The sequence below is a fragment of the Vombatus ursinus genome, unplaced genomic scaffold, assembly GCF_900497805.2.
Source record: "Vombatus ursinus unplaced genomic scaffold, bare-nosed wombat genome assembly UNPS02014798.1, whole genome shotgun sequence".
NCBI lineage: Eukaryota > Metazoa > Chordata > Mammalia > Diprotodontia > Vombatidae > Vombatus > Vombatus ursinus.
Window position 1 is genome coordinate 39,784,178 of NW_020954576.1, and position 72,089 is coordinate 39,856,266.

At 38.6% G+C, this 72,089-nt stretch overlaps 3 protein-coding genes across 3 annotated transcripts in view; 1 reads left to right on the forward strand and 2 right to left on the reverse strand.

Annotated features, from left to right (window-relative positions):
- Nucleotides 1-3,525: 3,525 nt before the first annotated feature.
- Nucleotides 3,526-24,658, reverse strand: FLVCR1 (feline leukemia virus subgroup C cellular receptor 1). The gene is made up of 10 exons (XM_027871881.1): nucleotides 23,913-24,658; nucleotides 18,584-18,728; nucleotides 12,389-12,526; nucleotides 10,701-10,768; nucleotides 9,946-10,049; nucleotides 7,996-8,106; nucleotides 6,859-6,964; nucleotides 6,401-6,512; nucleotides 3,981-4,048; nucleotides 3,526-3,816 (listed from the first exon to the last, which is right to left on the reverse strand). The coding sequence occupies exons 1-10, from the start codon at nucleotides 24,654-24,656 to the stop codon at nucleotides 3,790-3,792; spliced, it is 1,623 nt and encodes a 540-aa protein (XP_027727682.1). The 5' UTR covers nucleotides 24,657-24,658; the 3' UTR covers nucleotides 3,526-3,789.
- Nucleotides 24,659-52,197: 27,539 nt separating this feature from the next.
- On the forward strand, nucleotides 52,198-55,801 carry SPATA45 (spermatogenesis associated 45). Its single transcript, XM_027870682.1, has 2 exons — nucleotides 52,198-52,441; nucleotides 55,782-55,801. The coding sequence occupies exons 1-2, from the start codon at nucleotides 52,198-52,200 to the stop codon at nucleotides 55,799-55,801; spliced, it is 264 nt and encodes an 87-aa protein (XP_027726483.1).
- Nucleotides 55,802-58,091: 2,290 nt separating this feature from the next.
- Nucleotides 58,092-72,089, reverse strand: part of TATDN3 (TatD DNase domain containing 3) — a 46,220-nt gene continuing 32,222 nt past the window's right edge. The window contains exons 10-11 of the mRNA XM_027871174.1: nucleotides 60,045-60,076; nucleotides 58,092-58,130 (exon numbers count right to left, since the gene is read on the reverse strand). Coding sequence (XP_027726975.1) covers nucleotides 60,053-60,076 — 24 coding nt within the window. The 3' untranslated portion in view covers nucleotides 58,092-58,130; nucleotides 60,045-60,052. The remainder of the gene's footprint in view (nucleotides 58,131-60,044; nucleotides 60,077-72,089) is intronic.

Consider the following 72,089-nt stretch of genomic DNA (forward strand, 5'->3'; position numbering starts at 1 on the left):
ATTACATAAATGCTAAATTATTATCATTGCAAAGCTTTTGAAAAAATACTTCATACTGTTATCTAGTTTAAACAATAATACATATAAGTGGCTTCAGAGCTGGCTGGATGGCTGAGTTCAGTGAACAGAAAGTTAATGGCTCAATGTCAATGTGGTAGGAGGTCTCCAGTGGAGACCCCGAGGGGGTTGCGCTCAGGCCTTAGTGGTTTAAAATGTCTTACCAATGACTGAAATAAAGCTATAAGTGGTTTGGAATCAAATTGGCAATTAATACAAAGCTGGAAGGACAGCTAACCCAATATGTGACAGAACCCAAAAGGATCTTGACAGGTGAGACCACTAGACTGTGGCCAGCATGGCCTGAGCCGTGTTCATGTAACTGGGGAATATTTAACGAAATAAATAAAAACACAACAAAACGCAGATAACATTAAATTTCGAAACAGAGTCCATACGAAACTGCAGAGATCCTTATGTACAGCTTAGTGACCCCTGTTTCTCCTTCGGTTTGACCTCAATGGTGTAGTGGACAGAGATCTGGCCTCACAGGTTCAGTCTCCCTTTTTAATATTTGGATGGCGTTCCACAGCTTATGCAGTTCTCCTTTATGTTTTATCCCTCACCCCACTTCCCAACCCCCACCAATGAAAGTAGCAAATAACAAGTCACGGATTTTTAAAAAATAAATTCATTTCAACTTAGAAATACTAGAGGACAAACATAGCTTAGATTCAGACAAACAAAGGAATATGCAACATGTCAGTGATATTTCACACTCCAAGAAAACAAGAATGAAAAACATTTTTTCTGCAGTTACTCTGAGTTTAAACAAATATATCTTATATGAGATTTCTCCAACATACTGAAGAAACAAGTTATCTTTGCTACATTTAGAAAGGCATCTTTATGGAAGCTGGCAACACGCTCTCTTTGTGCAGAACCAGGGACATTCACTTAGGCTTGTGCAGGCAGAACCTGTAATGCCAAGAAGCTTCGCACTGGCATCCTTTCCCAGGAAAGATGGTGGAGGGTGACCTAGTGAGCATGCCAGGGGGTCCAGGGAGAAGGCACAATCTTCTCTATAATGGCATAAAGGATTACTCTTGTTGATAAGTAATCCAAATGACCTGTTTCAAACAAAAGCAAATACCAAGAGTGGTGATGGATGATTCGAGCCCAAGAGAATCAATTTTGGTATTTGGTGAAATAGAGCTCTCATCACTTCAAACAATAATGTATCCAAATGAAATGAAGTACTTATGGGGAAAAAAAACCTAATCATCTTTATGCCACTTGATAAATACACCGTTAAAATAATTTAATGAAGATTTTCCCCAAATGAAGGCAATCCAATCCAAGATACAAGAGATAGTATCACACAGCCCCTCTCCATCTAGTTTCAAACTGCAGCTTTAGTTCCCATATGGGAAATCCTTTTTTTTTTATTTTTTGGTCAACTCAGGTAAAAAAACAGCTAGTTTCCTAATCACCTAGGGGAAAACATACACAGGTAACACATAATTTTCAAAAGACAATAATTCCAGTTTTAATTGTAACTTGTACAAAAATCTCAGGGGCCTTAAAAGCAAGTGCCTATTATTAGTCTTAAGAATCTGAAAAATAAAACGCTTTTAATAATTACATTGAGATTTGTTTTAAATATATTCCTATGAATACATATTATGCTCTGAATGTCAATGGAGGTTTCATTGAGCACATCATAACTGAGCTATCATCATCCAAACAGGACATTAAGAAGGATGCAAGGATCATTTGTATCCATGATGTCGATGAACCACAGTCTGATCCAATTGCACAGGTTGAGGCATGCATTGGGTACCGATTATCTGATTCCACCCAACTCAACCTGGGGTAAAGTACTTAGCATAGTAAAATATTTTAGAAATGGAAGGGAGCTTACAGATCATTGAGTCCAATTCTATTTTAACAGGTGAGTAAACAGACCTTAGGAGGTTAAATAACTTGCTAACAGTTATTTAGTCATGTGGTAGCTCTAGTGAGAACCTGATTTTTAATCTAATAGTCTTTCTATGGTCATGCTACTGCCTATATTTGATAACATGTATTATGTCTTGACTGTACAGAATTGATTATAATTTAAATATTAATCTGTCCACGGATCCTGCCCAAATCAGGATAATTATTCCAACTACAAAAGGGGAACTTTTCATGGGTTTTCATGTTTAAGCAATTTATGTGTGAACATGATGCAAATAACACAATTATTCAAGACTCTAGATATCACTATGACCTTTCCTTAAAAGATTTCATGTGGAATCCAAAACTTGGAAGAAAGTTAGGGCTTATGGCCTTTTAGTACAGTTGTACTGTACTGTACAGTATAGTTTTTCAGTCAGCAACATTTACATGCCCAGGGCATCCAGAACACTATAGTAGGCAATGTGGAAAAATACTTGGCCAGTTTTTCCTTGTACACATCAAGGAGCAGACTGTCCTAAGAACATGTAATATTATTGTGTATGCTTTTTTTATGGGGGAAAGAGAACATTGCCCTTCTCTGACACATCCAAGCAGTACTACTTGGCATCAGCACTATACTCTATGCCACCTGAGAACATAATGTCTAAAGGGTACATGGTAGATGGTGAAAAAAGAGCCCGAAGAGCTGCAACCATAGAGTTGTGAAGATTGTGCCAAGAAATAGCTACACTTACAGGAGGCTTCATCTATGACTCTATAAAGTAAATGTGGGTTACCCTATCTTAGCAGCTTCCAAGGCAAAAAAGTGATCATACTGCAACCAGACAGAAGTGATTTAGTGCTGTCATATTCCTCTCATAATAAAACATGGGATGGAACTTTAACAGAATTTGCTTTACACTAAATATGAAATACAGGACTCCTACTGGGCATGAGGGAACTCCAGGCACGTTTCCTTTATTGGATCAGTGGCTTCATGTCTGTATACTATAAGCAAACATTAAAGACTGACAGATACCATGAATAAACAGTTAAAGAAGCACACATTCAGTTTGCGGATTTTTAGAGTCTGGCATGTTTATCTATTTGGGGGAGGAGGGTCTGGATCCACGATTTCATTAATATAGAGAATTTCTGGTGAGGAAACTTCCTTTACCAATTCAATTCAGCAAATGTTTTGTAACTTATAGTCTTAGAGAGTTGACTGAGCCCTTGAAATCACACAGCTCAGATGTATCGGAAGCATGACTTGAGCCTAGGTCTTCCTAAGTCCAAGATTAAGTCTTTCTTCACCAACACCAGACTGCCTGATTTTCATCTACACACATAATACAATGCTAAGAGCATTTTGTCTTTCCTTTGTTAAAGGAGAATTTAACACCGTTATTCTACTGATGTCTTAGAAAAGAAGTTCAAAGGTATCCTAAATATATTAAATGAGAATATGCCCTCTATTGCTACTCTCATAGTTTAAAAAAATAGAAAAATATTCCATTTTCAAAAAGTAAATGCAGAAATGCCCATATTTTCAGAGATGTGTTGTTATAAAAAAATGTAAAACCATTTGATAAATAACAAATAGTGTTAAAATGTTGTAACATCTTTTAGGCAAAGTAATTGTGCATTTATAATTCACATAATTATTTTCAAGTAAAGTTCCATCTCCCATAACTTGCAGACCAATTAACTGCTCTTACACAGATCTGATTATTACAATTCATCTTACTTAGTATTACACGAAATTTGCACATTATTTTCTACTGAACTTTTCCATTTATCTCAAATTTTTGATTTTGATTGTTTGACCAACATAAAATTTTTTGATTTTCACTCTTCAGGACTGTTGACAGGCACCTGTACAAAGAATCAGAAGACAAAATACTTATTATTGTAATGCCTAAAATGTGAAAATATTCCTAATTTCTAACAGGCTGAAAAGTCATCAAATTAGAAAGAATGATTTTGCATTTAATGTACATTTTCTTAGTATTAAATAAAATAATGAAAATATCACCTACAGCTTTAATATCCATGTTCCGAGATCCTAAATTTACACTGTGTCTTTTCAGATCAGATTCGATTAGTGCTGAAACAGAAAAAAATACATGTTACTATAATATTTTGTAAATGAACAATCATATATATGAAGTATACTTTTCTAAAATCAGTTGAGAATACTTTAGCTATAATCCATTATCAGAAAACAGTGTCTCCTTATTACCCTATTACTGATGCTGTTTTGGTAATCCAGATCATCAGAATAGGTAATTGGCTACATGCAAATAAACTTTAAGTAAGTCATTTTAAAATCACTTAAATTTGTAAATTTAAGGTAACCTTTTACAATAATATTTTTCATATCATTTAAGTAAGGTAGCACATTTTAAAATTCAGATAAGGACTACCATTGTTCACTTTCAGTTTTTAATTTCCCTTGTGATTATTTCCTTAAAAAATCAACATTAGAGGATGCTTTATATGCTATGAGACAGTTAAAAAAACTGATAGCCTGGAACATTCCCATAAACCTTTCAGAAAGCCAAAGTAATCTTCTTCTAACAGATCAAATAATAGGCTGGTGTTCCCAAATAGTTAATGTACATCTAGGTTATCACATTTTAAACTGATAATATAATCATATTCTGCATTTTTATCATTATGATTTTTTTTAAAGAATAAAAAAAGCTGGGCATTCTACAAACACAAAACTAAATGTGCTTGGTTGTGATTCATGCCCTCTTGGTATGGAAGAAAGAAATTCTTCTTTTCTTATCCCAGATTCTGTCTGAATCATTTTTATACTCAAGATCAAGAAAATACTTACTCTCTGGAGCCAATAGTCTCTATACCTTGTCAATTATATAATATCCTTCTGTGGCTTTAGGAGAGGTAGAAAGATGATAAAGTAGGACTATACAGAAGTCAAAGTATGACTGAAATTACTGCCTACAAACTGGGGCAAAACAAGAGAATCTGCTCCATTCATGGAGAAATTGTTTCTGTAGGAAGGGGGCATAATTCTCCTTCTTGGACATTCCATAAAAACTATATCCAGGGGCAGCTAGGTGGCACCGTGGATAGAGCACCAGTCCTGGAGTCAGGACGACCTGAGTTTAAATGCGACCTCAGACACATGATACTCACTAGCTGTGTGACCCTGCGCAAGTCACTTAACCCCGATTGCCTTGCAAAAACAAACAAAAACAAAAAACCCCAAAAAACTATATCCAAAAAGGAGGGTGAAACTGTCCACAATTTAAGCTTTGCTATTTAGCTTACTATATTCTCATTTTCTATGTAAAAATTTCAAATTAGAAAAGCCTGCACAATGAAAAATACTTATCCCTTTTAAAGGATTCCTATTTCTAATTTCTATTTTTTTCTGTTCTACTAACTCATTTGAGAAATACTATAGAACATATGTCAATATTAATAAGATAAATGATAAATCATAAGTACAGGTCTGGTAGCTGAGGGCCAGCCTAGCTAAGGTTAGCATACATAGATGGCTGACCACCAGGGGATTGAATTTACTTTGTTTTTGGCCACAGTAACTCACAAGCACCGTATAATAAAATGTAGAGAGGTTGAGGTGTGTAAGTGGAGAGAAATACTCACACCAGTGAAATCACAGATCTTTTGAAGCAAAGAAGGTTTTTATATACTATTTCTCTCTCCCTCCAATTTGGAGCAAGAGAGAACATGCACTGATTGGACTGTGAATGCTGGAAAGAAGGAAGCAGAAAAACCAAGAGACAGAAAAGAGAAAAGCATTCTCATTTTTCCTAGTTATGTCACTAGTTTGGGAATGAACAAGTCTCAGTAAGTGTAGAATCATGGAACTTTAGAACCGTAGGCTGCAACAACTCAACGGTGGAGAAGGCTGGCAGGGACGCAGAACCAATACTTGACCCCAGGACCAATGATCAGAGTACACGTAGGCTCCTGGGATATCTTTTTTTTTTTTTTTTGTGAGGCAGTCAGGGTTAAGAGACTTGCCCAGAGTCACACAGCTAGTAAGTATTATATGTCTGAGTCCAGATTTGAACTCAGGTCCTCCTGGCTCCAGGGCCAGTGCTCTGATATCTTTTTAAATATTGTTTGTTCCTTTCTACAACACTTGACTTTGGAGTTCCATTTATGTCTGTTTTTATTTTGTAGTTAATATGCTTATGATCAAAATGCTTATTGGTTCCCAGCAAGTGAGCTGATTCAAATACTCTAGAATTAACCTAAATTTAGATCTTACAAGGAAGAGAGAAAAAGAGAGACTCTTTGGTTAGGGAGGACAGTCTTGTACCATATGAGCTCTCTCCTTGAGAATTCTCCAAGACTGAACCTGCTCTGTCTACCAAGAGTAGAGCACTTGACATTCAGGTTACATGAAGAATTAAATACAACTACTTTCATGGAACAAACTTTACCTATTAAAACTTACCTGTTAAAATGATGCCTAAGAATATCCACGCACAAAGGAAAAGATTTCCAACAAGAGGGCCATGTTTTGAAATAAGTTTTCCTTGAGCCAATGTAAAAAAAATTCCAAATAACTGAAATAAGACATGATAAGATAAGGAATTTTTATGGGAATGCAAAGAAATATGCACTTTCATATTTGTATCTCAAGAACCTAGCACTTTGTATTTAAAGATACATGATAAAGGCTTGTTGATTGGATATGTTAAACTTGATCTTAGAGAGGACTTTTCCTAACAATTTTTATTTTTCTAATTTGTGCTCTGGAAATCTACTATTAGAAGGGACAACTCTGGACACAAAGCACTGTCTATTAGGGAAAAAATATCAGTGGACATTCCTATTATGCAATCTCTTAAATTTCTAGCAAAGAATCTCTGGCCAGAAAATGCTCAAATTCAAGAATAATCAGAAACTTACCTGTGCAGAAGCATTCAGAAGACCTGATGAAGTGCCTTCAGATTCTGGGTATGTGATTTCAACAGCAAATTCAAAACCCAAGGGGAGATAACCAGTCATGAAGAAGCTAGAAAAACACATGCACGTTATGTAAACATTCATCACAAAGATTCTATCTTTGTTGTTCTGCTCCATCTAGACACCTTTTTCCCCTCTACTAACATGCTGGATACAAAGCTGACCGAGATAGAGAATCTCCTGCTGCAGGTCCTTTGACTGTAGTAAAACCCTTCCATGCCCAAGTTCATTTTTGTTCTGGGTATTCTAAACCACAGCGCTGCTTTCCCCTCTCTAGCTCGCTATTATGCCTCCTGCAGAAGGCCACTGGCTTGATTCTCTTTTCTCTACACAAATATACTTCGTGAGGAAAACTAAACCATTCTGGCAGACATACATATATCTTTTTCACAAGAAAAGGAATTGTAGTGTTTATGATATGAATTTAATCCCCCCCCCCCCCCAATATCGGCAATATGAAATGTACTGGGAGCAACGTCTTTGGAGAATACGGTAAGTATTCTTACTTATACATAATAAGGTGTATAATTTGTAAAAATGGTGAATAGTGGCAACAGTTTGAAATGCTTAATCTGCTACTGCACGAGTGCTAAAGAAACGCTGCTGACTGATCAGTTCACCTTGAATTCATTTGAGTTTAGTCAAGTTTATTCCTATATTATGAATTACTGGTCCTGTATCGTAAATAAGGAAACTTTGAGATTAACTAGTCAGCCCAAGGTTAACTTTGCTCTAAGTTTTTTACATTTAATTTCTTAGACCATACTATCTTTAATCAAATTTGTCTTTACACTTAAGTAAAACTGAATTGATTAAGCAGTTAAGTCTTTTCTACTCTCTACCTATGTAATATGTGCTTAGCAAAAAAAAAAAAACAAAACCAAAACCCAACCCCACCCCCCCCATTTTCCCATTCAGATACCAGGAGATATTGCAAAGTTTAAATAAAGTACTGTTTGATGAAATGGAAAGTCTTCTTTTAAGTTACTACAATAAATCTCTCAATACTGAGAAGTATTTTACCTTTTTCCCTTTCCTTTCTAATTCCAAAAGTCTATGACTCTAACCCAAGATTCTTACCCAAGTGCTCCTCCAGTAATAAACACAATGATAAGATGTCCAAGGTTCAAGGTAAAAGTAAATATAACCATTCCAATAAAAGACAATATGTAAACTATTAGAGTGGTCTGTCTAAAAAAAAACAAACAAAACACAATTATTATTATTATTATTACTATCATTGTTGTCGTTGTTGTTGCTGTTAGAGCCTGAACATCTTGATCACAAAATAAACGATGGCTGCCTATTGCCATGCCTGTGCAGTAACAATACTTTCTAGTGGCTAAGATTCAAAACTATTATATTGTCAACAGGGAGGAGGTCAGACTTAGTCACAAAAAACGGTTTTAGTCCCTCACAAAGCCAGAGTTCATACCTGCGTAGGGCAGGGACCCTTGGAATGAAGAAAAACATGGCTGTTCCTACTTTTGAATGAGACTGCATCTTTCCTCATCCTTCAAGGATTGGCTCAAATCCCACCTTCTTTTCAAAACTTTCTCTGACTACTTTTGTCCACAATATTTTCTCCCTCTCCCGAATTCCCACAACACCCCACTATTGGTGACAATGATACTTAATCATTTATTTCCTGTAACAATACTTGTTTTGTTATTACTTGTCATCTACATTTATCTTATCTCCCACACTAGATTGTAAGGCCTACATTATATTTGTATTATCTACAATATCTAAGATAGCATTATGCATACACTAGGTGTTCAATAAGTGTTTAAGGAATGAATGAGTGAATGACATCAAGAGTAGGAAGAGATCCAGGAGCTCAAACAATCTTAGAACTGAAAGGGACCTTAAAGGCCAATACATCCAAACAATTATCCAACGTATAAATAAGCTCCAATAATTATTTCTGAAATAAAAATGTATTTTCCCATGGAATTCTGAAGGTTTTTCATGTCCATAAATATATGAGGTTTTAGAAATTTACTCTGAACCTTAGAGAAAATTCCCTTGATATTCAAAAGTTATCAAATTATCTCTTCTGTGGTCTTTGAGAGATTACGACTGTTGTTATTCTACAGTTTCAGAAGATAAAATTTGAAATCCATATCTATTTCATCATTTTGAGCTTATCTCCTCTCCCTCCCCCCAATTAAATTCTTTGTTTTTGGTCTAGTTGAATCCTAGTGGGGATAATGTACATCGGAATATCAACAACAGAAACACTCAGTACTGGAAGAGAAAAAAACCTTTTAGGGGGGAAAAAGATTATCCACTATTTATGACTCTTCAGTCAGATCTCACTGAATTTTTTGAAGCTCTCTTGTGAACGGGATAAGAGTACCACTTGTAGTCAGAACTTTAAATTCAACAAACATTTACTGAGCCCCTTTTATGAGGCTAGTACTGAGATTAGACTTAATCACTTCCTGAATGGGGTTTGGGGGGGCGGTGCGTGTTAAAAATGACTAGGAAGCTCCTAAGTCAAAGAAAAGGAAGAAGGGATGAATCAATTCCTTGGATTTAGGAATCTACTGATACTCTGATCAGGGATATCAGTTGTAAAAGGTCAGAAGATGATCAAAAGTAAAGAGGCCAAAAGTTCAAAAGTAAAATTGGCAGTCAAATACAGAGAGTCAGCAGACATTGCTACTACAAGGATACCACAGTACAATTAATTTCTGGGGAACAAGGAAGTTTTGAAGAGTAGGTGCTTCCATTGTGCAACAACATCCCCTGTGTGAGAAGACAAGTTTAAAAAGCAATATATTTAAATAACGGATTGGAGCACATAGTCAATATGGAGCCAGGGAGCTCTCATTACTATGCTAAAAACCATATTTAGAAGCCTACAACTTTCATTTAACACAACCCAGGAGGAAAAAAAAATCCTGTTGGTCTTATGTCATATTCCTCCTAGGATCAAAACTCCCTTTCTAATAAAGTCAGTCTGGTTGGCACATTTACTACTACAGAGAGCCAAGTTACAGCACATTTACTATTTTTACTTACTTGTACGTTTTGGTGTAATCCAGCCACAAGCCACAAAAAATGGAGCCCACCATTCCTGCTACAACTAGAGTAAGCCCAATCAGTCCAGCACTGACTTCTTCTCCCTTAAAAGTTTTCATATAGCATTAATTAGATATTCCCTTCAACACAAATTAGTTCCTTACATTCCTGGACTTTCTTAGAAATTTCAAGTAATCAAATAAAACTAAAATGTAAAATAAGAAGGTGTAATCTCTGTAACAGGTATAAGTCTAGGTAGAATGAAGGAGATAAGAGAACTCTATTCAACAAAAAACCCCTTTAAATCTATGAAAATAATCCAAAAAGATGCAAAGAAAAAGTTTATTTAATTCTCTGTAGCCATAAGTGCAGCAATTTTCAAGGGATTTACAATTGCCTAAAAATTATTTTATTCTACTGGAAGCAAAGATATGCTGGACCAAAGTTAGAGATATTTGCTTATTTTATCATTTTTTCCTCCTAATATTCTAATGTTTTCTTTTTCTCTATCTCCATCAGCACTAATCAAAATCTGTATAAATATTAGTTGATTAAATTCTGTCAATGACAACTATTAAAAATGCTTTACATGTTTAGATATTTAAGAATTAGTCTCAATCTCTTCTTTCAATACAAATATAGAAAAAATTTAATTATGCAAAAATTAATGAATTAAGGAGAGAATACTTAATCCTAAGATATTCCTTACAGGGTCTCACTATACTGCTAAATAAAAATCCTAGGCAAAATCTCACCTCATAATATGTCAAGATCATTTGGTTTAATAGTGTTGAGACCGAATAAAATGACCCAGTCATAATACCTATAACAACAGAAAACATTAAATGCATTAGTCCATAAAATACAGTAGTAGCAAAAATTTTTTAAACACAAACTGAAAATTCATTTTAGAGGTCTAATAAAGGGAAGAGTTGTTTCCAACTCCTTTAAGAATTTGAGCTATGGAAATCGTGAGGATACCCATCAATTGGGGAACGACTGAACAAGTTGTAGTGTATGATTGTAATAGAATATCATTATGCTACAAGAAATGACAAGTAGGATGATTTCAGAAAAACCTGGAAACATTTACATGAACTGATACAAAGTAAAGGGAGCAGAACCAGGAGAATACTGTATATAATAACAGCAATATTGTACAATGAACTGTGAATGACTTAACTATTTTCAGCAATGCAATGATTCAAGACAATCCCAAAGGACTCATGATGAAAAATCTATCTGCCTCCAGAGAAAGAACTGATATTGTCTGATTACAGACTTGAAGCATGCTCTTTTTCTTTCTTCCTTTCTTTTTTGAGTTTTCTTATACAAAATGACTAATAAGGAAATGTTTTACATGACTGCACATGTATAACCTATATCAGATTGCTTACCATCTCAGGAAGGGGGGAATAGAGGGAGGAATAGAATTTGGAACTCAAAACTTTTTAAAAAAATTGTTAAAAATTGTTTTAACATGTAAATGGGGGGAGGAAATAAAATATTTTTTAAAAAAAGAATTTGAGTTAATAAAATCTACCCACCTTAATTTACTAGATGTAACTAAGGTAGAATTCTGTCAAAACACAACTCATTATTATTCTGGTTCAGTATATCATATTCAAATTAAGTCCTTGAAACACAATAAACCATATCTCTCAAATAAAAATCCAACTATTGAGTATCTACCATATAGCTCCAACAATATGAGCAACATAGAAGTCCTTGTTGGTGAGACATGAATAATACACATGAAACAATTACCATAAAAGTCTGAATGTAATTAAATCCTGAGTGATGAATGCTGCTCAAGGAAACAGATCAAGTGGTTAGTTTGCCAATCAAAAAAATCCTTGGAAGATATCATAAAAATAATCAAGTTCTAAGGGTTTAGAAATGCAGAAGATGCTGAAACCTGAGGAAAACAGGAATGAGGAGAGAAGGAAAGGCTAGAAAAAATGGCAAAAAAAGGGGGGGGCTCTAGTCTTAATGAAAGAAATGAAGAGATTTAAAATAATGAGACTAGAAAAAAGTATGTTAATTATGATTGGCTTTAGTTGTGTAGTCAAAATAGAAGTCAGACTGCCAAGGGTCAAAAGGAGTTGATTATTAAGAAAAGGAGAACTAGAGATGTAGCCTTTGTGCTCAAGTACTACTGTAATAAAAAAAAAAAAGTCTAAGCAGAAGCTACATTGCGGGGGAAGGGCCACAAAAGGTGGGGGAGCCTCTCTGCTAGAGGCCTATTTTGCCCTAATTTAACAAACTGCAGTGAGGGACTTCCTTACATTTATGCATAGAAGTTCAGAATCCTCATGTCAGTTCTATGGCATTAATAAAGTTGGCTCATTAATCACAGTTTAATTCAACTAAATAAAGATAACCATACTGTTGCATACTCTATAAACATATTACAACAAAGAAAATAAAATACTTTACTTACCATAACTAATTAGCAAAAGCACGAAGGGCATATTTTTAAATAAATTCATTATTGATTGTTTATAGGAATACTCTGAGACATTGTGTTGGATAACTGCTTGAGATTCACTTGGTGGAAATGGAGGCTTTTCTTTGAATGCTAGAAAAAGAAAAAAGTCAACAGTTATTATATTAATGAGTATGACTAAAGGTCTCTGATTCATTTCTGACTTAAAGATCTAAAGAAACCCTTTTAATAAAGCTTCTCATTTTTACCTAATTATTTATGAGAGAGAATAATTTTCACTCTTTTGCTTGAGTTTATGCATATTTGTTCCTCCGGGGATAGAGAACTGAACATTTTGACCAAGTGGGTTGAGAAAACACCAAAGTCATGCCATGGTTCTGCTGAATAGCTATGTTATTCAGTATACATTAAATTAAGAACATTTCATTTTTTCTAGAAATTCTATTTCTAGCCTAATTTTATTTTGTTAGACTCAAGCTTCAGATTTAAACAAGCCTATACACCCACACTTTTGTTAAATGTAGTGAGCTAGTAAACTTGTAAAAAAAACTTGATATTCAAATTCATCTGATATAATTCTGCCCCTGCAACTCAAAAGTCTTGTTCTAAGTCATGCCTAAGGGAAGCACTGGATCTTGCTAACCTTCCCAACCCCAATATAGACAATGAAAGGTATGAACATTATTAGACTTCCCACCCAACTTTCTGTAAAAGGACAAGATTTCTTTAGTTAAGAAAGAGAATATATTTTAGGAGACAAGATGAGCAGGTAAAATTTGAGTGGGTAAAATTCAATATTGATAGAATAAAATAAATTCAATACTGTGAAAAAGGGAAAAGAAAAGGGAAAAAATTGCCACCAGATTTTTTTTTGAGGGGGGATTGTTAAGAAATAATAATTCTCTTTCCAAAATGGTTTATGTACATAGCTGCTTGAGAGGCAGGAAAATGGGCTAGATAACATTTCAAAAGTTTTTTCTAACCCTAGAATTCTTCAAAATTTCTGTTCAAAAATAAAGGATTATAATTATTAAGGCCCTTTGTTGTTCAAAAGATTGGTTCTCTAAAACCAAAGTTGTCTAATTAACCTAGATGTCTATCCCTGTCAAGTCTTATATAAAATTATGTAGTAAACAACTTAAAGATATTTAATCTTCATTGTCCTTACATTAGAGAAGACAAAATGTTTAAACTGTTACTGTCCTTCTTTTTCCTTTCACTCTATCTGGTTCTTTCAGTGATGAAGAAGTCTGTTGTCATTCTTTGCAAGTCTCTCATTAGATGGGAAATGTCCCATCTTGTTGTCACTGGTAATACATAATTCACAACTATACACTAGGCTTTTAGAATTTGAAAACTGTACACTTATGAAGCAATAATGAAACTTTGATATTAAGCTTTTTCAGTTAATTATAGCAAAATGAAGGTCTGGATGGTCCTTCTCTATCTTCTATCTCAAAAAGAACTTTTTATTCCAAATGTTAATCTCACCCAATTTATTGACTAGAGCACATGGATGCTAACCCATAACCACTAGTAGCTGACTGCCCTCTTGGCCAAAGAAGGGAACTAACTCCCCTGGCCTATATTGCCCATATTCTTTACTTTACCTAAGTACAAAACCAGAGAGAGAAAAGAAACTCTGGGCAATGGCATCCAGCTCTATTACTAGGGGGAACAGAAAACATAGCTTAGACTGTAGCTTTGTAAAGTCCACTGGGCTGAAATAGGGATAGTTCTACTACTGACTACAATCTTCAACTTTTCTCTTTTCCTTCCTCAACCAACACCAGCTCCAGCTAAGGTGTGCTACCTAGGACTAAGGTGTAAAGGACAACAATTCTCCCATCTCTTGCATCATCAGTACATGTAAGGAAACCAAAAACTCCTAATGCACTGCTAGCCCCTTTCCTCTCAAGCTTCAACAGACCCAAGTTCTGCTTCCTTGGGCAAGGTTTGAGATATGTTATTGTTTTACTTATTTGCCTGTGTGTGACTAAAACAACTATTAAATACTGTTTTCAAGATAAATATTACTTAGTACTTATAGAATTATTTTTCAAAAGAACAGGACTTCTGCCTTACTCTGAATACCTGAACTACCTTTGAACCCAATAAAATTTTATAGTTGCTATTAAAAGTTTATGATCATTTTGCATGTATACCTTAACAAGGCTTAGAAGCGGAAAGCACATATCAATGAGGAACATGTAAACTCCTTGAGGGCAGGAACTATTTCACTGTTGTATCTCTGCCATATGATACAATGGAAAAAAGCACTAGAATGAGAGTTGAAGGACCTTGGTTCACACATCCCATTTGTGTTGTTTGTTTACACATAAGACTTTGGGCAAGTCCTTCAATTTCTCTTGGCCTCAGTTTCCTCATCTGCAAAATGAAGAGGTTGGTTCTACTAGGTTGAAATAGGGATAGTTCTACTACGGACTACAATCTCCTCCTTTTTTGTTTTCCTCCCTCAACCTACACCAGCTCCAGCTAAGGTGTGCTACCTATGACTAAGGAGTAAATGACAAGGTAAAAATAAAGATCTCAGAGGATAACTCTATGACCTATGCAGTAGCTCCACTACAAAACAGTGCCTGGAACACAGTAGGCATGTAAAAAAGTTTGTGGATTCTTTGAATATTAATGTGCTTAGATGCATTATTGTTTCTGATTAGGCATGACTGCTTATATCTTTTGACTATTTCAAATATTAATATGTAATACTTAAAGAGATTTGTACACTATAGACCTGTAATTGCCATGATCAAGGCTGGTAAATGCAGCTTACTTTTTACTGTGCAGAATCAGCCCTAAGTATATTTGTATCATCACTTATAAAACATGTTATCGATAGATTTTAAATTAGAAGAAGAAGGTGGCACAGATTAAATTAATAATATGCTGACACTTCACAATACCACCACCTGTTTTACAGTAGAATGAGTTCAAACAACTACCCTAAGTCCCTCAAGGTCCAGTCATGAAATCTCTCTTCTTTTCTTATCTCCCCTTCTAGCCCGCAAGCTCCATGAGGGTAAGGGTCATGTGCTACTTTATCTGCCTCACTGCCTGGTACACAGTGCTTTGAACATTGCCGATGCTCAAGAAACTTGTTAAATTTTTTTTACTGGTCAAAAGTAGATTGGTTCTGCATCTTTTCTAAAGGAATTTATTTGCTGGAAATGCCAGACAAATCTTATCCCAATATTATTTCACTTACTTAAATAGAAACAGAGGCCACTAAACCACATATAAGGCACAGTGACTTACAAAACCACATATTAATATTACCTATGTTTTATTGTATTTTTATTTCTTTTGTCAAATATTTCCCAATTACGTTTTAATCTGATTCAGCCTGTACTTGGGAGTGTTGGAGGCTGGAGGCTGCATGTTTGATACCTCTGCTCTAAACTATTAAGTCAACTACAATTAGGTATTATTTTGCCTCATCTCTCCCTGTACTTACTCCTTCAATTTCTTATTCTCTTCTCATTGCGGAACTAGCAGTTCTAGAACTATATCAAATAATAACGGTGACAACAGAAATCCTTTCTTTACTCCCAATCTTACTAGAAAGGCTTCTAGCACTTCTCCATTAGAAATGATAGCTTTTGGTATCTACTGTTTATCAAAGTTGTTTTTATTCCTATAATTTTCAAAGTGGTTTTTTTAAAGGATAAATTAGTATTATATCTTACCAAATGTCTTTTTTTGTATTTCTATAACCATGCAATTTTTATTGTTTTATTATTATTATTGTTTCTTACGTTTATGTAGCTTTCCTAATGATGAACCATCTCTATGTTCCTATTCCCCTTCCTATGGCCCAACTTGGCCACAGTGAATACTCTCTTGAATATACTGCTGTAGGGCTTTCTTTTTCTTCCCTCTCCACCTCATCCCCCTTTTAGATTTCAGGACCATATTTGTCTTATCGATGGAGTTTGGTAAGGTACCTTCTTTCTCTCTTTTAGCAAATTTATGTAATACAGGAATTAATCATCATTTGAATATCTGATAGAATTCACTTGTAAATCCATCTAGGCAAATGAATTTTTTATTTCCTCTTCCGGATATGTTTTTCTAACCACTATTCTACTGTAACTCTTAATGTCTCACATGCCATGAGAAGCCTATTCTTTTCATAGGGTCCAATGGAATACATAGCCCATTGGGGCAGCAGGTATTTTCTATGATTAGAGTGTTCTGTCAACTCTTTTTTCCACTCTTATTACAAAAATGAATCTTATACCTCAACAAAATTTTATAAACAGTAACACTAAAATTACAAATTATGTAAACATATACACTTTTACTTTCTCACATTATTCACAGAAAACAAGCATTTGGAAGTAGGAAGGCCAAAAGATAAGTTTTCATATTAACAAGAAATAAAAAGTACAAAATAATCATATTTTTTAAAGGCACAGAAAAATATCCTGCTCTAATTGGAAGGCCATATATAAGTAAGCAAGTTTAAAAATGGCTACCACAAAAGCAGATTTCTAAATTATATCTTTTCCAAATAAAAATACAACTTTTTTTTTTTTTTTTTAGTGAGGCAGTCGGGGTTAAGTGACTTGCCCAAGGTCACACAGCTAGTAAGTGTCAAGTGTTTGGTCTGATGCCGGATTTGAACTCATTTTCTCCTGACTTCAGGGCCGGTGCTCTATCTGCTGCATCACCTAGCTGCCCCAAAAATACAACTTTCTAAGGCAGCAAGAATAGGTCATAGATAATTATATATTCTATTTAATTCCTTTTTAATATACTCACATGCCAGAAAGTTGCAATCTCAAATTAATATAATAATTCAGTACATAAAGTGTTGGGAAACCCAAAGTAAATTGATGATTCTGCATACTTAACATAACCACCATGACTATCTACAATTTTTAATTAGTCTTATGGGAAATTAAGGATGTGGATTGTACCTCTTGGACCCTCAATTTTCATTTACGGAGACAGTCTATGATGAAGCATTCTGTACAATCTTCAGCCAAATATGTTTGTGAGTATTTTCCATAAAAGTAGTCTTTCATTAGTGTTACATTCACAGTAAAAAAAAAAAATTAGAACATGGACATATAAAAATCAAATTCACATTAAAATGACAGGTATTTTACAATACAAAACCATTTTTATTGATACTTCTTTCTTCAATTAGCAAATATTTATTAAGTTCCTCAGAATGGTATAGTAAGAAAAGTGCTGGATTCGGGGTCAAAACACCTGGGTTCAAATATGGCCCTGCCACTTACTACCTGTGTGACCATGAGAAAGTCACTTAACTTTGTTTTCTCATCAGTAAAATGAGGAGATTGGATTACACAGCATTGAAGGTCTCTTTCGATACTATTATGCTTCTGAGTTACTACAGGCTCAGTGCTGTGATTTTCTCTTTGAATTTAATTGCCGGAAGTTAATATCAATTTAACAAGTTTCACCAGTTCTTCCCCCTGAAGCCACAAGAATTGTTTCCCCTTAAAAAAAACAAAAACTTTAAAAGCCAACCTTCCCAGAGCTTCTTCCCAACTGACGGTGGCAGTGTGCAGCTGAGTTTGACTGACTGCTTCAGGGCAGGACCAGACGATATGGTGAACACTCAGTGATGAATGTCTGCAGCAGCCCGAGTGGCCTAACAAGTAGATATTTGCCACAGTTGGAAACTGACCAACAGTCTGCTGCTGCTCAACATCTGCCCAACATTTTCAGACTCAGTTAATGTAAAGGGAGGAATGGGAGGGGAGGGCAGGTAGAGACAAGAAGTTCCCTGGAAAGGATTACAATTAAAGGATGGGAAAAGTCCATATGTATAACTTCAAAAAAAAAAAAAGCACAAGTCTGACCCTGAGCAGGTTAGTATAAGATGAAAATATTAGAGGAAAGAAGAAATGGCCAAAGGGCAATAATCTTTAAAAGCAGCGGTTAGCAGGATGAACTGAAAAATTAGTAGAGATACGCAAGACTAACTAGACTTACAATTCAGTGCATTATTAAAAAGATTGAACTGATTTGCTGGGGTTACTCTCATGGCATTCCAAAAATAAGGCATGAACCAAAAGCAAGCAAGTGACATCTGAGATATTATGAATAAGCAACTTCAACAGGTGATCATTTTTTTACGTTCTTCTACTATATGCACTCTACTTAAATTTTAGGAAAAACAAGTTTGCTTACCAATTACGGTTAGTATGAATAAAAATGTGGCAACTGACGCTGTTCCATAGAACATGATGCTGATATTGTGTGCCATGAGAGTAGTGTCGTTCTTTGTATTGGGCACCAAAACTGGCGGTAACAAAAAGCCAACTGCAACACCAAGCTACAAAATAAATACCAAAATAAACAATTGTAAAAACTGTTCATCAGGTTTTCCCAATCCTGCAAATGTACTGAAATTTAACAGAATATCAGTGTTAAGAAGAGTTACGGACAACTCACATCTGCTTTCTTTATATGTTTTCCTTAATAAAAGATAATTATCCTAAAACCGACTTAAAACAGGAAAAGATTCCTTTTTTTAAAATGTACTTTAGCCAATTCCATGGAACAAATTCAGTAACTTTTACTTCAATTACTTGATTTTAGATACCCAAAAGCCAGTTTTATTTTCTACTTGAAAGTTCTGTCAGTTTGAATCCTCAGTTTTTCACTGAATCTCAGAATTTTAGAGTTGAAAAGTATCCAGTCTAATCTATACATGAAAAATAATTCCCTCTAGTACACAATACCCTCCAAAAGCAGTCCTCCATACTCTGACTGCAGACCTCCAAAGAAGAGGAACCCGTTACTTCAGCCTGTTCCACTTTTCTGCTAGCTCTCTTAAGGAATTTCTCCCCGTATTGAGCCAACATTTGCTTCCTCCACCCCCACCCCAAATTCTGTCTTCTGCTCCAAAGTCAACCCTCTGGACTTAAGCAAAACAAATTTAATGCCTCTTCTGCGTGACGGCCCTGCAAATATTTGAAGACAATGATCATAGTCTCCATTTCCCTCCAAGTATTCTTTCCTCCAGTAACTTCAACCAATCCTCTTGTGGAGTAACTTAAGGTCCTTCAGTATCCTAGATGTCCTTGGCAAGACACTCTCCAGCTTATCCATGTTCTTCCTAAACTGTGAAGGCCAGAATTGAACACAATATTATAGTTATGGTCTCACCAGGGCAGAGTACATCAAGATGACTGCATCCACATTCCTGGATGTGTGGCAGTAGAAAGGTTGTCCTTGGATAGATAATTAAGCAAATAAAAATCAAATACAATGGTTTAATTTAGGAGGTAGGTGAATTCTTAGTGTAAGATTAATAGGCATTTTTAAATAGTTTTGAATTTTAGAGCTGGAAGAAATTTCATCAATCATTTTAAAGAATCATTATGGTGCAGTGAATGCTGGTCTTGGAATCAAGAAGGCCCTGAGTTCAAACCCCACTTTCACTAGTTATATAACTGTGGGCAAGGTACTTCTATGCTGCTCAGGTTAGTCATGTGTCAAATAGGGGTAATAGTTGTAATACATCCCCTCATTGGGTTATCGTATAAAGTAATCTTAATCTATTATATATCTACTATGTGCCAGGCAGTGTGCTAAATGCTAGGGAAACAAAGAGGCAAGACAATCCATGCCCTTAAGGAGCTTACGGTCTAATAGGGGAGATAACATGAAATAAAGCAAGCTATGTACAGGATAAATAGGAAATAATTATCAGAAGGAAGGCACTAGAATTAAGAGGGGCTGAGAAAGGCTTTCTGTAGAACCTTAGGTGTATTTTAGTTGGGTAATCTATGTAAATTGATTTTCAGTAGCATAAATATCAGGTCCCCTAATTTTATGGATGAGAAAACTTCAGCTCAAAAAGGTTAGTGGCATGCCCAAAGGTCACACACAATGAGTTTAAGAGCCTTCTTCATTTTTATGGATGAGAAAATTTCAGCTCAAAAAGGTTAGTGACAAGTCCATAGGTCACACGGTATGTTTAAGAGCTCCCCTCACTTTATGCATGACGAAATTGAGGCTCAAAATGGTTAGTGAGATGCCCATGGGGAGTTTAAGAAGACTTCCTCAGGCAGGGCCAAGATGGCAACGGAAAGGCAGCAACCCAGCTGAATTCTATCAACATTACCCTCCAAACACAGAGGGGAATTTTAACTTTAACTTTAACATTTTTAACTTTAACTTTAGACATAGAGGCTCCCATCAAATTTTGGAGTGGCAGAGCCAACAAAAAGGTTGGGGTGAGACATTTTTCTAGCTTAAGACAACTTGGGAAATCAGCAGGAGAGGTGACACCAGACTTGGGGCTGGCCCAAAATGCACACGGAAGCAGCACCAGTAGCAGGTCTTGGAGGAGACTGCAACAGCACAGCATCTTTGGGAGCTCTCAGTCAAGAAATGCGAAGGAAGTCTGACTTGTCAGAAAGAGATTAGGGGGGCCCTTTGCTGGCACTGATTGACAACTGTATAGCCCATATACAATTCTGGGTTTTATTTCCAGGGTAAAGAGGAGCTCTCGTGGTTGGTCACAAGGGAGCAAATACCCTGGTCACAGTTCCAGAGCAGAGAGGAGTGCCTGTGGCTACAGGACAGCAGGGGCTCTGGACACAGTTTCAAAGCAAAGAGGAGTACTAATACTTGTGGTTACAGGGGAGCAGGGCCTCTTCATGAGTAAGACCAGAGTGAAGACGAGGAGAGCAGCAACTATATCCATCCCCAGATCACACCATCTTGGAAGCACCAAAAACTTGCCGACACCCTGAACTAGCTCTAAAAACAACAGCATGAGAAAGCTTGAAGCTTGGGAGAGATGAACATAGCCCAACTTTAACAAAAAGTTAAAAGTCAAGAAACAGACTGGAAAAATGAGCAAACAACAACAAAACTTGACCAAAAAAACCTACTATGGTGGCAAGGAAATGGTTAGAAGCAAAACAGACTTTTGAGGAGGACAGGATAAAGAGAGAAAAGGATAAACAGAAGAAAATAAGATGGAGGGAAATAAAGTTAGTAATCATAATTGTGAATGTGAATGGAATTGAGCTCACCCATAAAACAGAAGCAGAAAGCAGAATGGATTAGAAACTAGAATTCAACAATATGATGTTTAAAAGAGACACACTTGAAATAGAAAGACATCCACACAGAGTTAAAAGAAGGGGTAGAACTATTTGCTTGAGCTGAAGTTAAAAAAAAGGCAGAGGTATCAATCATGATTTTGGACAAAGCAAAAGCAAAAAGAGACCTAATTAAAAGAGATAATCAGAGAAACTATCTTTTGCTAAAAGTATCATAGACAATGAAGAAATATCAAAAAATTTTACAGCAAGTTTCTCTGACAGAACTCATTTCTCGAACATATAGGGAAATGAGTAAAATTTATAAAAAATATGAACCATTCCCCAACTGATAAATGGTCAAAGGATATGAAGGGTCAGTTTTCAGAAGATGAAATCAAAGCTATCTATAGTCATAGGAAAAAATGCTCTAATCACTAATGATTAGAGAAATGCAAATTAAAATAACTCAGAGGTACCACTTCACACCTATCAGATTGGCCAACAGTCAAATTGGGAGGGAATGAGGCAAAATAGGTACATTAATGAACTGTTAGTAGTCCAACCATTCTGGAGAACAATTTGGAACTATGCCCAAAGGGCTATTTAAAAGTGTGCATACCCTTTGACCCAGCATACCACTACTAGGTCTGTACCCCAAAGAAAAAAGAAAAAGACCTATATGTACAGAAATATTTATAGCATCTCTTTTTGTGGTGGCAAAAAACTGGAAATTAAGGAGATGTTCATCAATTGGGGAATGGCTGAACAAGATGTGGCATGTTATTGTGATGGAATACTATTGTGCTATAAGAAATGGTGAGCAGGATGGTAATGAACTGATGCAAAGTGAAGTGAGCAGAACCAGGGGGTCATTGTAGATAGTACAAGCAGTATTGTAATGATGATCAACTGTGAAAGACTTAGCTACTCTGATCAACACAATGATCCAAGACAATTTCAAAGGACTCATGAGGAAAAAATGCTGTCTGCCTCCAGAGAGAGAACTGATGAACTCTGAGTGCATATTGAAGTATAAAAATTTTTCACTTTTTTTGCCATATGGTTACTATGAAAATATATTTTGCATGATTTCACATGTATAATTGATATCAGATTGCTTGCCTTCTCGTTGGGTTGGTGTGGAAAGGGGTAAGAAGGACAGAATCTGGACCTCAAAATAAAAAAAAATGTTAAAAACAAATAATTTTTGAGTGTTTTTTTTTATAACCCATAAAAAAAGGGTAGCTAGGTTCTTCAGTAGATAAGAGCATTAATTAGACCTAGAGTAAGGAAGATCTGAGTTTAAATCCAGCTTCAGATAACTTACTAGCTGTGTAACCCTGGGCAAGTAATATAACCCTGTTTGCCTCAGTTTCCTCATCTGTAAAATTAGTTGGAGAAGGAAATGGAAAACCTCTCCAGTATCTTTGCCAAAACCCCACATGGGGTCCCAGAGAGTTGGTTGTGAGTTGGACAGGACTGAATAACGCCCCCCCCCACAAAAAAGACTCCCCTCCCCCATTGGATGAGAAAATTTCAGCTCAAAAAGGTTAGTGACATGCCCACAAGTCACACAATGAGTAGAAGGAGCATCCCTCATTTTATGGCGGGGAAAATTTCAGCTCAAAAAAATTAGCAAAACAAGCTGTAGTTTGATTATAATGGAATATTATTGCGTTGTAAGAAATGACAAGCAGGATGATTTCAGAAAAACCTGGAAACACTTACATGAACTGATGCATAGTGAAGTGAACAGAACTAGGAGAACACTCTACATAGTAACAGCAATATTGTTCGATGAACAACTGTGAATGACTTAGCTGTTCCCAGCAATACAATGATCCAAGACAATCCCAAAGGCCTAATGATAAAGCATACCATCTACCACCAGAGAAAGAACTGATACTGATTGAATACAGACTGATGCATGCTATTTTTCACTTTCTTTCTTTTTTTTTCTTTTATTCGGGTTTTCTTGTACAAAATGACTAATATGGAAATGTTTTACATAATGGCTCCTGCATAACCTGTATCTGATTGCTTACTATCTCAGGGAGGTGGGGAGGGAAAAGAATTTGGAACTCAAAACTTTAAATAAAAATGTTTTTTAAAAGAAGTTAGTGACATGCCCGTACATAGGTCACTCAGTGAGTTTAAGATTTGCCCCCTCATTTGATGAATAAGAAAATTTCAACTCAAAAAAGTCAGTGACAATGCCCAAAGGTCACACAGGGAGTTTAAGGAGCCCCCTTATTTTATGGATGACAGAACTGTGGCTCAAAAAGGTTAGTGCCATGCCCACGAGTCAGCCTGGGCGCTTGATGACAGCTCCAGAACTAATGATTCTTTTCCCATTGAATCGGAACCCGCATCCGACTGTCAGCCTGTAGCTTCATTCATTCGTCCCCTCCCCGCCCTTCTGGCTAGGCCAGGGTCTCGCCCTGCCCCTTCCTTACCTGGTTCCCCAGCACAGCCGTGGCACAGGCGGTGGACACCTCGCGGGGTCCGAACCACACGGAGGCTACGTGGGAGGGCAAGCCCAAGATGAACACCTGCGCCACGGAGCACAGCAACTGGCCCAGCATGGTGACCCAATAGAGGTCCCTGGCCACGCTGCCGCACTTGACCCAGGCGCCCAGCGCGTTGAAGCCCGAGCCGAGCAGGGCAGTAAGGCGCAGGCCCCACTTGTTCAGCAGCCAGGCGGCGGGGAAGATGAGCGGCACGTAGACCAGCATGTAGATCATGGAGAGCCAGTCGATGTCCATCGAGGGCACGCCGTAGAAGTCCTCGAAAACGTTGCTGATGATGCTGTACTGGATCCACTGGAAGGCGTTGACCAGTGAGTACAGGCTGAAGATGAGCAGCACGGCGAAGCGCCGCGAGGACAGCGCCGTCCGCGCGACGCGGGGCCCCTGCTCCGCCCCGGCCTCGGCCTCGCCGCCGCCGCGGAGAAGCAGGGGGACCAGCCTGGCCTGGGGCTCCTCCTCCTCCTCGCCGAGCTGGGACTTGTCAAAGCTCCCCAAGGCGGGGGCGGCGGCGGCGAACAGCGGCTCCCCGTTCGCCGAGGCCACGCAGGTTCCATTCGCCCGCTTGCCCTCCGGCTCCCCCTCGGCAGTTAGGTGGTTGTTCGAGCGGGGAATCCCGACCTCCGCCAGGCTCACCTCCTCCTGCTCCGCTGCAGCCGCTGCCGCTTCGGTCATGTCCCTCCGGGCGCCCGGTCAGGCACCACGCGGCCCCAGGCCGCGCCAGCCCCCGCCTCCGCCCCCACTCTCACCCCTCCCCCGCCCCTGCCCTCGGAACCTAGACCAGCGGCGGCGAAGGTCGACGGACAGCAGCCACCGTGGCGGCTCCGCCACAGCTGGAGATGGCTTCCACCCACTGAGCGCCCGGGGAAAATCGGTCTCGAAAGGGGGCCCTCCCGGCTGTCCGCCCCGGCCAATCAGCGTGCTGCTCGTCGTCGCGTTGGGCCAATCCGAGCCGCTGAAGGAGGGGCAGGAGAAGAGAGGGGAAGGAAGGATTCGGGTGTGGGAAGAGTAGAGGAGAGCGTGGCTCACGGCTCCCGAGCAGGGTGGAAAGAATCAATAGCCCCAAGGAAGGCTGTGAAGGGCGGCGAGGGGAGGGAAGGGGAAGCCTGGGAATCTGGTGTGTGCTCTGTAGGGAAGGGAGATGGAGGAAGCAGGGGTGGAAAAAGAGAAAGGAACGGAGAGGGAGACACAAAGACACACGACACCAGAGGACGGCGGAAAGGGACAGCTTAGAAAGCGGAGACAGTTACTATTATGGCCACTAGAGAGTATTTAAGAGGGATGCAGAAGTGGACACAGAGTGAGGCTTAATCTGGCCTTTAACCGTGAAATTTGACCTTTTAGGGCAGGAATAGCAAAGTTTTCTCTAGTTCCAGTTTTTGTTGTTGTTTTCTTTCTGTTTCTTTCATCCTTCCTTCTTCTCTTCCTTCCTCCCTTCTTTTTTCTCTGTCTCTCTCTCTCTGATGGGCTCGGAATTCATTCTTGAAAACATTAAACAGAAGAGCAAGGTAGAGAACCAGCGAGGAGTCCTGCCTCCTTTGTGCATGAAGACTCCCTCCTCTTTCTAATCCTCCCGGGCCTTGTGTCAAACCTGCACTCTCAAGAACAGTTAGCATTTTGGGTTAAGATTCACTGAGCAATCTCTGGCTGCTTTGTATATCTCAAGGACAAGACAGAAAATCTGGTGGTCTCTTCCTTATACAGGACTCCTTCAAGTGATTACTAAAGGCACATGAAACTCTGCTGTAGGAACTCTTTCCAGTGCTCAAGTCAAGCAAATCAATCACTCGAACAAATATTTATTAAGCACTTACTATATTCCAGGTACTATGCTAGGTATCGGGATACATGTACAAAGAATGAACCATCCCTACTCACAATAAGCTTATGGCCTATTGGGAGAGACAACAACCAATATATACCGCATAATATGAAATGAATAAATATTAATATTTACAGAGTAGTTAAATACAAGGTAGTTTGGAAGGGAGGAAACTAGCAGTTGGGAGAATCAGGAAAGTTAGCAGGCAGATGATGGTGCTTGAGCTGTCTCTTAAAGGAAGAGAGGAATTCTGAGGTGGAGGTGGGAGAGACTGCATTCCATGCATGTAGGATGGCCAGCCTATTTATACCCACCATGCACCTTTCCTTAACCCTTTTATACAATACTTAATTTTAGTTCTTTGGAGTCAGTGGTATTTCACATCTGGCTGCTATATAACAATACCAGTAAATATTAGTATTGAAAATGTTACTTTCCTGGGAAATTTTGGACAAATAAAGCAACTTCACAATTTTCCACAAGTAATTTAGCCTACTCACCTCCTTTTCAAATCTGGGCCTAGATATGTCCCAGATATACATACTGTTGGAATACTATCAGCTATCCATCTAGATGCAGGTTGAAAACTAGGCAATAGCCATTCTTTATCCATTTGGTCTCTCCTGTGCAGATAACCTTGCCAAATGCCTTTGAGTGATATAGATCTCTTCTAGGAGGCTGTCCAATGTCTTGAGGCACATTGTCATCTATAAATAGAAGCATTTAAAAGACCTCACCATCAGTCTTCAGGGAGCCAAGATGGCAGAGTAAGCAGGAAATTACATGAACTTTTCCATATTCACCTCCAAATAACTATAAAACAGTGCCCCTAAACTAATTCTGGAATAGCAGAACCAACAAAAAGATGGGGTGAAATAATCTACTAGCCCAAGAAAATTGGAAGGTCAGCAGGAAAGGTCTGTCTCTCTCCGGTTAAAGGAGAGTGAAGACCAGGATAGAAAGCATCCCAGCAAGTCAGCAGCAGGCTCTGTTTCAGCAATGAACAGGTAAATGCCAACACTGGGACCCACGCCCCACCCCCAATGCCTCATCTCAGTCCCAGAGGCAACAGGTAGATACCAGTGCCCAACACCCTACCATGGGTCTCACATGGATAGATGCCAGCTCTGGGACCCACCCCCACCTGCCTCAGTGTAGCACCAGGTAAGCTGGCTGATACTGGTGGCATCTAACAGTATCAGCCACTCCACTCCCACCCCATCCCACCCCCTCAGTGCAGCAACAGGCACCAGGGTCCCCTGTGGCCCTCAGGGCAGCACCAGTGCAGCACCAAGCAAACAGCCAGGACCTACAGCTGCTGCTACAAGAAGCTTGGGACAGTGCCCCTTTCTACCTCAGGAGCAGAGCTCAAATTTGAAAGTAAGGAAAAAGGCTGGAAAAGATGAGCAAATAATAATAATAATAATAATCCAACCATAGAAAGTTATTATGGTGACAAGGGAGATACAAACTCAGAAGAGGACAACAATGTCAAAATGCCTACAGACAAAGCCCCCAAAGAAAAATGGGAAGTGGTCTTAAGCCCAGAAAGAACTCATGGAAGAGCTCAAAAAGGAGTTTAAGAATCAAATAAGAGAGGTAGAAGAAAAATTGGGAAAAGAAATGAGGGTGATGCAGGAGAATCATGAAAAAAGAGTTAACAGTTTGGAAAAAGAAAACAATTCCTTAAAAAGTAGAATTGTCCAAATGGAAAAGGAGGTACAAAGTCTGACTGAAGAACATAATTCCTTAAAAATTAGAATTGGGCAAATGGAAACTAATGACTTTATAAGACATCAATAATTGATCAAAGTCAAAAGAATTAAAAAATGGAAGAAAATGTAAAATACCTTATTGGAAAAACAACTGACCTGGATTATAGATCCAGCAGAGGTAACATCAGAATCATTGGACTGTCTGAAATCCATAGTCAAAAGGAAGACCTGAGCATCATACTTCAAGAAATTATCAAAGAAAACTGCCCTGATATTCTAGAACCAAAGGGTAAAATAGACATTGAAAGAATTCACGAATTACATCCAGAAAGAGATCCCAAAATGAAAACTCCCAGCAACATTATAGCCAAATTCCAGAACTCTCAGGTCAAGGAGAAAATATTGCAAGCAAGCAGCCAGAAGGAAACAATTCAAATATCGGGAACCACAATCAAAATTATACAAGATATAGCAGCTGTAATATTAAAGGATCAGAGGTGATGGAACATGATATTCCAGAAGGCAAAGGAACTAGGATTACAACCAAGAATCATCTACCCTAGTGAAATTGAACCTGATCCTTCAAGGGAAAAAATGGTCATTCAATGAAATAGAGGACTTTCAAGCTTTCACAAGAAGACCAGAGATGAATAAAAATTTTATTTTTGATATCAAGACTCAAAGGGAAGAGGGAGGGCAGAGCCAAGATGGCAGAGAAAAGGCAGCAACTTGCTTGAGTGCTCCCCCAAACCCCTCTGAACACCTTTAAATAATGCCATAAAACAATTCCTGGAGCAGCAGAACCCACAAAAGGACAGGACGAAATAATTTTCCAGCCCAAGACAGCTTAGAAGGTCAGAAGGGAAGATCTGTTGCACCTGGGTGAGAGTGGAGCACAGTCCGGTGCAGGCTGCACCAACATAGACCAGCCCCAGCAAACCAGGAGCTGGCCTCAGGAGCTACTGAATCAGGAGCGGTGGCAGCTGCTTCTGGAGCTCTCAGCCCACAGAGGGTAAGGGGGTTGAACAACTGGTCAGGAGATTATAGGGGTCTCTTTGCTAGCACTGAGGCAGGACTCTTTTGCTTTGCCCATACTCAGATCCAAGTCACAGTTCTGGGTGGCAGTCCCAGGGCAAGGAAGACCACTAGCTCACAGAGCTTGTGGCCACAGTGAAGCGTGGACCTGGTCATAGTTACAGGGAAGAAAAGAGTATTTGTGGTCACTCACAGACCACATCACAGGCCAGGAGAGTAGTAAACACCTCTCCTTAGACCGTACCACTTTGGAAGAACTGAAAACTTACAGGTCCCTAGAAGTATTTCTGAAAACAGCTATACAAATCCTCTGTAGCTTAGGACAGTGTGCCCTCCACTCTGGAAGCAGAGCCCTACTTTAACAAAGAGTTAAAAATTTAAAAAATAGGCTAGGTGTTATAGACTTAGCTCTTCTCAACGATGCAAGGATCTAAGACAACGCCAAAAGACTCATGATAGAAAATGCTATCCACATCTAGAACAAGAACTGTGGAGTCTGGATGCAGATCTAAGCATACTATTTCTTCTTTCTTATAGTTCCTCCCATTGGTTCTAATTCTTCTTTACTACATGACTAATGTGAAAATATGTCTAATATGAATGTATATGTAGAGCCTCTATTAGATTGCATGCTGTATTGGGGAGGGGGGGAGGAAAGGGAGGGGGAGAAAATTTAGAACTCAAAATCTTATGGAAGTGAATGTTGAAAACAAAAAAAAAATTAAAAAAAAAAGAAATAAGCCACAAAAATGAGCAAACAACAGGAAAAAATTCTGACCATAAAAAGATATTATAGTGACAAGGAAGATCAAAACACACCCTCAAGATAACAAAGTCAAAGCTCCTACATTCAAAGACTCTGAGAAAAATATGAATTGGTCTCAGGCCATGGAAGAGCTCAAAAAGGATTTTGAAAATCAGGTAAGATAGGTAGAGGAAATATTGGGAAGAGAAATGAGAGTGATACAAGAAAATCATGAAAAACAAGTCAACAGCTTGTTAAAGGAGGCACAAAAAAGTAATGAAAAAAATAACACCTTACAAAACAGACTAGGCCAAATGGTAAAAAAAAAAAAGGTACAAAAAGCCAATGAAGAGAAGAATGCCTTAAAAAGCAGAACTGGCAAAGTGGAAAAAAGAGGCACAAAAATTCACTGAAGAAAAAAACTCCTTGAAAAGTAGAATTGCACAAATGGAAAAGGAGGTACCAAAAGTCACTGAAGAAAGCAATTCCTTAAAAGTTAGAATTGAGCAAATAGAAGCTAATGACTTTATGAGACATCAAGAAACAATCAAAATCAAAAGAATGAAAAAATAGAAGAAAATGTGCAATATCTCATTGGAAAAACAACTGGAAAATAGATACAGGAGAGATAATTTATGAATTATTGGATTACCTGAAAGTCATGATCAAAAAAAGAACCTAGATATCATCTTTCAAGAAATTATCAAGAAGAACTGCCCTTATATTCTAGAACCAGAAGGTAAAATAGAAATTGTAAGAATCCACCAATCACCTCCTGAAAAAAGATCTCAAAATGAAAACTCCTAGGAATATTATAGCCAAATTCCAGAGCTCCCAGGTCAAGGAGAAAATATTGCAAGCAGTCAGAAAGAAATAATTCAAATATTGTCAAACCACAGTCAAGATAACACAAGATTTAGCATCTTCTACTTTAAAGAATCAGAGAGTTTGGAATATGATATTCTGGAGGGCAAAGGAGCTAGGATTACAACCAAGAATCACCTACCCTGCAAAACTGAGTATAATCCTTTAGAGGGGGAAATGGATATTGAAGGAAATAGAGGACTTTCAAGCATTCCTGATGAAAAGACAGAGCTGAGTAGAAAATTAGACTTTCAAATACAAGATGCAAAAGCATAAAAAGGTAAACAAGAAAGAGAAATCATAAGGGATTAGATAAGCTTATACCATTTATATTCCTCTGTGGGAAAATGATATTTATAACTCCTAAAAACTTTCTCATTATTAGGGCAGTTATAGACAGAAAGCAGAGGTGTGAGTTGAATGTGATGGTATTATTATCTAAAAAAAAAAGGGATCAGACAGAAGAATGAATTGGGAGAAGGGGAAAGGGAAAGGTAGAATGGGATAAAATATGTGACATAAAAAAGGCCTGAAAGAGATTTTACAGTGGAGGCAGAAATGGGGGAAGTGGAGAAGGGAGCACATGAACCTTATTCTAATTGGAATTGGCTCAAAGAGGGAATAATATACACATTCAGTTGGGCGTAGAAATCTATCTTGCCATACAGGAAAGTAGGAAGAGAAGGGGAGGGAGGAAGCTGATAGAAGGGAGGGAAATTTGGGATAGGTAAAAAGTCAGAAGCTTTTGTGAATGGACAGGGTAAAAGAAGAAAGAGAGAGTAAGATAAATGGAGAAAATAGAATAGAATGAAATACATAGTTGGTAATCATTACTGTGAAAAAATTTTTACAGTGAGTTTCTCTGATAAAGACTTCATTTCTCAAACATATAGAAAACAGAGTCAAATTTACGGAAATAAGAGTCATTCCTCAATTGATAAATGGTCAAAGGCCATGAAGAGGCGGTCTTCACACAAAGTAATCAAAGCTATCTATAGCCATATGAAAACATGCTCTAAATCACTATTGATGAGAGAAATGCAAATTAAAACAATTCTGAGCTACTACCTCACACCTATCAGATTGACCAATATAACAGAAATGGAAAATGACAAATGTTGGAGGGGATGTGGGAAAATTGAAACACTAATGTACTCTTGGTGAAGTTGTATACTGATTCAGCCACTCTGGAGAGCAATTTGGAACAATGCCCAGAGCTCTATAAAACCATGCATACCTTTTGATAAGGCAATACCACTACTAGCTCTTTATCCTAAAGAGATACAAAACAAAAAGGAAAACAACCTATGCGTACAAAAATACTTATAGCAGCTCCTTTAGTAGTGGCAAGGAATTGGAAATTGAGGGGATGTTCATCAGTTGGGGGGAATGGCTGAACAAGTTGTTGTATATGATTGTGATGGAATACTATTGTGCTTTAAGAAATGATGAGCTGGATGCTTTCAGAAAAGCATGGAAAGACTTGCATGAACTGATACAAAGTGAAATGAGCAGAACCAGAAGAACATTGTACAGTAACAGCAATATCATATGATGAAAAACTATCAATGACTAAGCTATTCTCAGCAATATAATGATCCAAGACAATTCCAAAGGACTCATAATGAAAGGTGTTATCTATCTCCAAAGAAAGAACTGATAGAGCCTGAATGCAGATCAAAGATACTTTTTCTTTATTTTTCTTGAGGTTTTTTGGTCTGTTTTCTTTCACAGAACAACTTACATGGAAATGTGTTTTGCATGACTACACATGGTATAACCTATGTCAAATTGCTTGCCTTCTCAATGAGGGGAAGCAGGGAGGGAAGGAGAGAATTTGAAACAATATTTGAAAAAAAAAAAGGTAAAATTGTTTTTAACATGTAATTGGGAAAAATAAAATATTAAACAAGAATTTGAAATAAAAATAGAACTCATTACCTTATCCCCTAAACCTGCCCTTCTCCAAATTGGCCTATTTCTGTGGAGGACAGCACCACTGCCTAGTCACCCAGGTGTGTAGCATCAAAGTCATCTTGAATTCTTTACTCTCCCTTCCTCTACATTGCCAATTATGTGCCAAGTCTTTTCAATTTTATCTATGTAGCATCTGTCACATCTGTACTCTTAATTCATTCACACAGCCACTGTAATAATTCACATCCTCATCACCTCTAACCTAGCCTCCTAATTGGTCTCCCAGTTTCCAGTGCTCCCCTTTCTAATCTATTCTTCACATAGCTGCCAAAATAAGTATATCACACCTTTATGCAAAAGCTTTTGTGGTTCCCTGTTGCCTGTGGAATAAAAAATAGCCTCCTCACCTTGATATTTTAAGCCCTTCACAGCCTGGATTCAGCCCACTTTTTTCCAGACTTGTTCCACATTATTTTCCTTCATGCATTCTATAGTTCAACCAAACTAGACGTACTTGTTCTTCCTGGACAATGGTTCAAGACTTGGTTTTTCTGGGTCAATTAAGTCTTGAAGATAGTTTCAATGCCTTTTAAAGAAAAATTAGCCTAGTCTGCATGTGATCAGTCAGGAAGTCAACAACATTTATTAAACACATACTATTTGCCAGGCACTGTGCTAAGCACTGGGGATATGAAGAAAAGCAAAACAAAAAAATAAAAAAAAAATGATCCCTACCCTCAAGGACTTTACGTCCTAATGGGGAAGATAACATGAAACTAACTACTTACGTGTAAGACGAATGGAATGTGAGCTGGTTGGGTGAGGGGGAAGAGCAGCCTCCTGCAGAAGGTGGGATTTGAGCTGAGTCTTGAAGGAAGTCAGGAAGTAGTAGAGCAGAGAAAGAACATTTCAGGCATAAGAAAGTCAATGAAGAGCATAGATTTGAAAGATGGAGTGTCATGTGTGAGGAAATGCAAGTAGTCCACCATCATAAGATCATAGAGTACATGGAATGGAGTAAAATGTAGGAAGACTGGAAAAGTGAAAAGAGGCCAAATTGTGATGGCCTTAAATGCCCAACAGAGGATTTCATATTTGATATTAGAGGTAATAAGGAGCTACTGGAGTATATTAAGTGAAGGGGAAGAAGAGGGCATAAGTGACGTGTCAGACCTGAAGTTTTGGAAAATCACTTTGGCAGTTGAGTAGAGAATGGAGTGGAGAGAGACTGGATGCAGGGAGACCAACCACAAAGCTATTACAACAGCCCAGGCAAGCCAGGTTATGAGAACCCGTACCAGGATGGCAACTCTATGAACAAAAAAGAAAAGAAATATTGTGAAGGTAGAAATGATAAGACTTGCCACAATAAGCATCAGAGTCAGACTTTTATGGCCTCTTGGAACACCATGGTCATTGTTGTTGTCATTGTTCATTCTTTGTTCTTTTATTTATTTATTTATTTATTTATTTTTGGTGAGGCAATTGGGGTTAAGTGACTTGCCCAGGATCACACAGCTAGTGAGTGTTATGTGTCTGAGACTGGATTTGACTCCTGACTCCAGGGCTAGTGCTCTATCCACTGCACCACTTAGCTGCCCTTCATCCTTTGTTCTTGAAGAGGACCAATGACATCACAAGCATGATATCTTGACTTGCCTGTGAATTGGATTTGAATGAGGCACAGTCGCAAAAAGTTGTCAGCCTTGCTCTCTTCCCTAGAGTCATAATTCCAGTGGCATCAGATAAATAAGTCCAGTGGCATAAGATAATAAGTCCAGGCATAAGTCCAGTGGCATAAGATAAATAAGTCCGGCCATAAATAAGTCCAGTGGCAAGACAAAGGTCAAGATGACTGTTGATGACTCAGGATGTAGTGGGTGTCCTTGGTCTTTCTAAATTAAGGTCTTTCCCAGGTCTCAGTTTGTGAAGCCATGCTCATTCAATGACTAAGGGCTAGGTAAGAATTGAGACAAAAGATGCCCCAATTTACTCTCCCAAATATATCAGTTTGGGAGGGGAAGACCCTTAGAATCCCTGGCCAGAACAGAAAACAATTGTTATTTACATTCATTCTAAACCTAAACAATGAACCATAGAGGCATAGGATGAGCCTATTATTGGGCATTCAATGAAAGCTGAATGATTTAGGTTTAAAGAGTAGTCAAGTAAGTAGTTCATATAAAACACCATGAGCTAAAGCTTTTTTCAGAGCCAAATTTCAAGAAATCAAAAGTTAAAACTGTAGGATAGAAGTAAATTGCCCCAGCTTTTTGGGAAAAAAAATGAAGAAAAGGAGGAAGAAGAAGAAGGAGAAGGAGAAGGAGGAGAAAGAGAAAGAGGAGGAGGAGGAGGAGGAGGAAAAGCCATGAGAGGAGTAGCCTTAAACTTAGACCATAATAGCAGTGAAGTACAGGTGGAGGAAATATGTGTGACAAGGTTTAGCTACATCACCTGCTTTGGAAGGCCTTCTCTCTGTGTAGAGACCTTATGTAGAACCCTTGTTGTTGTTGTAGTTGGTGGTGGTTCTTTGTTCTTGAGGAGGACCAATGACATCATGAACTTGAAGTGCTGTCTCCTCCAAAGTCATCAGAGGCCATTGACAATACAAAGGTCAAGAGACTGTTGATGGCACAGTATTCTGGGAGGAGTTTGGTACACCCCACTCTGGCCCTGCAAACAGAGGGGAGAGAAAGCTGAGGGCAACACCACACAGTCATTGAAGAATCAAAATGGCAATAGCTGATTTAGCTAGCTTATAGCATATTATCAACCACACTTTGTCACAAGAAGCTGTAGTGAGAGTCATCCTATAGAGCATATGCAGAGTTACCATTCCTGGTTCTAGGCAACCACATGGAAGATTTGGAGGGACCTGCTTCCAGCCATGTGTGATTTACACTCCAACAGACTGAACATATGGGGTTAGTGTGAGTGAAGAGTCGAGGATGACACTGGGTTGTGCGCCTGGGAGGATTGAAGTGCCTTTAACAATTTAACAGTTTGTGGGGGAGGATAATGACTCCTGTTTTGGACATGTTGAATTTGAGATGCCAATGGGATATCCAGTTTGAGATGATATTGTGGCAGGGGCTCAGGAGAGAGATGTGGGCTTTATAGATCTGGGATTCATCTACTAGCTAGATGGTGCAGTGGCTAGAGGACTTGACCTGGAGTCAGGAAAACTTGAGTTTGAATCCTGCCTCTAGCTGTGTGATCCTGGGTAAGTCACCTTACCCCTCTCGGTCTCCGTTTCCTCTTCTCTAAAATGGGGATAATAATAGTATCTCCCATGGTTGTTATGAGTATCAAATGACATAATATTTATAAAGAGCTTTGTAAACTTTAAGGTGTTACAGAAAGGCTAGCTGTTATTATTATACCCATAAGAACTGACAAGATCACAAAGCAAGATAATATATAGGGAGAAGATAAGGGGGCCCAGGAAAGAGCCTTGGGGGATACCCACAGTTGTGCCTGACCAGGATGAAAATCAAGAAAAAAAAACAAACAAAAACAAAACACTAAGTCAGACATGTGGGAAAAGGAGAGAACAGTGTCACAAACACCTAGATAGGAGAGAGCATCCAGGAGACCCATAGAGACAAATGCTACAAAGAAGTAAAGAAAATTAGGGACTGAGAAAGGGCCACTAGATTTGGCAGTTAAGAGATCACTGGAAACTTTGGAGAGAGCAGATTCAGCCAAATGACTTGATCAGAAGCCATAGTGCAGAGGATTTACATTTAGGGCTTAATGTTTTTTGTGTCAAAGACCCCTTTGGCAGGTTGCTAGAGCCAATGGACCCCTTCTCAGAATGACGTTTTTAAATGTCTAAAATAAAATATTAAGGATTCCAACATAAAATGTGAATTGAGTGAAACGACTGAGGAAACCAAGGTTCAAACTTCCAAGAATATCTGTTTATTAAGCAATGTATACCACTTGCATAACAAATCAGGACCAGGTCTCCTCAACTTGGCACTGGACCCTGAATACAGGAAGAGACCGATGTTTGTGCATTAAAAGAAAATAATGAACAGGATACCCTATTAGGCAGTCTGATTTCTGATTGGGGGAAAGATTAGGGACTTTCCAAGTTTGGTAGGGGAGAGCAAATACATGAAATTCTCTGAAATCAGAAAAGGGGCATCCCACTCCCACTCCCCAACTGTCTGTATTCAACCAAAGGAACAAGGAAATAGTAACTGATGGAACAGTATGGGGCCAGTTTTCAAGTAAGACATGTGAGTTGCTTGAGATGTACAATTGCGAGAAAACTCCTTGTATTGATCTTTGGATCTGACTGGGTTTCTGGTCAGTATAACCTCAGTCCTTGGTTAAGGATCTCTAAGCAACAGGTAGAGAGGGTCCAGTTTCTCAGCCACACAAGGCTAGGTTCAAACAATGCTATAAAGTTTTCTCACACGACAGAAATTGGATTAGACCCATAATTAAATAGGAAGGAAAATGAGCTAGATCCAGTATTGGGTCACAAGATGGAGTCAGCGTGATTCACTCAATGCCCATATCAAAGGAAACAAATTATATTAAAATAAGAATTATAAAATATTTTTTGAAACAAGTCCATAAATTCTAGGCTAACAATCCCTGGTTTAAAAGCAAGAGAGAGGAGCAGAAGTGGAGTAGGGTCTTCAGAAAAAAAAAAAAACAACAGCCCAGGCTGCATGGCAGGAAACCTAACAGATACTGTTTATACCACACTGGCTATACTAATCCTTTTTTTCCCCCTTGGGGCTGTGCTCATGGTGTGGCATGCAGGTCTCTTTTCAGCTCTAAACAAACCTAAATTTCTGCTCTCTCATTTTCTCTCACCAAGGCCCCAGATCCTTTTTTGTCCATTTCCTATTTTCTTTTGGAGCCTTCAATTGGCACCAGCCCCTTCTCAATGGTGGTTCCCTGTAGAAGTTACAAAGACAAGCAATCTTCTTTCTATGTCCAGGTGCAATCCATGTAATCTATATGAACCTTGTTGGCCTTGTCACATATTAATATTGCTTGGTATTTCCCAACCTGAATCCCTCACTGTGAGGGACTGTCTATGTTGGCAACTACCAGGTGGGCGCAGTGGCAAGATTAGGGTAAGATCTGGGTATATTTGGAAGTCGAGGCAGGGGCTGTGGTAGGCGGAGTCGTGGTGAACTGGGATGGGCTGGGTATGGAGAAGCCCTGAGGCAGTGGGCAGTGCTATGTGAGATAAGCTGGGTGCAAGGAAGTAGTGGGAGCTTGTGCTCCTGAGACAAGGGGCGGTGCCACGTGGGAGTGGGACGGCAGAGGACTGAGTTCCCTTTGCTTAGTCCCCTCCCTATATGCAACATCAACCCCAGACGCCTCCATCTTGTGACCTTCCTGACTTCCTGGGTCCCTTTGTGTACCACTGACCCCAGACGCCTCCTTCCTGACTTCCTAGGTCATGTACTCTGTCTATGCACTAATCCCAGACGCCTCCTTCCTGTATCCGGTCCTGGCCTCCTACGTCACTCCCTCCCCCTTGGTGTGCTAAACTCAGACAGCCCCTTCCGGTATCTAACCCTACAATCATTGGCTAGTAAGCGGGCTGGGGAGGAGGGGCTAGGTAGGTATTTAGGAACGAGCGTGGTCAGATCACGCGCTCTCTTGGCTCCTGCTCTGTTGCTCTGGCCTTGCTGCTTGGGCTTGCTATGATGGCCTCTGAATAAAGCTCTGGTGTTGGCGCCTCCCGATGGCTCGTCTCTGTGTGTTTATCCGGCTGAGGACCGAAAACTCGAGAGTGAGTATGACTCTGGCAGCCTGCTCCTTATAGGAGGAGAGGTCGGCGCAGCCGGCATAAGGTCAGTGCGGCTGGTACACCTCACTATGTACATTCCAACCTTACAACATTTACTACTTCCTGCTTCTTTACTACCTTTCTCTATCTTCCCTTCTATTTATCAAAATCCTATCCATCCTTTAAGGCATAGCTCAAGTCCCATCTCCTTCATGAAACCTTCCTTGACCTTTCCACCCATAGTGATTTCTCTTTTGATTTGAAATATATTATATATTTCATTTTAGTATCAGTTAACTTTTTATGTGTGCTTGCCTCCGAAACTAAAAATTAGTTGAGAGCAGAGCCTGTATCAGTCTGGTGCTGGAATTCAAAATACAAAGAAAAAATCACTCGACTAATCTAACTATGGGCTCATACTGATAACTTCCAAACCAGTCTAGTAGACAAAAGATGTTGAAGATGTATAAACTTGGTGGTGTCAGTACCACTCAGGTCTCAACATTCAGGAAAAAATAAAGTAGTACATATGACAGTTCCAGGCAACCAACTGTTCCCAGAGATTTATTCAGGCTAGTTCTGGATGATCAAGGGAAGATAGGATCTATGAACCTTTACACTGAGGTAGCCAAAGTGAGCTTCACTTTTTTACCAGTGTACCAATCCATACTAGGCTGACCCCAGGCATCTACGAATACATCAAAAATAGTAAGATAAAGACAAGAACAAAATTTGGTAGCATTCTTTCAGTGTTAGGGGGCTGTTCTTAATGAACTCAACAACTTAATGATATATTTCCTCTTCTCTGGGGGAATTGGCCCAGCCTCATCAGACTGCATTTGAGACCACCATGTCTTCTATTTCTTTATATCCCTCAGTGCCAAAAGCAGTGCTTTTCTCTTCATAGGTGCTCTAGAAATAATTATTGATTAGTTGATTTGTCTGTCCTTTACATAGTCTTCCAGATCACTCTAAGTCTGAAGATTGTGTCATGAGTTACAAAAAAGGTCCTTGCAGGGGTAAGCAGCTAAGTTCAGTGGCAATGGATAGAAACTGAATTGGCCACTTTAGGCTAACAGTAAGGAAAACTTCCTCACAATTAGAGCTATCCAAAATTGGAATGGACTGCCAGGCACAGCAGAAGTAATTCTTTTTCAGGGCTAGATGGCCACTGGGGTCTCTTTTGAAATTCTATTATTCTGAAAAGTACTTTTAGATCAAAGATCACCAGATCATAGATTTAGGAAAAGCTAACCCTCTCATTTTTTTTTTTAAAATACTGGGTCTCCCTATCTCACCCAGGATGAAAGGGACTACTCATGAATCCAATCTCACTACTGTTCAGAAACAGACCTCTGTTTCCAACACGGGCTGGTTTGCCCCTCTCTACACAACCTGGTGCCACTTCCCCCCTCCCAGGGACTCAATATTCAGCTAAACTTTGTGTGGACACCCAGTCAGCTTAGCCCACTGCAAGTAAAAGTTCTGAACTCAAGAGATCCACTAGCGTCTGTCAGTTAGCCTCTGTGGTCTCTGAGCTTCTTATGGTCTAGGGGTGTGACAGGGCAAAGGGTGCAGGTCTGCCTAGAAAGAATTTGACCACTCAAGGTTTCTTTTAGTCAGAGACAAGGTTTATTGTGTCAATAATAGAAGTGGGCTAGATTTTAAGAATCTGAGCAATTTAATGGGGGCAAGATGGACCCTTTTTTCAGAAAGACTGTGGGAAGATCTGGATCGGATTAAGGAGTGGCGCATAGCCTGGGGTGGGGCCAGGCAGATGATGCAGAGAATGAGGGCCACTAAGAAAGAGCAGTTAAAAGAATTATTAACTGAGAAGGGCCCAGTACCTCAGGCAAACACTAGAGATTTGGGTTAGGGGCTTTGGGTTCCAGGTCCCAAAGATATGGATTTTTCCTTTTAGGGGTCTAGCTCCCATTACCATCAGGCCTACATGTATACGGGCTACTACATCCTGTATCCCCTTGTTTTACAGGCAAGGAAGCTAAGGCGAGGATGCAACTTGCCCTAGGTCTCACTTGGGTAAATAGAAGTAAAGGGATTTGACTCACTCCCTTTGACTACTAATCCAGTGCACTTTCTGCTACAGAACAAGAATAATATAATCATTTTTATGAGAGAACTTTTAAAACATTTATCTCATTTTTATTGATGCAGTTTGTTTTTAGATCACATTAATTTTCAAATGCAGCACCACCTTTCTTCCACCCCACAAGCAAGCCAACTCAGGTAACAAAGATTAAAAAAGAAAGTGAACAGAAAACAAGTTCAGTAAAACTAACCAACAAATATATGCCATATGGATTTCAGAAAAACCTGGAAAGACTTACATGAACTGATGCTGAGCGAAGCGAGCAGAACAAGAAAAACATTGTACATAGCAACAGTGTGCAAAGATCAATTATGATAGACTTAGCTCTTCTCAGTAATGCAATGATCCAAGTCAAGTCCAAGGGACTCATGACGGAAAATGCTATCCATATCCAGAGAAATAACTATGGAATCTGAATGCAGATTGAAAGATACTAGTTTCACTTTTGTTGTTATTTTTTGTTGTTGTTTTTTCTTTCTTGTGGTTTTCCCCTTTTGTTCTGAGTCTTCTTTCACAACATGACTAGTATGGAAATATTTTAACATGATTATACATGTACCTGTATATATACATGCATGTATATATACATGTGCATACACATGTAACATATCAGATTGCATGCCATCTTGGGAAGGGATCTCATTTATGTATTACACATGTATTGGAGAGGGAGGGAGAAAAATTTGGAGCTCAGAATCTTACAAAGATAAATGTTGAAAACTATCCTTACATGTAATTAGAAAAAAATACTATTAAGTAAAAACAAACAAAAACAACATATGCCATCATCCCTCAGCCCCCAACCTCTGTAATGAAGGGAGGAAAGATAATACAACTTTTGCATTAAATTAATGTTACAGGTAAGATCATGTCCTCTGAAACATAGTATGTTTAATATATTATGTTAGTCTGACATTATGCAGCCTATGTTTTCTCAAATATTAATTAAGCCCCTACAATGCGGTCATAATTTTCCTAAAGTGTATAGGTCCAACCAGTTCATGTTCCTACACGGTAAAGACCAGGGACTCCCTATCACCTCCCAGATCATATGAAATCCTGTTTGACATTCAAAGCCATTCATAACCTAGTCCCTCCCCACCTTTCCAGTCTTCTTATACCTTACTTCCCACTATACCCATTCTCTTTGATCCAGTGACACTGGAATCCTTATTCCACAAATAAGACACTGTCTGGCTCCAGGCCTTTTCTCTGGCTGTCCCTGAGCTTGGAATGCTGTCCATCCTCATCCTGGCCTTCTGGTTTCCCTGGCTTCCTTCAAGACTCAACTAAAATCTCATCTTCTATAGCAGGTCTTTCCCAGGCCCTCCTAATTCTGGTGCCTTCTTTCTGTCAATTATTTCCGATTTATCCTGATATACAGCTTGCTTCTGTTTGTTTGCTTGTTGTCTCCCCGTTAGAATGTGAGCTTCCTGAGGACAGGGACTGTCTTTTGCCTCTTTTCTGTCCCCAGTACTTAGTACAGCGCCTGGCACATAGTAGGTTCTCCATTTTACAAAGGCATATTAAGACACGGTCCTTACTTTCACATCAGTTACAGTCTAGTAGGAGAGAAAACATGACACAAATAATTATAATATAAAGTATGAAAGTGACATGAGAGATATAAAATGCCACATTCGTTCGAAGGAGAAGCCACTAGATGACCTGGACATTAGTCCTATTTCCTAATATTAACTTCGTTGTGTCAGTTTGTGGCCCTAATAAAGTTGGGACACATAGAAAGGGAGGACAAGTGGTGGGAAGTAAGAATGAGAGTAACAGAGGAATTGTCCCCCAAAATCACTGAGAAAAGAACAATTTCTAGCCCAGTCAATTATCATTGTAGGAAATATGTCTAGTTGGGAAACCTACATGACAGTCAAATTTTATAATACGTAAATAGAATTTATATTTCTACTCTTAGGTAGAAAAAACATAACTTGTTAGAAACAAATTTCAAGACAACGACATCGACGGGGCAGTCCCTTAGACAGCCTAAATCAGGAGATTTGTTTAACAATAAATGTTCTCCATGCATAGCAACTGCCATGGAAAACGACGTGACCAAATCAGTGAGTCAATTGTGAATTCATCCAATGTCTCATCAGTTGCTAGGCAACAATATAATTTTTCCCTTTAACTGCCACATCCCTTCAGACCTCCAGCCTTTTTGATTTCTCTGTCACAAGGGATACTTATCTCTTTCGGCCTTCCAACACATTTACACCCAAACAACAGCAACAAAAAAAGCCACTTAATCCTCAGCATAAGACTCACCTGCTGCATCCAAAGTTTAGGTAATGTACCATTTTATGTTTCCAAAGATGTTTTTGTTTTTGGTCTAGATCTGTGATTTCTTCGATGTGAAAACTCCCTCCTCAAATACTGTCTGTACTCATATATCACATGTTCTTAGAGAGCTTGCCTGCTACATTTGAGAGGTTTAGTGAAATTTACCCAGGCTTACACAGATGTATCAGAGGCCAGACTTGAACCCTGGCCTTCCTGACTCCAAAGTGAGTCTTCTGAACAACTCCATCTCATCTTTAAAAAAAAATCTAAAATTTCTGAGAAATACTCACCCAAACCAACTACTTTGGGAAGAGAATATGTCTGAATCATTGTAGATATCAAAAACTAAGTTTTTATTAAGGCTTGGACCCTGGGAAGTAAAGAAATTAAAAAAGAACATCCCCTATGTCCCCCTCAATAGTCCCTACACCAGGAAGAATGAGCACTAGAAATAAAAGGAGATAGAAGTAAAATTTTAGACTAAAATTTTTAGTATATCTCATAAAATGAAGTTGAAATTAAATTAAATTAAGTAATTAAATGAAATTAAATTTAAAAATTAAAGAGTTCAGATTAGAACAGAAGAATGGACTTTATGCAACTTCTTTCTTCCGGCCACTTAATTTTTTCAGCTGAGACCATGGAAACACAAAATTTAAAGTAAATAACCTGCCTAAATTCACAGAAGTATTAAAAGACAGAGTCAGGATTTTAAGCCCCAGTCCTTCAATTCCAAATCCAAGTATATTTTTCTACAACACCATGATGTCTTGGATTCCTTGGGGATTTTTAAAAATTTTATACTAGTCTCCAGTTAGCATTACTAGTTGATAGTTAAAAATTACTGTTTATTTCCTATATATATTTCCTACATATGTATATTTTACATGTGCATATATACACACATATATGTATATATGCTAAATTTATGTGTGAACATGTTCTATCCCCCCAGTAGAACGTAACCTCCTGCCTCATGTTTGTATTTGTATCCCTAGCATCGCCACAATGCCTGGCGTATAGTGATTGATTCCAGATCAATTAAAAAACAAATTTGGGGCACACAATCCCTGTTAATGAATTCCGTTGGTTTTCCAAAACAACTGAGTTTACATATTGTATGTGGCCAACTTAGAAAGGAAGGTGGTGTTGTGTTCGTTTTGAATTGCAGTTTTTTTTTTCATGAAAACTATGGATTGTGTTTAAAAAAAAAAAAAAAAGAGGATTTCCCTGAACACAGTTTATGAAATGCTACTTTCCAAAATTACCTGAGTTTGTATGAGATCTGTGTTCCCTTCAAAGACTAGGAAATAACCTATAAGGCAGTCATAGTGGCTTGGCAACTTTAAAATGATAGCCAGGTTTCATTTGCTCACAATTTTCTTCCAAATTCTACCCTTGAAAGAAAACTTGCCAAACCTGATTTTGAGGAGGTGCTCTTTTTTTAATGGTCAGTGGCATTTGCCACCTACCTCCCTCAAGAACCAAGTGTTCAAAATTAGGATCTTGTAGTCTCTGTTTTTGTCGGGGAAAATAAATTTAAGTGGGAACTTTAGAATGATATTGCATAAGTGTGTACTTCCTGTTGCATGTTTAGTACTGACTTAAGCATCCTAAGAGAATCTGAAAATAGAAAGAAACAAGAATTTTACACATTAATTGGGAAAACAAAATAGAAACACAAAGTGATGCCAAATTGATCATGACTAGGGTTTTAAACATTTGGTGAAACTGGAAGACTGCAATAAAAGAATATTTGTGTTCTTCAATCTTTTTGCTTTTTGAAAAATAATATTTTTCCCCAATTGCATGTAAAAACAATTTTTAACATTCATTTTAAAAAATTGAGTTTCAAATTCTCTCTCTCTCTCTTCCTTTACCCCTTTCCTGAGACGGTCAGACATCTGATATAGGTTATATGTGTGCAATCATGCAAAACATATTCCCACATTAGTCATTTTGTGGAAGAAAACTGAATCCCCCTCACCCCCCAAAAAACAAAGTGGAAAAATAGTATGCTTTGATCTGTATTCAGCTCCACCAGTTCTTCCTCTGGAGGTGGATAACATTTTTCATCATGAGTCTTTTGGGATTGTCTTGGTTCATTGTATTGCTGAAAATAGCTGTCATTCACTGAAAATAGCTAAGTCAGTTGTTCATCATACAATATTGCTGTTACTGTGTACAATGTTCTCCTGGTTCTGCTCACTTCATTTTTCCCATGTTTTTTCTGAAATCTGCCTGCTCAACATTTCTTATAGTACAATAGTATTCCATTACATTCATATACCACAACTTGTTCAGCCGTTCCCCAATTGATGGGCATCCTCTCAATTTCTAATTCTTTGCCACCACAAAAAAAGCTGCTATAAATATTTTAGTACAAATAGGCCCTTCCCCCCTTCCCCCCCTTTTTTAAAAAATCTGTTTGGAATCCAAACCTAGTAATGGTATTGATGGATCAAAGAGTATATCCACTTTTTATAGCCTTTTGGGCATAGTTCCAAATTTTTTTCCAGAATGATTGGGTCAGTTCACAACTCAACCAATAGTGCATTAAAGTCCCAATTTTCCCACATGCTCTCTGACATTCATCATTTTCCTTTCTGTCGTATTAGCCAATCTGATAGGTGTGAGGTGGTACCTCAGAGTTGTTTTAATTTGTATTTCTCTAATCAGTAGTGATTTAGAACATTTTTTCCATATGATTTGATTTCTTTATCTGAAAATTTCTTGTTTATATCCCTTAATCATGTATCAATTGGGGAATAACTTGTATTCTTATAAATTTGGCTTAGTTCTTTATATATTTGAGAAATGAGGCCTTTATCAGAGATACTCATTGTAAATCCTCCCCTCCCCCCCAGTTTTCTGCTTTCCTTTGCATCTTGGCTGCATGTTTTTTGTGCAAAAACTTTAAAATTTAATATAATTAAAATTATCCATTTTATATTTTGTAATGCTCTCTACCTGTTGGTCCTAAATTCTTTCCTTTTCCATGGACCTGACAGGTAAACATGCTCCCCTGATTTGCTTATAGAATCACCCTTTACGTCTAAATTGATGAGGATGGGGTCTAGCAGATCTTCCTTAGACCCCTCCTCCAGTCGCCCCAAACTACTTGGCCACTCCTAGATCCCTCCCACAGTCTTTCTGAATATAAAGTCCATCTTGTCTCCAATAAGGTGCTTAGATTCTTATAATCCAGCCATTGCTCAGATTCTTAAAATCTAGCCAATAGCTCATTAACATTCAGACTCCTTAAGAGTCTGCCCAATACGATGGATGTTCTAATAAACCTTGTCTTTGGCTGAAAGATGGCTTGGGTTGAATTCTTTTGGGTAGGATCTGTGTGTTGTGATCTTGGGGTCCCAGCACCTCTAAACCTCAACATAAATCATGTGCCTATTTTCACCTTATCTTGGTATATGGTATAAGACTTTGGTCTATACCTAGTTCTTCCATATTGTTTTCCAGTTTTCCCAGCAGTTTTTGTCAAATAGTGAGTTACTGTCCCAAAAGTTCTCCTTTTCTTAAAACCTTTTGTAATCTAGCTTTTCTAATCTTATCACTTAACTAAATCTGTTACTAACAATCTCTTAATGACCAAATCTGATAGTCTTGTTTTAGCCCTCCTTCTTCTTGTTATTGCATTTGATAGCACTGAGTACTTTCTCCTCCTATCTTCTCTCTATTCTTTCAGTTTTCATGATCTATCTCTAGCTTCTCCACTTACCTATCTGACCATTCCTTATCCATCCACATCATGCCCTCTAACTCTAAGTGTTCCTCAAAGCCCTCTTCTTTTTATATATCATCTATTTACTCAGCCTGTGACTCAGATTATATTGTAAATATTCAGCCACAGTCTCTCCACTGAGCTTTAGTCCTGCACCCTCAATTATCTATTGGATATTCCAAAGTGACTGTCCTAATGACATCTCAAACTCAATATGTCCAAAACTGAATCCATATATCCTACTAACAGTCTGTAACCTAGGTGTGTCTGTATCTTTTTAACCCAGTAATTGTTTAATTAAAAATAATTCTAACTTTAAGAAACAAAACTGGATTTAAATGTAGGCAAAGCTTATTGACTTTAAGTTGTGATTCCTGGAACTCTAGGAAGGCCTTGCTACTTCCCAAATATCATTCCCACAAGTATCTGGTTAATGCCTTACATCCAATCAGAGCTTTTTTTGGTAAGACCTACCAAAAGGCAAATGTCTCTAGAAGGTGTGATACTTTATGCTATTCATCTTTTATACCTTAAAATTAGTTTCAAACACTTTCCTGCCAGCAAATTTTGATGGATTAAGAGGAAAAAAAAAACCATGAGGGTATTAGTCACTTAAGGAAAAGGACAAAGGTGAGAGAGAGTGAAGACTTGAGGTTTATCAGGTCAAAGGCAACCGTTATCTATTTAGCAATTTTTGCCTAGGGCTAACCCTTATCACAAAGTTACTCTACTCTGAGCCTCCATTAATTATAGCCTTTATGGGTCTGTGCTCTCAACCTAATGGCTAAATGCTACCACTTAGTACTTTCTAACCAGTCACAAATACTATTTTTATGTTATAACAACTCCTCTAACAATAGAACATAGAGTTCCATCTAGATAGCAAAGTGAATGAACCCAGCTCCTCAATTTCTATTATACAGATTAAAACACCTACAAATAAATAAACATAAAAATAAGTGTAGGAAAAGCTTTGAGATAAACCAAAGAAATTAAAAGGACAACAGCCTTTCTCATATGTCATAATAAGTTCCAAGTAGATACTTGACTTAAAAAATAAAGGGTCAGATCATTTTCTAAATAGGCTGGGAGAATTTTAACCAATGAATTGAGTAAATAATAAAAGATAAAGCATATAATTTAGATTGCATGAAAATGAAAAAAATTTTCTATGAATAAAATCAATAGTGTTTATGGATAACAAAGGAAACTGAAAAAAAAATCTTTGCATTCAATATCTCTGATATGGGAAATCAGTCAAAGATATACAAGGAATTTAACACCGATGTATAAGATCAAGAGCCATTCTCCCAATGAATAAGTGGTCAAAGAATTTTCATGAAGAATTTAAAAATTTTATTTGTTTTATTTTCAGTTTACAGAATAAAATAAGCATTTCCATAACATAGTATAATAAAAAGATGATTGCACATGATTGCAGATCTATTACATACAACTTGTCATTCCTTTTAAATATATAATAAAGTTATCATGTAAATTTCTTTTTTCTCCCCCCCCACCCACCATGGCCACTATTGGACACAAATACAGTTATCCCTTTCACATCACGACTTTCCCCATTGCAGTTTCTATGTATCGCAGGTTGGCATAAGACATTAAATGGGAATTTTGGGGGAATTTTATGGAAGCCATGTGAAGGCCAGTAGACAACACAGAGCCTATGACCTAAATACTTAATCCAAATTTTACAATAAGGTACTATAGACACCCCATAAAAGAAAAAGAAAAAATTCAGATTTTTTCTCTGGTACGAAGGGAAGGCCAAAAAATTTATGTGGATTTTCCAGATCACAGGGGTGCCATGTTCGTAACTCCATTCCACCCCTCCTACCTTTCCCACCCGATGTTGTGGAAGGGATAGCTGTATGTATATTTTCAAAAGAATTGTAAACTACTAACAATCACAGGAAAAAATGTTCATTTTATATTTTTGCTTTTTGGTAAGGCAATCGGGGTTAAGTGACTTGCCCAAGGTCTCACAGCTAGTAAGTGTCAAGTATCTGAGGTCGGATTTGAACTCAGGTCCTCCTGACTCCAAGGCTGGAGCTCTATTCACTGTGCCACCTAGCTGTCCCTTACTGCACCACCTAGCTGACCCTTAAAACCGTTCATTTTAAAGGTGAAGTAAGGAAAATAAAATATTTATGCAAATTACTGTTGACTTTATTTACGAAGGAGAAAATGCAGCAACAATGACTCACAAGTTGAATCACAGATAAATTTGAAATTTTTCTTTTAACTTTATACTCACTCAGTGTTGAGGTGACTCAGCCTTAGAACGGCTGAAGCAACCTAAATTTAATTTTATTTGTTTCTTTTTTTTTAGGCAATTGGGGTTAAGTGACTTGCCCAGGGTCACACAGCTAGTATGTGTCAAGTCTTTGGTTTAAGGCCAGATTTGAACTCAGGTCCTCCTGACTTCAGGGCCAGTGCTCTATCCACTGCACCACCTAGCTGCCCCAAGCAATCTAAATTTCAAAAGATCCAGGTTAAAACCAGATGTAAATGTTCGTAGTTATGATGTTGAAGGTAGAATTATCAAACACCTCTGCACTTTCAGTCATTTGTGGTGGCTTCTTGTTTTTCCTTTTCATTGCCTCCTGATTTTGTAGAGAGAAAAACTGTTTTTTTTATTAATAAATTTATTTATTTTTTGTTTTCAACATTTACTTCCACAAGATTTTGAGTTCCAAATTTTCACTCCATCTTGCCCCTCCCCCCACCGCAGGATGGCATGCATTCTAAATACCCCTTCCCCTAGTCTGCCTTCCCTTCTATCTCTCCCCCCCTTCTCTTAACCCCTTCATCTTCTATTTTCCTGTAGGGCAGGATAGATTTCTGTACCCCATTTCTTGTATTTCTTATTTCCCAGTTGCATGTGAAAACATCTTTTTTTTGAACATGGGTTTTTAAAACTTTGGGTTCCAAATTTTCTCCCTTCCTCCCTCCTCACCCACCCTCATTGAAAAGGCAAGCAACTCAATATAGGTTATACATGTGCAGTTATGCAAAACACTTCCATAGTAGACATGCTGTGAAAAACTAACTCTATTTCCCTTAATCCTATCCCACCCCCCCATTTATTCTATTCTTTATTTTGACCCTGTCCCTCCTCAGAAGTATTTGCTTCTGATTACCCCCTTTCCCAATCTGCCCTCCTCTCTATCATCCCCCTACTCTTTTGTCCCCTTCCCCTCCCTATTATCCTGTAGGTAAGACAGATTTTCATACCCAATTGAGTGTGTATGTTATTCCCTCCTTAAGTCAAATCCTATGAGAATAAGATTCACGCATTCCCTCTCACCTTCCTGTTTCCCCTCCACTGTAAGAGCCTTTTCTTTTCTGTTTTTTGTGAGATAATTTACCCCGTTCTACCTCTCCCTTTCTCCTTCTCATAGTATATTCCTCTCTCACCCCTTAATTTTATTCTCCAGATATGACCCCTTCATCTTCAACTCACCCTGTGCCCTCTATCTTTCTATCTATCTATCTATCCATCTACATACATAAAATTTTTTTCCTCCAACTACCCTAATACTGACAAAGGTCTCATGAGTTACAAATATCATCTTTCCATGCAGGAATGTAAACAGTTCAACCTTAATAAGTCTCTTATGATTTCTTTTTCCTGTTTTTACCTCTTCATGTTCCACTTGAGTCTTGTATTGGAAAGTCAAATTTTCTATTCAACTCTGGTCTTTTCATCAAGAATGCTTGCAAGTCCTCTATTTCACTGAATGACCATTTTTTCCGCTGAAGGATTAACTCAGTTTTGCTGGGTAGGTGATTCTTGGCTATAATCCTATCTCCTTTGCCCTCTGGAATATTATATTCCATGCCCTGCGGTCCCTTAATATAGAAGCTGCTAAATCTTGTGTTATCCTGATTGTGTTTCCACAATACTTGAATTGTTTCTTTCTGGCTGCTTGTAATATTTTCTTCTTGACCTGGGAACCCTGGAATTTGGCTACAATATTCCCAGGAGTTTTCCTTTGGGGATCTCTTTCAGGAGGTGATTGGTGGATTCTTTCAATTTCTATTTTGCCCTCTGGTTCTAAAATATCAGGGCAGTTTTCCTTGATCATTTCTTGAAAGATGATATCTAGGCTGTTTTTTTGATCATGGCTTTCAGATAGTCCAGTAATTTTTAAATTCTCTCTCCTGGATCTATTTTCCAGGTCAGTTGTTTTTCCAATGAGATATTTCACATTCTCTTCTATTTTTTCATTCTTTTGGTTTGGTTTTACCCTGTCTTGATTTCTCATAAAGTCACTAGCTTCCAATTGCTCTATTCTAATTTTTAAGGAAGTATTTTCTTCAGTAAGCTTTTGGACTTCCTTTTCCATTTGGCCAGTTTTGCTTTTTAGGGCATTCTTCTCCTCATTGGCTTTTTGGACCTCTTTTTGCCATTTGGGTTAGGCTATTTTTTAAGGTGTTATTTTCTTCAGTATTTTTTTAGGTCTCCTTCAGCAAGCTGTTGACTTGTTCTTCATGATTTTCTTGCATCACTCTCACTTCTCTTCCCAGTTTTTCCTCTACTTCTCTTACTTGCTTCTCAAAATCCCTTTTGAGCTCTTCCAAGGCCTGGGACTGATTCATGTTTTTCTTGGAGGCTTTGGATGTTGGAGCTTTGGCTTTGTTGTCTTCTTCTGGTTGTATGTTTTGATCTTCTTTGTCACCAAAGTAAGATAATATAGTCTGACTCTTTTTGTGCTGCTTACTCACGATCCTGGCCAATTACTTGAGTTTTAAACTCTTTGTTAAGGTATAAGTCTGCTTCCAATGTGAAGAGTGTACTGTCCAAGCTTCAGGGGTTTGTACAGCTGTTTTCAGAGCTAATTCTAGGGACCTGAAAATTTTTAGTTCTTCCAAGGTGCTATGATAAGGGGTGAGGTGTTTTCTCTCCACTGCCACAAGAAGCTTCACAACACCAGAGTTCGTTCTCGCCCCAGGACTGCCCCTCAGAACTGTGACCCAGATCCAAGCACGGGCAAAGCAAGAGATTCCTGCCTCAGAACTGGCAAAGAGATCCCTGTAATGCCTCTCTGATCAGCCACTTGATTCCCCCTTAGTCTGTGGGCCTGAAGCTCAGCAGGCAGCCACTGCCCTGGGGGTGACTGAGACCTAGCTCCTCTCTCACCACAGTCACAGACTTTTCCCACTGACCTTCCAAGTAATCTTTGGTGTTTGTTGGTTGAGAAGTCTGGAAACCGCCACAGCTGCCCATGATTCAGCCCTCTGAGGCCTGCGCCAGGGTCGCTGTGGCCTGCGCACCCACGCTTAGCTGTGCTCCCCTCTCCGCCCGGTGCGATATACCTTTCGCATCAACCATCTAGGCTGTCTTAGGCTGGAAATTTGTTTTTTGTGGGTTCTACTGCTTTACAATTTATTTAGAGCCATTTTTTACAGGTATTTGGAGGGGTTTGGGGGAGAGCTCAAGCAAATCACTGCTTTCCCTCTGCCATCTTGGCTCCACCCCTCCCCCCCCCCGAAAAAGCAAATTCTCAAAGCCCCCATCCTTTTTTAGCTGTATGGTCTTCAACACTGCCCCTCAGTACAGTCACAGGATAGAGGAAAAGGCCATGGCAGTAGAACTGGGGGGACTCCAGGGAAGGATAATATGTCCCGAGGACTTCAACTGGGTGTCCCTCATGCTCCTGCTGGTTGAAGAACATCTTTCACCCCAAAAAAACCTGAGACTGACACTGTTGTTTTTGTTCAGTTGTGTCCTATCTTAGTGACCCCATTTGGGGTTTTCTTCATAAAGCTACTAGAGCAGTTTGCTATTTCCTTCTCCTGCTCATTTTACAAATGAGGAAACTGAGGCAAACATGGTTAAGTGACTTGTAGGGTCACACAGCTAGTAAATATCTGAGGCCAGGTTTGAACTCAGGAAGATGAGGCTTGCAGACTCTGGGGCCAGCACTCTGTGCACTATGGCGCCGCCTATCTGCCAGAGACTGACATTAGAGAATCTTGATTATATAAATGTGCTTTTGTTTGGATTTGAAAAGGCAAGAGTGCTAACAGGAGAGCCTGCTTCCTTGTGATTACTTCTCTTTCCACTGTTTGCTATGAAATTGGCATTTTATGGTGACCTCATAGAATATCATTCTCTCTCCACAGGTGTCAAACCTAGATTGGTTTACTTATAGTTGAGCATTTATTAACATAACATTAACTACAATGTCTAAAGCACCTAAAGTGAGCAAGCGTGTGCTGGAGATGAATGAAAAAAGGAATACCTGGTGCATGGTGGAAGGAAGGAATGATGTGACCTGGCTGAGACCTCAGAAGAGACATTTTTTACAGACTTTACACATGGCCACTGAAGAAATCAGGCAGACTGCTAACTCTGACACAGGCAGGAGCTCCTGGGCAGATCTATCCCAACCTGTTCATGTCCAGAAGAGACATTTTCCACCGAGAAGTAAGTAACTGGAACTGGATGCTCAAAGACAGTTGAAGGATATATAGCAGAAATAATCAGGTAGCAAAATATAAATGAAGAGTATATCTGAATGTGAAGGAGTGGATAACAGATTGGGTAACGAAATGATATGGTGTCATTTCCCTATCTTAAAATTTCTAAGGTGGTAGATAATTATTGTAGAATGATAGAATTGTGGAGCTGGCAAGGACACAAGAGAATATCTTTTAGTCTCTGTCTGAGGCATGGATAATGCTCCTGAAACATATTCTACAGTTTCCACTTGGAGACACTCCAGTGGCAGGAAATTCACTGACTGTCTAGGCAATCCATTCCATTTGGGGCCAATTTTTTTTTTTAAGTTTCCTCTATTGAGTTAAAAATCTGCGCCTCAGTAATTTCTATCTGCTTAATCTTCTTTCTGCCCCCGGGGGTCACAGGAGCATAGAGCTGGAAATTACTCCAGAGACTTGTTTAGTCCAACCCCCACAGATGTAGAGATGAAGAAACAGGCCTGGAAAGGTGAAGTGACCACTTGTTCCTAAAGTTGTTCCACAGGTGGTAAGCAAGCACAGAGTTTAAATGAAGCCTGAGCCTATAGAGTCGACACTCTATCCACCGTACTATAATCTCTTAGACTCCAGGACAAGTCTGTAAACATTTAAAAGCAGCAGTCATGTATGTGGCACCCCTCCAGGTTGCTTCCCCAGAAGACAGCTGCTCAGTAATGTGAGTCTGTGGGTCCATACTCCTAAAACTAAAACTTACAAGCCCCCATTTACGAGTTTTCCTTTAATAGTCAGCTAGTAAATACAATGAGCTCAAAGCAAAGAAATTTTATTAAAATGATACAGTTAATAGAACTAGCCACAAATTATCCCCTGCCCATGGGGCATACTCTTCCATAAAAACAGTATCCATGAGAAAAATGGACTCACCTTCTCAAGGACTGGGTTCTTACCTATTGGCTTCTGACTGAACTGATTGTAGTGTTAGCAAACAAACTTTTTTTTTTTTGCTTTTTGGTGAGGCAATTGGGGTTAAGTGACTTGCCCAGGGTCACATAGCTAGTAAGTTTCAAGTGTCTGAGGCTTATTTGAACTCAGGTCCTCCTGAATCCAGGGCTGGTGCTCTATCCACTGTACCACCTAGCTGTCCCCTGCAAACAAACTTTTTACAGGTCACAATGTGTATGACAAGTCTTCAGCTAGCCAATGGCGGTTGACCCTTCCAGTTCAATCAAGTGACTTCATGCTTTGTGACCTTTCCAATTCCAGATCAAGGGACTTCACACTTTGTTAAAACAGATACATGGCAATAGACACATCTTTCATACTTGGTTTAACACGTCATTATCTTCCCCTTACTTTAGGTGATTATATCCTTGGTTGGGGATGGGGGTAGGGAAGCCAACTAGACTTGTAAAATCAGAGGGTTGAACTAGATGACCATCAGTGTTCCTTTCACTGATAAGTTTCTATGATTCCATGTGATTTTCCCCCCCTTGATTACATTCAATATTACATGGTGGAAAAAGCATTGGGTTTGGAATTAAGGGACCTGGGTTCAAATTCTGACCTCAATACTGATGCCATCGTGAGCAAGTTGCTTAAACTGTCTGTGCTCTCATTGGTAAAATGAAGAGCTTAGATGAGATGATCTCTTTCTAGTTGTAAATCTATTATGTCTCTATCTCTGCTATCTTCCCAGATTGTCTCATTTCTGGACTGAATTTCTTTCTTTTTTTTTTTTTTTTTTTGCTTTTTTGGTGAGGCAATCAGGGTTAAGTGACTTGCCCAGGGTCACACAGCCAGTAAGTGTCAAGTATCTGAGGCCAGGATTTGAACTCAGGTCCTACTAACTCCAAGGCCAGAGCTCTATCCACTGGGCCACCTAGCTGCCCCTAGGCTGAATTTCTTTCTGGAGAGACAGTTTAAATCCAGTCTGCCTACAGTTTAACTAGTAAGAGTCCTCTAGGCCAAGTTCTAAAGAATCTTTTTCAGCCCACAAGACGTAATCAGGAAAAAAAAGACCCCATTCTGTAAATACTACCTTTTATTTCCTGCTATGCTTTTCCCAAGCCCCTGCCCCCAATCCAAAATCAATGGTCTTGCTTTTGATAAGATACCAGTAAGGTGATTGTCTAACTTCTTATTAAATATCACATACATATGACTAATCCACGACAAAAAGAAAGTAATATTAAAAGCAAACAAAAAAAAGGTAGTCAAAAGCATAAATTCAGAAACCCGTATACCTGTTCAAGCACTTATCCTTTTACCATGCTCTGTATCTAGGGTTGAAAGTGAGAACAGTAACAAAGAAAGGCAGTATGCTATAGCAGAGAGCATGGTCTTAGAGTCAGAAAGACCTGAATTCAGATCACTCCTTAGACATTTGCTATCAGTCAAAAAGCAAACATTTATCAGGTGCTTACTATGAGCCAGGCACTGAGCTAACCAATCTCGCTCTGGGAATATAAAGAAAGATAAAAGACAGTTTCTGCTCTCAAGGATATTATAATCTAATGGAGGAGATGCCAACATGCAAACAACTATCTACAAAGAAAATATGCAGGATAAATTGCAGATAATCAGAAGATAAGATTTTAGCTGAGACTTGAAGGAAGCCAGGGAAGTTAGGAAACAGAGATGAGTAGGGAGAGAGTTAAATGCATCAGAGAAAATGAACAGATTGAGGAAATGGAGTGTCTAATGCAAGGAAGAAAAGTATCAGTGGTTCACAGAGTACATGGGTGGGGTTTAAAGAGTAGGAAGACTGGGAAGGTAGGAAGGACAAGGTTACAAAAGGCTTTAAAAGTCAAAAAGAGGATTTTATATTGATCCTGGAAGCAATAGGGAGCCACTAGACTTAACTGAGTAGAGGGGATGGCATGGTGAAACTTCTGCTTTAGAAATAAACACATAGGAGGAGAAGTAGAGAGGAGTATCTCAGAAACCGAGAGAGAAAAGAGTATCAAGGAGAAGAGGGTGATTGACAATATCAAAGGCTGCAGAGAGGACAAGAAAGATAGTTAATGATCCATGAGGATGTGGAAGTTGCTGTTTTGTAGGACTAACAGATTATGCTGACCTCTTTCGTGACCAACCATATGAGCTTGTAGCATGAAGGAAGGTATGTATGTATTTATTTAAACACATGGAAAATGGGATTTTCAAAATCAATAAAAATAAAATATTATAGGTTTTATCCAGGTAATTACAAATATATTTTATATGCACATATAGATCTTCATGCATATTTATCATAATAGAAATCTACTCATATATATTCTTATAAGTCACTTAAAAACTCTTGTGTTTTTTTTTTTATCTTGTAGATAATGCCATATTTGGATGAAGACCATCACCAAATTTGCCTTTTGTTTTGAATGTTTGACGTGTTTGAAAATAAACAAAAATACACGAGGGTATATTCCACTTGAATCCAATATTATAACTTTAATTTTCCTCAACTTTCTTAATCCTATCTAAACTATGTAATATAATGTAGGAAATAAGGCAATTAATTTATGTTATACCACCCAAAATTTCAACATGTTATATACCATAATTTTCATTTTCACTCCCTGTTTTCAGATGAAAGTTTTGAGGAAAAGTGAAAGGACCAAAGACGTGTTAGTTTGATGGGGTATGGGCCCTGACTTCCCCCCTCCCCCCCACTTTCACACCTGGCCTACGCATTAGCCTAAGGCTTATTTCAGTATAATACTTTGAACTATCCTTGCATTGTAGCTTTGACTTTGCCCCAGTTTCCAATTCTCTATTACCTCTAACCTAGCCCAACCCTTCATTGTCTATTACCTCCAGATTGCCCCCAGCCACTTCCCACACTTAATTCTTAAAATCTGGCCAATAGTGAAGACTCCCTAGGAATCTCAACCACCCCAACTTGTGTTTTAATAAACCTTGTCTCTGACTGAAAGAGGGATTGAATCGAATTCTTTCAAGGCAGGACCTCTTTTGTCCTTGAATTTTGAGGTTCCCAGTACCCATAGACTGCAACAAGTTCAAAATGGCCAATCCAATCCAATCAACATTTATTGAGCACCTACTATGTGCCAGGCACTGTACTAAATGCTAGGGATACAATTAATAAAAAATAGTCTCTGTCCTCAAGGAGCTTACAATCTAAAGCTTACAACTTACAAAAAGAGAGAGGAAAGTGGTGGTGGTGGTGAGAGAGAGAGACAGAGAGAGAGAGAGCAAAGAGTTTCTTGTTCCATGGAAATGAAACCAGGCAGAGCAGCAGCAGCAAAGTAGAGAGAGCTGAGTTCAGTTTCTTCCCTTTCTAAAGGAAGGTATTGGGAGGTTGTTGTTGTTCATCCTTCATTCTCAAAGAGGACCAATAACATCATGAGCATGATGTCTTGACTTGCCTGTGAATTGGATTTGAGTGAGGCAGAGTTTCCCAAAGTTGTCAGACTTGTGTTCTCTTCCATAGTCATTGAAGTCCGGTGGCAAGACAAAGGACTGGTGATGGCCTAGGATTCAGTGGGTGACCTTGGTTTTTCTAAATTAAGGTCTTTCACAGGTTTCAGTTTGTCTGAAGCCACACCCATTCAATAACTAAGAGCTAGGTAAGAATTGAGACAAAAGATGGCCCAATTTACCATCCCAAAGATATCACTCTGGGAGGGGAAAGACCCTCAGAATTTCTGGCCAAAACAGAAAACAATCGCTATTTATACTCATTGGAAGCCATCTATACCGAAACAATGAGCCATAGAGGCATGAGCTGGGCCTATTATTGACCATTCAATGAAAACTGAATGATTTGGATTCAAAAGTGCAGTCAAAGTAGCTCCATTTAAAACATAGCAGGCTTTTTAAAAGCCTGTTTTTCAGAGCTATATTTTAAGAAATCAAAAGTGAAAACTGGGCAGGACAAAAGTAAATTGTGAAGTAAAATGAAGAAGGAGAAGAAGAAGAAGAAGGGGAAGAGGGGGAAGAAGGTGAAGAAGAAGAAGAAGAAGAAGAAGAGAGAATTGGAGGAGAAGGAGAAGGAAGAGAAGGAAAAATAGAAGGAGGAAAAGGAGGAAGAGGAGGAAGACGAGGAACATCAACAATAACAACAGCAACCTGCATTTCCCAACTTCTGTTTGAATAGGCAGGTTGGGGTCCTACCCTCAGATAACATAGTAAAGACAAGTTAATGATAACTTCTCCTAAGAACCTGCTTCACTCCTTCCCCCAACTACACACAGCATCCATGGGAGGAGTAGCCTTAGGCTTAGACCATAATAGCAGAGAAGCACAGGTGGAAGAAATATGTGCGACAACGTTTAGTTCGCATCACCTGCTCTGGAAATCCTTCTCTCTGTGCAGAACCCTTGCGGCTGTTCTTCTTCCTTTACTCTTGAAGAGGACCAATGACATCACGACCTTGACATCTTGGCTTGCGCATGAATTTGATTTGAGTGAGGCAGTGCTGCCTAAAGGTATCAACCTTGCTCTCTCCTGCAAAATCATTGGAGTCCAGTGGCAAGATAAAGGTGAAGACGGCTGGTAATGGCCCAGGATGCCCGAGGAGTTTGGTACTCCACTCCCCTGCCCTCCAAACAGAGGGGAGAGAAGACTGAGGAAGGTGGTGTCAATCAAGGCTTGAGTTAGCAGCATGGTGGTGAGTTTAGAAGTGATGAGTTTATCCTGGGAAAGGCATCTTGTTCCTGGAGTAGAAACCAGGCAGAGCAGCAGATGGAGATGTAAAGTGGAGTTAGTGCCCTAAGCCAATTCTAAATTACTTTAGATCACACTTGAGGTAAACACATTAACTGGAAGAGCTAGTAATAAGATATGTCAGTTCAACCAAGGGTGAGAGACCCTGATTTTGATGGGAAGAGGATTTGTGCTGGACCACTAAAAGAAAAAGACTTTGTCTTTGGGACCTGGATCTCAAAGCCACTGAACCCAGATCTCTGGCATTTGCCTGAGGTACCCAGCCCATCCCAGTCAATAATTCTTTTAATTAATTGCCCTTTCACTATGGCTGTCCAGCCACTTAACTCCTTCTATTGTCTGCACCTGGCCCCACCCCAGGCCACTTGCCACTCCTTAATCCTATCCAGATCTTCCTACACTCTTTCTGTATAAAAATATCAGTCCCATCCTCATCAAATGGGAAGGTTCTTAGAATCCTTTCCACTTCTATTGGCAACACAATAAACCTTGTCTCTGATTGAAAGAAAACTTGAGTGGTCAAATTCTTTCCAGGCAGATTCCTGCCCTGCACCCTTGCATTTCAGGGTTCCTAGCACCCCTAGACCACAACAATTTCACCCAAAAGGAAATTCCCTCAAAGACTCTAGTTCAACAAGCCTAAACTACAAGTATTCTCAAGGCACAGGCTTCTCTACATGTTGGCTTCTTCCTGGATTCTTTCTCTTCCTCCAGGGACTTCTCTGTGGAGACAGCCTGGAACCTGGTGTCTTTTGTGAAAGTCAGAAGCCAGAAAAGAAAGCATTTCTCCTCTCCTACATCCTCACCAACTCCAGCCTTCATGCAGGTACTGAGTGTTGAGTAATCATTCTCCCTACCAATATGAAGAGTCTTATGCAAATGTCTAGTCTTGAGCCCTGGAGTACATTCACATTATATATTGCTACCCTTGGAATCTCTAATTCTTTCAAATGATCCTTTTTAGCTCCTTCATCATCCTGATCTACCTTCTATGGACCTCAATTTGTCAATGCACTTCCTAAAGCCTAGTGCCCGGAACTAAATATAATAATGCTCCAAGTGTGATTTGACCAAGACAAACAATGATTTGACAATATCTCCCTCATTCTGGAGACTATACCTCTCAGTTCAGTCTAACATCAATTTTTTTTTTGGCTACCAAATCAAACTATTGAATCATACTGAGCTTGCTGGCAGCTGAAGTAATCTAAAATTGGAATCAAACAATCTGAAAGCCTTCATTACTAATGGCTAATAAGAATGAAAGCACATGAGCCTAAGAAAAGGTCAACATAACCAGAATTGCCAAAAGTCTAAGTCTGAACAAGGCTTTTACCTCCAAGCACCATTAGGGGAATGTCCTGTATTAAAGCATATGTGTCTTTCTCTTTACTAATGTAGCCATCGCCCTAGTGTAGGCCTTCATCAATTCTCCCAAACTCTCATAATAGTCTATATATAACTATATATGATATATATAATATAATCTATTATCTATAATAATATATTTACAATAATAAACTTGAACTTTTACAATAAGTTCCTAATTGGTCGCTGTACCTCTAGTCTCTCTACTTGCCAATCCATCCTCAACTAGCTGCCATAATAACTTTCCTAAAGCATAAATCTGACCATGTCCACTTTCCTGTTCAAAAACCTTCAAAGAATCACAGAACCAAAAATTTAGAGCTGAAAGGATGCTTAAAGACCATCAAGTCCAGCTCCTTAGGTTACAGATGAGGAAACTGGTCCCATGTTGCCCAAAGAATAAAATAGAAATTCTTCAGCCTGGCATTTAAGGCCCTCTACATTCTGTCTTCAAACTAGCTGTCTAACCTTATTCCCCATTGTTCTCATTTAGCTTGACATCTCAGCCAAACTGGATTACCACATGTTCCACTTACTTGTCATTTTATTTTCCTTCTCTGTGTATTTGCTAAAATAAGAACAAAAGAGAAGATATTTAAAATTAGAGGAGAAATAGATGAATCGGAAACCAAATTATCCCATGCCTAAAACCTCTGCTTATCTGGGTACTGAGAAGGGTTAGCTCAGTTGCCATCTCCTCTGTTATGCTTTCCTTTGTCCTTCTAGTTATTCATTCTTTTCACTTCCTAAAACTGCCTTGTATTTACGTATCTGGGTACACAGAGGATTGCCTTCCTCCCTCTAGAATGTAAGTTCCTTGATAGCAGTGGCTGTTCCATTATTTTCCTTTGTATCCACTGATCCCAATGTCTTGTACATGATGTGTGCTTAATAAATGCTTTTTGAAGTTGGATTGAATGGGATGGTAAGTGAAGTAAACAGCCACATATTCAATACACTAAGGGTTGGAGCAGAATCAAAGGCACCAGGGAAATCCTTCATGGGCCCAAGTTTGTTCATGCTCCACAGATCATTCTCATTAGCTGTAAGTGGTTTGAGAGTAGTATCCCATTTATTCCTTACTCTTTGCCTGAAGTGCTTAATAGAGAACCGTGAACATTGTCAATTCCAAATATTACTTGTCAACTCATTAAATTCAAGGACTTGAGATGAGTAGGGTGACTATCCTAGGATTTCTGAGAGTCAGTCAAAAATGTTATTTCCTGCTCATTGAGTGCTGAATACTCTCATGAGTATCACAAGAAAATAACAAAGGAATAAAAACATTATGTTTATCTTCTCAGAGACTTTGCACTTGGAATTGATCTCTTGGTTAAACTCATTTTGAAAACTGCATTCTTTCATCATTTGCTTGAGATATATAAAGCATGGAGACTGGATATACACATCCATCAGAAAGATATAAAACATATATGAAGACATGTACCTCCCAAAGTACTAATTCAAATTCTGAGGAGGGAATGAACCTAAGTGCTAAGAAGAAAATAGAAAGAATAGAGTGATTAAAACTAGATAGGGATCATTGCAACATTAGGGTGAATCCAGTAATCTATTTTCATGATGCTGAGCCCCCAATCCTGAACTCGAATACATTTATCTTTCTTGTGAACTGGACATGACCTGGACTGACCTAGATCTTTCTTTCTTTCTTTTTTTTAAAAATTGTTGTCTTTGATTTTTATGTCACTCAGTATATACTTCCTTCCTTCCCAATCCTGAGTCATTCCTTATAACAAAGAAGAAGAAAGAAGCATTTTTGGAAAACTAACCAATGTATCAACTAAATCCAACAGTTCGTGCAGTGTTCCACAATATTGTCTCCTACTTCTGCTGAGAAGAGAGGAAAGAGCATTCTCATAACTGTTTGGGGCCAAGCTTTGGGTTGGAAAAAAACAAACAAAACAACCAAAACTCCCCGGAGCTTATTATGAGTCAGATTCATGATCTCAAAACTGTCAGGAACCAGCCAGTTTGGTATAGGGAGGAATGAAGGGACATTAATATCTTTTCGCCCCTTGTCATTCCAAGGATGTTATGTTCTCAACAGAAAGAGCTTTTTTTTAAAAAAAAAAATCTGCTCTAAGACAGACTTCAGAAAAACCTGGAAAGACTTACATGAATTGATGCTGAGTGAAGTGAACAGAACCAGAACACTGTACACAGTAATAGCAACATTATCTTCTCAGCAATGCAAGGCTCTAAGATAACTCCAAAAAACTCAGGATGGAAAATGCTATCCACATTCAGAAAAAGAACAGATTGAAGCATGCTATTTGCTCTCTCTCTTTTTTTGTTTTGTTTTGTTTCTTCTTTCTCATAGTTCCTACAATTGGTTCTAATTCTTCTTTACAACGTGACTAATATAAAAATATGTTTAATATTAATGTATATGCAGAACCTATATCAGATAGGCTCTGGGGAGGAGGGAAGGGAGGGGGAGAAAATTTAAAACTCAAAATCTTGTGGAAGTGAATGTTGAAAACTAAAAATAAATTGATTAATTAATGAAAAAAATTGGAAATTCAGGGGATGCCCATCAATTGGGGAATGGCTGAACAAGTTGTGGTATGTGAATGTAATGGAATACTATTGTTTCATAAGAAATGATGAACAAGCTGTGTGACCCTGGGCAAGTCACAACCCCAATTGCCTAAAAAATAAATAAATAAAAATTTGGGGCAGGTAGGTGGCACAGTGGATAGCGCACCAGCCCTGAAGTCAGGAGGACCTGAGTTCAAATCCGGCCTCAGACCAAACACTTGACACGTACTAGCTGTGTGACCTTGGGCAAGTCACTTAACCCCAATTGCCTTACCAAAAACAAACAAAAAATAAAAATAAAAGAAATGATGAGTGGGCAGACTTCAGAAAAATCTGGAAAGACTTACATGAACTCCTGCTGAGTGAAGTGAGAAGAACTGGGAGAACATTGCACACAGCAACAGCAACACTGTGGGGTGACTAACTTTGACAGACTTAGCTCTTCTCAGTAATTCAATGATCTAAGACAATTCCAAAAGACTCATGATGGAAAACGCTAACCATAGCCAGAGAAAGAACTTATGGAGAACGCAAATCGAACCATACCATTTTCTCCTTTTTTAAAATTTTTCTTTCTCATGGTTTTTCCCTTTTGTTCTGATTCTTCTTTCACAATATGACTGATGTGCAAATATGTTTAATGTGATTGTACACATATAGCCTATATCAGATTGTATGCCATCTTGGGGAGGGTAGAAGGGAGGGAGGGAGAAAAAAATTTTTTAACTCAAAATCTTATAAAAGTGAATATTGAAAACTAAAACTAAATAAATACCTTATTAAATAAATAAAATTAAATTACAAAATCTGCTCTATAATGAGCACTTTTGACTTGCTAATAGTTGTTGTTGTTTGTTTTTTCTCAAAGAGGACCATGACATCAGGAAGGTGATGCCATAACTTGCAAGTGATTTAAATTGGATTTAAGTGAGAGAGGGCTGTGCAAAGTCACCAGCCTTACTCTCTCCTCCAGAGCCATCTGGGTCCAGTGGCAAGATATAAATCAAAACGACTAGAGATGGGCTCCCTTGCTAATTGTAGAAATCCATTAAAAGCCTCATTTACTTCCTCTCCCTTATCATACTAGTGTATAGAAAAGAACTGACAAACACCAAAAATATTAGAGGATGTAACCCTAGTAAGTCCCATCAAGAAAAGTAAGATTACTGTGTACCAGGTATAACTTGAAAGCATTGATCTTAGCAGATAATTGTGATTTTTATAATAGAAAGCAAACTTTTCCCTCCCAAACTAATAGCTGAGTGGTATACCTAGACAGTGTTTGCTCTATCTCAGCCTCCAATTTGCTCACCTTCAAACGGGGATAATAATAGCTCTTACCTTTCAGGGTCATGGTGAGTATTGAATGAGTTAACATATATAAAGCACTTTGCAAACCTTAAAGCACTATATGAATGCTAGGTAGCTATTATTATGAATAAACTTTTAAACTCCTACCAGTAGTACTTACGCAGGTTTCTGAGAAAACATTTGGCGCATGTGGACACCATTGGTCATAAGATTCAACAACTAGCTTTATAAGGTTATCTTTGGAAATCATTAAGGACTTTTTTTTGGTCTGGGAAGATCATACTACCATAGACCTAGGTGGAAAGACCTAGAGGCCATGACCTAGAGGCCATCTCTAAACAAACCCCTTCATTGTTCCACACTGGGAGGATAAGGTAGATGATTTCTTTTCTTAGAGTCGGGGAGATAACTAGGTAACCTTTGATCATTTCCCTCTTGATTTATAGTCTGACAACATTCTGTCTTTCTTGTGTACTTTGATTTTAATTTTTATCTACAGTTTCTATAACTTCATTGTGTTAGGTAACATTCATTAACATGGACTCTCATAGTTTGTTCCTTTACGACAGTGTTTGTATGTGACCCTGTAAACTTTTGGCCAGGAAGCTTAAAAAGTCAAATTCTTTAACCTTGTGGTGAAAAGATTAGCATTGCCTGATGATAGCAACAATTTCCAGGATTAGAGATTTAGGGACAGAAGAGGACTTAGAGTTTGTCTATCTAGTCCAAACCCTTCACATTACAGATGAAGAAACTGAGGCTCAGAGAGAAGTGACTTGCCAATATCATCCAGGTAGTAAATATCAGAGAGATGAGATTTAAACCCAAATCCCTGGGCCTCAGTTTCCTCAACTGAAGGGGCTAGGAGACCAGGCAAGATGGTGGAGCAGGAGGAGTCAGTTCAACTTCTCCGTAACTATTCCCTAGAGCCCAGAAGAGGACCAAACCAAAGAGGGATTGGGCAATCTAAGGAAAAACCACAATTAGTTATTTGGATATTCAGCACAAGACCATAAATTCCACCCACAGGCAAATGACCATGGCAGAAACCATAGAAAAGTTGTGGGATGGGATTGCAGAGTGAGATCCCAGGAATAATGTAAAGCCTCAGCACTGCTGCTCTGGCCTAAGAGAAGAGATCAGGAGCTGACCTAACTCTAACACTGTATTGGGGACCTAGACTCAGCCCCTTGAAAAGAGGGGCACTGTAGCTCTGTCCCCAGAATGGGAATCTCAGACTCAGTGTCCTCAGTGTGAGGATTAAGGCACTGTCTCTCTGAGCCAGGAGAGAAGGTTTTGAAGCCAGACCCCAGGAGAAGAAATGGATTTCACTGCTATTGCTCTGACTCCAGAGAGGGGATCTCAGACACAATGTGAGCCCAGGACAGGGCCTCAGCACTGTGATTCTGGACCTGAAAAGGGAAGAACAGAGGCCAAAAGCCTGTTACTCCAAAGCTGCAGAACCTTTCAGCTAACTTTTAGGGTATGGGGAAAGCAGCTGTCTATTGTAGCACTACCGGCAAGTCTGTGGCTGTGTTTCCTAGATCCACACCAAACTATGGAACCTGGGAAGCCCAGGAGCGCACAGTCAGATCACGCCCTTTATCAGACTGTGGAAGGTCTGCTGAAAGTTTGCAATTCCCTGGCCCAAGCCACTCCTGTGATCAACGAGGGACTCAGGCAATACCCAGAAAATATAGTGAAAGCTACCATCTAAGAGAGGCCAGGACCATAGAAGGACAGAACAGCCCTTCCATTAAGGCTGAAAGAATGAGAAACCAAAAAAGAAATGTACCCAGAAGGGGAGAATAATTCCAAAACACCTCAAGCAAAGCCTCAAATTAAAACGCAACTTGTCTACAAGATCCATTAGAACTTATAGAAAAAATGAAGCAAGACTTTTTTTTAAAAGAGTTAAAATGATATTATAAATGAATGAGAGTGATAAAGGAAAGAATTGAAAAGAAATGAGGGCTACAGAGGAGAAACTCAGAAAGGGATTGAGCAATTTAGCCCAAGAAGTACAAAAGCTTGCCCAAGTTACAGACTCTTGGACAATTAGAATATTAATAATATATATTAATAACTCCACAAGACAATAAGAAATATTAGAACATGATTAAAAGCCTGAAACATGGAAAAATGTTATGTATGTGTGTGTAAATATACATATACATACATGTACATACATACATACAAGCATACCCACACATATACTAACAAGTCAAAGAGAGATAATTTAAGAATTAGTGGACTACCGAAAACCATTAACCCCACCTTTCCCAAATCTCAAAACATATTGAATCAAAAGGGCAAAGTGAAAATAGAAAGAACCCACTTATCACCTCTTGAAAGAAACCACAAAATGAAAATTTCCAGGAATGTTGTAGACCAAATCTAGAGGTTCTACATCAAACAAAAAATACCTCAAGCAGGTAGAAAGAATGAATTCAAGTATTAAGGAAGCATGGCCATAATGACACAAGATTTAGCAGCTGTACCACAGGAAAGGAGCAGAGAGCATGAAACAAAACATTCCAAAAGGCAAAATATATAAGGGTTCAACCACGAATAACTTGCCCAGAAAAACTGAGCATAATCATGATTAAAAAAAATGAACCTTCAATGAAAAAGAAGACTTTGAAGCAATTTTAATGAAAATGCCAGAACTGACTAGAAATCTTGAAATGTAAATATAGGAGTCAAGAGAAACATAAAAAGGTGGGAAATTAGAAGGAATTTCATAAGGATAAAGTGTTGACATTCTAATGGGAGGAGAGATGATGCAAGTGACCCTTCAGAACCCTAAGGCCATCGGGCATCATACAGGGATTCAAATAAAACAGAGTGCCTAGGTGTTGTTATAGTATTTTGATGATTTTAAAAAGAGGAAAGAAAGGGGGGGTGGGGGGCAGGAGAGAAGGACACATTAATGGAAAAATGGGAAGGAAAGATGAGGAACTTATTATCTTACACAGGTTGTACAAGAAGTTTGTCCAAATGATAAAGGGGTAGAGAAAGCAGGTATCACTTGAACCTCACTGTCATTTGAATGGGTTAAAGAGAGTAAAAAACAAACACATTAAGAGTTTGATAGAGAAATACATCCAACTCAAGAAGAAAATGAGGGACAGAGAGAGGAGAAATCTTTAAAGATGACAAAAATGTCAATAGTCAATATTGGAAGGGATTGTGGAGTGATAGGCACACTAACACATTGTAGAGCTGTGAAATGGTACAACCATTTTGGAGAGTAATTCAGAATGATACAAATAAAGTGACTAAAATGTTCACACTATTTTGAAGCAGAGAATTCATTATTGGGCTTATATCCCAAGGAAGCCATTGATAAGAAGAAAGTCCCCATATACACCAAAATGTTTACAGCAACAATTTTTTGTGATAGCAAAGAATAAGAAACAAAGTAGATGCTCATGTGTTGGAGGATGGCTAAACAACCTGTGATACGTGAATGTAGTGGGATATCACTATGCTATAAGAAATGAAGTATGTGATGAATACTGAAAAGCATGGAAAGATCTATGTGCAGAGTAAAATAAGTAGAGCAAAAAAACAATATACACAATCACTACAACAATATAAATGGAAAGAATAAATACACACAAAAAATTCAAAAGGGAATGTAACAAAATTATGAAGATAAAGCATGATTTGAATGAAGAGATATTGGAGGGCATCCTCCCAACCATACCTCCCTTTGTGGAGGTAGCAGATCTATAGGTGTTACACATTGTGTATATTTTTGTACTTTTTTGGTATATCAATTAAGTGTGTTGATTTTTTCCCTTTTTTTCTTCCTTTTTTTTTCTTTAAAAAATGCTGTTTGTTATATGTGATGGCATTCTGGGAGTCAGAGGGAGAGAGATACTGGAGATAACTATGATAATGTAAAAAACCAGATGACATCACTAAAAACTCATTTTAAAAAAGAAAATAAATAACTTCAGCACAGTTGCAGGATATAAAATAAATCCACATAAATCATTAGCATTTCCATAAGTTACCAACCAAACCGTACAAAAAAAGACAAAAAGAGAAATTCCATTAAAAATAATGACAGAATGTATAAAATGCTCCAGATGCTACTTACCAAGACATACAAACAAGTATTATATGAATACAACTACAAAACACTGTTTACAGAAATAGAGATCTAAATAATTGGAGAAATATTCATTGCTCATGGGCAGGCCGAACCAATGTAATAAAAATGAAAATACTACACAAATTAATTAACTTTTTCAGTGCCATACCAATCAAACAGCCAAAGGATTATTTTATAGAACTAGAAAAAAATAATAATAAAGTTCATCTGGAGGAACAGATGGTCAAGAATCTGAAAGGAAGTAACTAAAAAAAAAATGAAAATGAAGGTTTCCTTGCAGGCTAAGATCTCACACTAGACAACAAAGTCGAAATCAAAATAATTTACTACTGGTTCAAAAATAGAAAGATCAATGTAGAACATAATAAGTATAGAACATATGGAAGAAAATGAACCTAGTGGCTTAGTGTCCAATAAACTCCCAAAACCTAGTTACCGAGGTAAAGACTCAACATCAGACAAGACTACCATGTGAACTAGACCAAAGTATGGTGGAAATTAGGTTTAGACCAATACTTCCCATTGTATGTCAAAAAAAGCTCCAAATAAATTCATGATCTATATATAAAAGTCAAAAAGGAACAAGAAAGAAATTACCTTTGAGATTTATGGATAAGGGAGGAATTCACGACCAAACAAGGGATAGAGGGGATCACAGAAGAAAGATAAAATGAACAATTTTGATTACATCATATTAAAAAGGTTTTACATAAATACATCCAATGCAGACAAGAGTAGAAAGGAACTGGTTAATCTGGGATAAACCTTTACAGCAAGTTTCTCTTGTAATGGCCTCCTTTCCAAAATACCACTCTGATGGCAGAAAGTAAAGAAGAATTAAGAAGCCTCTTGATGAGGGTGAAAGAGGAGAGTGTAAAAGCTGGCTTGAAGCTTAACATTAAAAAAAAGACAAAACAAACTAAGATCTTGGCAACTGGTCCCATCACTTCCTGGCAGATACAGGGAGAAGAAATGAAAGCAGTGTCAGATTTTGTATTCTTGGGCTCAGAAATCACAGCAGACAGTGACTGTAGCTATGAAATTAAAAGACTCCTAGTTCTTGGAAGGAAAGCTATGACAAATCTGGGCAGCATACTAAAAAGCAGAGATATTCTTTGTTGCCAAAAGTCCATATAGTCAAAGCTATGGTTTTTCTTTTAGTGAGAGTTAGATTATAAGGAAAGCTGAATCAACACTTTCAAACTATGATGCTGGAGAAGACTTTTGAGAGCCCCTTGGACAGCAAGGATATCAAATCAGTTAATACTTTAAGAAATTAATTCAGACTTCTTCATTGGAGAGTCAAATACTGAAGCTGAAGCTTAAATACTTTGGCCACATAAAAGGAAGACAGGACTCATTGGAAAAAATCCTGATATTGGTGTGACATTTAAAAAGTTTGAGAGTCATAGTTTTTGGGTAATTGGTCATTTTATTAGTAATGCTAGCAAATTGCTAATAAAATGAGTCAGTGACACCCTCGAATGCCAAAAATCCATCGGTGGTGGTGGGCTCACAGTTTATATGCCCTTGGAAGAGTGGGTGTTCTTGAGGGTGGCAATCAACTCTGATTGGTTAACAATTAAGGATAGAGTGAATCTTATAATGAGAGATGGGCTTATTCCAATGACGGTCTTGAAGCATTTGACACTGAGCACCCAAATCTTGTTCAAAGAGATGTGAGAAATGATTATTAATAACCAGTATCTTGGGGAGATTCAGAGGCTCTCCACTTTTCCTAAATTCCTCGTTTTTAAAAATTCCTTTTTCTTGAAGGACATTACTGATAATGAGATTGCATTGATTCTCTTGATTTTGATCAGACTCCACCCGATCTTGGAGGGAATTTAGTCTAGAGTGGGAAAGCCTAGAAACCCAAGACTGAGAGTGGTCTGGTATGGCTGGGTAGAGATAATTTTCTCTGTCTAAGGGTGACACATTGATAGTTGACATCAGCTCTTTATTGCTTCAAAGGGTATGTAAACTGCGAGTTCTGCTGCCATGATTGTCTTTGGTCTAAGAGAGATGGCCAAATGACTATCCTTTTATTAATAACCTGCTGGCCTTATTAATAAAATGATTAAATTACCCAGAAACTATGTCTCTGGAACCTTTTTAAATGTCAGATACTTATTGATTTCCATATCGCCCCTCTGACCAGGAGAATCCACATTTCCCCAGATCTATTTGAGTAAACACAACAAGCAGGAATCCGCCCATTCACCTAAACTTAGAATTTCTTTACTGTCTTTGATGAAATCTTAGCTTTCCTGGCTGGGCTAGTTTTTCAGTAAGATTTCCCAAACTGGTTGATTTCTGGATGAGGAAGTAGAAAAGGGGAAAAAACTTTGGTCTTAATTGAATAATTAGTTATTAAATATTATAGACAAATAATTTCTCTCATTGGGAAAGATTGAAGGCAAAAGGAGAAGGTGACGGTAGAGGATGAGATTGGTGTCATCGAAGCAATGAACATGAGCTAGGAAAACTTGGGGAGATAGCTGAGAATAGAAGAGCCTGGAATGCTTTGGTGTATAGAGTCACGAAGAGTTGGACTCCACTGAATGACTGAACAACAAAAAAAAAGTTCCAAAATATGAAAGGAAAATATTCAAATTCATAAAAGCCACTTATCAACTGATGAATGATCAAAGGACAAAGAGTTTTGGGTGCTGAAATACTTGATCCATAGATCAGGGTTAAAAAGAACCAAGAGTTACACGCCTCTGTCCTCATTTATTTACTCTGTCCCCTTATTTACTTTTGTTAGGGACGGAGCAGTCCAGTTTTTCACAGGACTACAAAGCAGAGCAAGGCGCAATCCAGAGGCACAGAGAATTATACTGAAAACAAGTCGTTTTGTATATACCTAGTGAAGAGTCAGAACAACTATTTCTTATTCTGATTAAAGGTGTACAGACTGTTTTTAGGAAAAATTACCAACATGCATGATAGAAAACTACTAGCTAAAAACAGCTATGTGCCAGGGATTGCCAGCTAGATAAGAACACAGCTGTATAAACTTCCCTGAATGTTTATGATCTGTTCTTTGTGTTCTGTTTTGGTTCAGCTCTCCAGGCAAGGACAGGGTAACTTTTATCACTCCCACTTTGTGCAAAATTGGAGGTCAGGAAAATATTTCAACTTGCATTTGGAACCTTTCACAATCTGGCTCAAGCTTACCTTTTTCAGGTTTATTTCATATCATTCTCTTTCGTGCAATTAAGTCCAAGCCTAACTGTACCATTATTTGCTATTTCCCTAACACTGCATTCTATATTTTTGTCTTTGCATGAGTTATTTGTCACCTATGATTCAAGAAGGCTCCTCCAACCACAATAGCCTGGCTCTGTACTTCGATGGACATAGATTTGATGGGGTTGGGATTTGGACCCCAGAAAGGAAAAACCCTAGTCTTTCCCAAATGGCCAAATTTCTGGCATTTGCCTGAGGCTGTAATCCCATAAACTGGCCTTTTGTTATTGACTATACCCAATCTCCTGATTCTCTGTTACCCTAGCCCTCCATTTTCTTACCTCCCTGTGACCCACGGCCACTTCCCACACTTCATCCTGGCTTGGCTCCATTCTCCCTTGGCCATGTGGTCCAGGTCCCTGCCCCAAGGACTACTTGGCCACTCCTAGACTCCTCCCACAGTCTTTCTGTATATAAGGTCCGTCTTGTCTCCATTAATGTGCTCCGAATCTTATAATCTAGTCAATAACTTACAGATGCTCAGATTCCTTAAGAGTCTGGCTAATATGGAGAATCTTTAACAAACATTGTCTTTGGCTAAAAGAAGGCTTGAGTCAAAATCTTTTGTGCAGGACCCATGTGTAGTGATCTTGGGGTCCCAGCACCCCTAAACCTCTAGATCTCATTAGATTCAGTACTTGGGAAGTCTGGATTCAGGGGGAAGTCTGGCTTCAGAGGATTCAGGCTTTTTATCAAATTCTCCAGCTCATTATACCCCTACCCTGGGGTTCTAGAGCATATCTATTGATCAAACATTATTTTGTTCTTGTCTAAGGTCTTCCTTAAAAATTATTAACAAAGGACTTGAGCTTCTGTCTCACTGCCATGTGCTTTACATGTAGCTGCTATAGCTGTGACTAGGATACCCTATCTATCTTTGGGAAGACTGTCGGGGAGCTAGCAGAAACCTAAGAAACATACTCAAAAGAGAAGAGAAAGAGGTAAAGACTTTAGCTTCTCCCTTTAAAGTTTACTGAGTGGGTGGTGGTGCTTCCCAACTCACCAATCGTCTTTAACACAACACCATCTCTTCTCCCTTTCATCATGGTAACCATGGAACCAACCAGGGGCCTCTGACTTGAAAGTCCTTTAGCCAAGAGCCAACACATATGTCTCTCCCTAAGAGGTCAAATTGTACATGCCCACATTCATGTGAAGTGTTCTATTTCAACCCTCTGTTACACTTGGAGTACACTCAACCCTCATCTTCACCTCTTAAATCCCTATGTAGTGAGGCTGTCTGCATCATGTGGGATGTGGGGTATTGTGCAGATTGAAGGGAAGCAGAATAAATATCTCTAGTGGCTTCTCTCCCCACCTTTCCTGC

Coding starts and splice junctions, on each gene's coding strand:
- SPATA45 (XM_027870682.1), top strand. CDS start 52,198: ATGTCTAAAGCACCTAAAGTGAGCAAGCGTGTGCTGGAGATGAATGAA. Junction 52,442..55,781: donor GAGACATTTTCCACCGAGAA/GTAAGTAACTGG, acceptor TTTATCTTGTAG/ATAATGCCATATTTGGATGA.
- FLVCR1 (XM_027871881.1), bottom strand. CDS start 24,656: ATGACCGAAGCGGCAGCGGCTGCAGCGGAGCAGGAGGAGGTGAGCCTG. Junction 12,527..18,583: donor ATTCATACTAACCGTAATTG/GTAAGCAAACTT, acceptor TTCTTTTTCTAG/CATTCAAAGAAAAGCCTCCA. Junction 6,513..6,858: donor TTCTGAATGCTTCTGCACAG/GTAAGTTTCTGA, acceptor GTCTTATTTCAG/TTATTTGGAATTTTTTTTAC.